At 42.7% G+C, this 72,089-nt stretch overlaps 1 long non-coding RNA gene across 1 annotated transcript; it reads left to right on the forward strand.

Annotated features, from left to right (window-relative positions):
- Window positions 1–2,883: 2,883 nt before the first annotated feature.
- On the forward strand, window positions 2,884–57,607 carry LOC148127450 (uncharacterized). Its single transcript, XR_015742415.1, has 4 exons — window positions 2,884–3,054; window positions 4,243–4,283; window positions 38,714–38,776; window positions 57,237–57,607. It is a non-coding gene; the product is annotated as an uncharacterized LOC148127450 (long non-coding RNA).
- The last annotated feature ends 14,482 nt before the right edge of the window (window positions 57,608–72,089 follow it).

Raw genomic sequence — 72,089 nt, forward strand, 5'->3', positions numbered from 1 at the left:
CAAAACCTCTCCCTTACAAGGTGTCCCAAATTAATTTTCTGGAACTATGGAGAGTAATTGCAGCTGAAGATAGAAATATTATTGCAGGTTAGGCCATGAGCTGCTAACTAAGCTTTTACATCCATACCAAAAAAAAACACACCTCTCTTCAAGAGACACTGATGATATAACCTAGTTGGGTAATGAAACGTCTGCACGAAAACCGCCAAACTCAAGAGACTACCGCTTAACTCGGTTGTTAAGTGAATCTGGCTTCCCCTTCGTTTTGCTAGTTGGAAAGTTCGCAAAAGGGGATTACAGGATTCCGGGACAGTGCAACCGTCGTAAATATGAGTCTGTTGCCAAGCGTTCAAATTTTGATCACGTGACCGGAAGGATGACCAATGTCGTCAGCGTGAAAAATGGTCACAAGTCGCTTTTTTCAATGCCTTTATAACTTTGAATGGTCACTAAACAAATAGGTGGAAGTCGGGGACTACCTGTCGACGGACACTAAACCAAACACGCTTTCATATCAAGACATCATCTTCTTCTTTTAGAGACCCCATAATCCCTTGTGACCGGAGTCTGGGCAACCGAATGGAACTAGCAGGGTGTTTTAACGACCGGATGCCCTTCCTGTCACCAATGTGGAGTTTTGTTCAGCAGATATATTCTCATCGGGCCCAGGGAGAGAAATATCTGTCTCTACCTGGGATCGAACTCACAGCCTCCGGATTGTGAGGTGAGAGCTCAACCTCTAGTTCACCGCACCACTCCACTCTCATGTCAAGACATCCCTACTTTAAATTCAGCCAATCCACCCAAAGATCTGGATAAGTCCAACAACTCTGCTATTATTTAGAAGAGTTTTTCCTCTGGGCCTTCAGCGAGGAGACGCTTTCCATCTTGTTTTTCTTTATATGTTGTAAATTTTGTTTCATTATCCTGAACTGCCCAGAGTCACCAGTCAGCATACAGGTTTAATAAATTATTATAGTGGATCACCGAATGTTTGGATTGGATTTGGCGTTTTTATCCACCTATGGAATTCTTCCCAAGGGCCTGGGAGGGGTTGATGTCGTTGTGTGTCGCAGGATGTGAGTTGTTCTAAGGAAAGCTGCTTTTTGCAAGTGACCGATGGGGATTTTGTCAATGCCAATGGCGTGCAAGTAGCACTCCAGATTATTTGGGAAGTGTTATTGTATTATGCCCTGTTGCGTCATTATTTCAACCCTTAGCTAAACAGAGAAACAGAATGACCGAGGGTGGGCAAAAAACAATGGGACAAAAGTGATTTTTGACTTCCTACTGGCTTCTCCATCGACTTTCCTTCTGGGAATGTGGCAGGAAGCATTGGAAGCTTCCCTCCCTCCTTCTTTTCTTTCCTTCTTTTCTTTCTTCTACTTGTTTTTCTTTTCCCCTTCCTCCTCCCTTCCTTCCTTCCTTCCTTCCTTCCTTCCTTCTTCCTCTCCTCCTTCTTCTTCCTCCTCCTCTCTCTCTCCCTCCCCTCCCTTTTCTTCTCTTCTTTCCTTCCTTCCCCTTCCTCCCTTTCCTCCTTTCCTTCCTTCCTTCTTCTTCCTTCCTTCCCTTCCTTCCTTCCTTCCTTCCTTCCTTCCTCCTTCCTCCTCCTCCTTCTTCCTCCTCCTCCTCTCTCTCCCTCCCTCCCTTTTTCTTCTTTCATTCTTCCCCTCCCTCCCTCTCTCCCTTTTTCCTTCCTTCCTTCCTTCCTTCCTTCCTACCTTCCTTCCTTCCTTCCTCCCTCTACTCCTTCTTCTTCCTCCTCCTCCTCTCTCTCCCTCCCTCCCTTTTTCTTCTTGCATTCTTCCCTCCCTCCCTCCTTCCTTTTTTTCCTTCCTTCTTCCTTCCTTCCTTCCTTCCTTCCTTCCTTCCTTCCTTCCTTCCTTCCTTCCTTCCTCCTTCCTCCTTCCTTCCTTCCTTCCTTCCTCCTCCCCTTCTCCTCCTCTCTCTCCCTCCCTCCCTTTTTCTTATTTCATTCTTCCCCTCCCTCCCCTCCCTCCCTCCCTCCCTTTTTTCCTTCCTTCCTTCCTTCCTTCCTTCCTTCCTTCCTTCCTTCCTTCCTTCCTTCCCTTCCTTTTCCATATTCTACCCTACCCTACCCTATTTCTCCTCCCCTCTCCTCCCTCCCCCTCCATCTGCCCTTCCTTCTCCTGGGAGAGCTGTCAACATCGGGAAGCATTGATGGCTACCGATCAGGGCTCACGTTTTATCTCCATAGAATCTCTGCCAGTTTTTTAATTTGTATAAAGAAGCCAAGATCCGCTTTCATAACCATAAATATGTAAATGCTTAAAAGGCCATTTGGTTGTCTTTGGATTCTTCTTTCATCAGTAAATCATTCATGGTCCTCTAATGTAAGAAACACAGAGATGTTAAGGTAAAAGAAGAGAAGGCTTTCTCTCATTGTTAAAATAAAGTACAGTGATTTGTGTTCCATATCCAAGAATGATGAAGGCTACAGGCATTTCCCCTTGTTAAATATTTACTAAGTGAAGCCTGGTTCGTAGAGTATTGATGGCAGATTCACTATAGACAAGTATAACTTTCAGCCAGGGAGATGGAACTATTTAAAAATAGCCATTACTCTTCTAAAACAGTAGCTGCGTAAAGTTTAGGAGAACTTGATCCATCCATACGGGGTCACCAATTATATTTTATCATCATGTGTTTGGAGAACTGAGACCATGAGATCTGTTTATGATTCAAAAAAGCCTCAAAAATTGAGGATTTATTTATTTACCCAAGATTTATTAATGAAATAAATCTTGGGTAAATACTGTCAGGAGAACAGTGGGGTTCTAATTCAAGCCAAGGGTTGTGAAAGAATAAATCCAGACAGCTGTGAGAAAAAAAGATTTATTGATTTCCCAAAGCAAACTAGCTGCACAGAAAATGGGATACAGACAAGCTGCTTTATAGGGGAGTTTGTCCTTGGTGTGGGTCTTGAGGGGTGTATTCTAGAATGACATTTGAAGAGTGTGATTGTGTGTTGTCTTCAGAAAAGAGGGCTTGATTAAATCAAGTGATGTGGATTGGATCTCTTTGTTTGAACAGGTGAGCTTTATCATTAAGTTTACATTGCGTTAAATGAGTTTTGCATGTTTGCTTGTGTGTGTTTGCAATTTGAAGTGTTTCATTAATTCTTATATTTGCTGTTAAGTTTAAAGGATTTTGGAGGCTGTAAATCAATAACTTTGTGGAAACTTGGGTTAGTTAATGTATAGAATAGAATAGAATAGAATAGAATAGAATAGAATAGAATAGAATAGAAAATATGGAATGGAATGGAATGGAATGGAATAGAATAGAAAAGAATAGAAAAGAAAATATGGAATGGAATGGAATGGAAATAGAATAGAATAGAATAGAATAGAATAGAATAGAATAGAATAGAATAGAATAGAATAGAATAGAATAGAATGGAAGGGTGGGGTGGAGAGGGGAGAAGAAGAGAAGAGAATAACAGTGTTGGAAGGGACCTTGGAGGTCTTTATTTATTTTTTATTTATTTATTTTTGTCAGTTGCTTACAAGATAATAGGTATAAGTAAAAACATAGTTATGAATATATGGATACATATAAGAAAAATAAAAGAGACAGCAGGACAAGGACGGTAGGCAGATTCGTGCGCTTATACGCACCCCCTACAGACCCCTTAGGAAAGGGGTGAGGTCAATAATAGACAATCTAAGGTTAACGTTTTGGGGGTTTGGGGAAGAAACCACAGAGTCGGGTAGAGTATTCCAGACACTGACCACTCTATCGCTGAAGTCGTATTTCCTGCCATCAAGTTTGGTGTGGTTAACCTTGAGTTTGTATCTATTGCTTGCTCCTGTGTGGTTATGGTTGAAGCTGAAGTATTCATTGACAGGTAGGTCATTGCAATGTATGATTTTAGATACCATACTTAGATCGGACTGAAGACGGCGTAATTCAAGGTTTTCTAGATCTAGAATTTCGAGTCTGGTGGCATAAGGTATTCTACAACGAGTAGAGGAGTGGAGAACTCTTCTTGTGAAATATTTCTGGACTTTCTCAATTGTGTTAATATCAGATACATAATGTGGGTTCCAGACCAGGGGTGGGATACGACAGGGTTAACTACTGGTTCAGGATTTATGAGCTTCCCTGCCCTTTTCTGCCCGCTGTGAGCCACGCGCCTGTTAATCGTCATTAGCATGTTGTGTGCCAAGAAGCAGCCTTTGAAACAGCCCTCTTTTCTTGTTTTTTTTTTAACTGCAGCTGTGCCTCGTGAAGTTGAAAAATCAGGAAATAAAGATCAGGTAAGAGCTTGGGTGGGTAGGTGGGAAAAACATCAGCAGACATAGAGCTGGTTCTATGTCTTCTGCTCTTCAGAGCTACCGGTTCTACAGAGGTGGACAGGACCAGTAGAAACCCACCCCTGTTCCAGACTGATGAGCTGTATTCGAGTATGGGTCTAGCAAATGTTTTGTATGCTCTAGTTATTAGTGTAATATTACCAGAGAAAAAGCTATGTAAGATTAGGTTAACAACTCTTAACGCCTTTTTGGCTATGTAGTTACAGTGGGCTCTAGCACTTAGATCATTAGAGATGAGTACTCCAAGGTCCTTTACAGAGCTTGGATCATCAACAAGATCTTGACTATTCAGTCTGTATTTTATTTTCTGATTTTTTTTTTGCCAATATGTAGGACAGAGCATTTATTTGTTGAGATTTGAAGTTGCCATTTGCTTGACCATTCTGATACATAGTCACGATCTTTTTGAAGGGTAGAAGTCTTGTCTGTGGTGTTGAATAGCTTTACATCATCAGCGAAGAGAATGCGGTTGCTCTTGATATGATCACAGAGGTCATTTATGTAGACTATGAAAAGAGTTGGTCCTAGAACACTGCCCTGGGGGCCACCACTGTTGACAGGTACAGAATTTGATAGGACACTCCCAATTTTGACCATTTGTTGTCTGTTTGACAGGAATGCTTCTATTCAGTTATGCAGGTGTCCAGAGATACCGTAAGATTTTAGTTTTAGGAGTAGTTTGTCGTGTACCACTGAATCAAAGGCTTTACAGAAGTTTATGTAGATTGCGTCTGTTCCTTTGCCCTGATCAAGTTGTGTAGTCCATATGTTTTTGCAGTGTAAGAGTTGCAGATTACATGATAGTTTTTTCCTAAAACCAAATTGTTTATTAGAGAGTAGGTTGTTGGTCTCTAAGTGGAGGAGGATGGATTGGTTAATAATTGATTCCATGACTTTACAGGTGACACAGCATAAGGAAAATGGTCTGTAATTTTCAACTAGATTACAGATTACAGATAATTGGAGTTGGAAGGGACCGTGTAAGTCATCTAGTCCAACCCCCCGCTCAAGAGGGAGACCCTACACCATTTCTGACAAATGGCAGCCCAATCTCTTCTTGAAAGTCTCAAGTGATGGCGCTCCCACAACTTCCGAAGGCAAATTCTGTTCCATTGGTTGATTGTTGTCACTGTCACAAAATTTCTCCTTGTTTCCAGGTTAAATCTCTCCTTGTTCAGTTTCCATCCATTATTCCTTGTGTGGCCTTCAGGTTGACCCCCTCTTCCCTGTGGCAGCCCCTCAAATATTGGAAGACCGCTATCATGTTTCCCCTGGTCCTTCTCTTTACTAGACTAGCCAAGACCAGTTCCTGCAACCATTCATTGTATGTTTTAGCCTCCAGTCCCCTAATCATCCTGTTTGCTCTTCTCTGTACTATTTCTAGAATCTCAACATATTTTTTATAATGTGGTGAACAAAACTGGATGCAGTACTCTAGGTGTGGTCTTACTAAGGCTTAATAGAGTGGTATTAGTACCTTGCTTGATCTTGACTGTATCCCTCTGTTAATGTAACTTAGGGTTGCATTAGCTTTTTTGGCTGTCACTGCACACTGTTGGCTCATATTTAGCTGGTTGTCCACCAAGATTCCAAGATCCCTCTCACAGTTATTGCTCCTGAGCCTGGTTTCACCCAGTCTATATGTATATTTTTGGTTTTTCTTGCCAAAGTGTAGGACTTTACTTTTCTCTATATTGAATTTCATTTTATTAGATATGGCCCAGTGTTCTAGTCTGTCAAGATCCATCTGGATCTTGAGCCTATCTTCTTAGGTGTTAGCTATTCCTGCCAGCTTAGTATTATCTGCAAATTTGGTAAGTTCCCCTTCTATTCCCTCATCTAAGTTGTTAATGAAGATATTGAAGAGTACTGGGCCTAAGATGGAACCTTGTGGCACCCCACTGCTTACTTCCCTCCATGTAGACTTAAACCCATTAAGGACTACTCGTTGAGTACAGTTTGCCAGCCAGTTGCGAATCCATCTAGTGGTGGTGCTATCTATTCCACTTTTTTCTAGCTTACTAAGAAGTAGGTTGTGGTCTACTTTATCGAATGCCCCAACTAGGCTGGGGTCTCCATTTTTGAAGTTGGGGATGACCGTGGCTTGTGACCATAGGTTAGGCAAGGAGCTGGTCCTGAAAGATTTTTCAAAGATTATGCTTAGAGGTTCAGCTATGGCAGTGGGTAGCTTTTTTAAGAAGTAGGCACATATTCCATCCGGTCCAATAGATAGAGATGGTTTTAGATTGCGTAGTGCTTTTTCAACATTGTCTTCTATAAAATCAATATGTATTAGATCATTGTAGTTGTCTGTGGTTCGGCTAGGAAATACTGGGCATGATCCATTGCTGTTTACAAATACTGAGCCAAAGAATGTGTTAAAGATGTTGGCTTTAATAGTGTCATCGTTGCAGTCTTTACCATTAGGTCCTTTCAGGGGTGGGATGGACCTTGAGTCTTTTAGTTTGTTGTTTACAAAATTGTAGAAAGCACGGGTGGAATTGGTGCATAGAAGGTTTTCTTCTTGTTTAATGTGATAATTGGTGCATTCAGTTTTTATCTGGTGGCATAAATTTTTGTATTGGCTTTTGAAATTGGCAACGTGACCAGATTTGTTTTTCCGCCAAAGTGATTTCTTTTTCGATTGAAGCTTCCTTATTGTTATGGGTAATTTGTTTTTTTCTGAATTTGAGAGTTCTTAATGGTACATATAGTTTGATGACTCTTTTGACTTCAAGTAAAAATATGTTGTAATGGTCTTCTACAGTATTGCATCCAGTGAATAGAAATTGCCAATCAAGGGATGAGAGATCATTGTTTATAAGATCATAGTTGCCTTTTTTGAAGTTATAATTGGGGATTTCATTATTGTGATGATTTTTGTGTGGACGTATGTTGAGACAAAAGTCTATCATGTTGTGGTCACTGTTGGAAAAGGGTTCTTTAATTTGTATTCTGTAAATTGAATTCAAACTATTGCAGAAGATGAGATCAAGGCAGTTGTTAAGTCTAGTGTTGTTGGTTACTAGTTGTTCCAGTCCCAGATTTGTTACTGCATTGTAGAAGGCTGCATGTGTGGGTTCAGTTGTACATTCGTTTCGGGCCCAGTTAATATGAGGTAAATTGAAGTCACCAAGAAAGATAAAAGCATGTGGGCAGGATGCTGCCAATGTTAGTAGTGTATTTAGCTTGTTTGCATGTTTGATGTCATAATCAGGGGCTCTGTAACATAGTAAGAACCGAAATGTGATATTTAAGGACAGTTCACAGACGATGGTCTCAGGAATAGCAAGCTCCTGGATAACTTGGATGTTTTTTTAAATATAGGGACTTTTTATAGAAGATAGCAACACCACCTCCTCTACGAATTTCACAATCTGATCAGTAAACATGATAGTCTATTACTGTGTTAATGGAGTCAGGGAGAGATGCATTGAGCCATGTTTCACAGACAAATGTAGTGTCGAATTTAGCCATATTTAGTAAGAGGAGAAATTCAGGTATTTTATTTACAAGGCTTCTTGCATTGAGTTGCTTGCATTTAAAGCCAGTTGTGGCTGGAATAGAGGTAGTTAGGGGTGTGCGTGCCTAGTTTTGAGTGACGTTGGATTGGATGGGGTGGGATTGTAAATCAATAACTTTGTGGAAACTTGGGTTAGTTAATGTATAGAATAGAATGGAATGGAATGGAATGGAATGGAATAGAATAGAATAGAATAGAATAGAATAGAATAGAATAGAATAGAATAGAATAGAATAGAAAATATGGAACGGAACAGAACAGAATATGGAATGGAATGGAGGGGTGGGGAGGGGAGGAGAAGAGAATAACAGAGTTGGAAGGGACCTTGAAGGTCTTCTAGTCCAACCCCCTGCTTAGGCAGGAAATCCTACACCCCTTCAGACAAAATGGTTATCCAATCTCTCTTAAAAACTTCCAGTGTTGGAGCATTTACAACTTCTGGAAGCAAGTCGTTCCACTGATTAATTATTCTGACGGTCAGGACATATCTCCTTAGTTCTAGGTTGCTTCTCTCCTTGATTGGTTTTCACCCATTGCTTCTTGTCCTTCCCTCAGATGCTTTGGAGAATAGCTTGACTCCCTCTTCTTTGTGGCAGCCCCTCAAATACTGGAATACTGCTATCATGTCACCATTAGTCACCCCTCTTTTCATTAAACTAGACGTACCCAATTCCAGTAACCGTTCTTTAGATGTTTCCCTATACATTATAAATTCTTCCCACAATACATTATGCAAACATTCGTCAGCTAGTTATTTAGTCTGGCTGTCCCTGGGATAAGAATGCTCCCCTCATATTTACAAAGGGGCTGCTAGTTATTAAAAATGATGGACCACATTTTCCTTGTGAAGAAGGGTCTTTTTAACATGAGCACAATGTCTTTACAGCTTGGGCCGTCAATCATCCTTGTATCACCGACTCCTCCTGGTCTGACTTTTAATTCCAGAGGTGCCATAAAAATCTGGACCCACAATTCTTTCTTTGGAGAATTCAGAATCTTCGAGAGATTCTTTTTTTAAAAAAAAAGTTATCCTTAGAAGATTCTTTGAAGAACCATCTTTCTCATCCAATGTTCCATACTAGGCAACATAGAGACTTCTGTGTTAAATTTAATCCATTGTAATAGCTGATTTCCAGGCTATATATTTATTGAACAATTTAGGGACATAACCCTGTTGTGGATTATCACCAACAGATCAACAGATCGCACACTGATAGAGACCCAGAAACATTCTTTCGTAGCAATTCTAAGCCTGTTATTAATCAACCTCTTTGGGCAAATTCAATTCCTAAAACTGCATTATGAGAAGAAGGAAAGGGGGGGAAAACACTTTTTCTAATACAGAGATGATATATCAAGGTGTGTGCTGAAGGATCCAGAAGCCACTCATAATTATAGAAGGCAGGAGTTGTGTCTAAACCTCTGATTATTCTTAAAACTGTAAAATTGTGATCCACTTCTGATCACCTCTGATCATTTGCTCACAGAACCTTACCCATCAAGCTTCCTGTGTTGTGGTTCGCTGGCAGCCTGTGCAGACAGCAGCAGAATCAGAAAGTGGAAAAGAACTGGAACCAGTCCAGGAGTCTTGAGAGGACTCGGATGAGGGTCCTGCATCTGATGCAGAGATGGGGCCAGGACCATCTGGGAGTTGTATGCTGACTGGCAGCAGCGAGGCAGAGGAATAAAGGGAGCCTGTTCCCAGTGTGCATGTGCGCAGAGCTGCCAGAAGGCAAGAGCAGCTGAGACAAAAGGGGCGACTCAGGAGTAAGGCTTGGAGGTGATTGCCCCTCCCATAAGATATAAAGGAAGTGCAAAGGTAGAGAAACCTTTGCAGGAAGCAAAGTCATTCGCTCCGTTTGGATTAAACTTTGAAACTCTGTGTGGACTTTATACTTCGGTTAGTTTTTTACAATTAATTTGGCACTTTAGTTGTTGGCAGCAATTCAAAGGAGAGAAAGGTGGGTGCTCATCTCGAGGGACTGTTTATGGGCTGGGAATGAAAATAATTCCCAGCGTTGAAATAAAAAGAGAGTTGTTTGGACTAAGCGTGTGCTTAATTACGGTCTCAGGCAGCCTTAGTCAGAACTCCCTGTGGCTATTTGGCATTTTTATTTTACAGGTTGTCCTTGAGTTATGACCAAAACTGAGCCCAGAATTTATGTAGCTAAGTGAAACATTTATTAAGTGAGTTTTGTCCTATTTTATGAATTTTCTTGGTGCAATTGTTTAAAGGGATTGTTACATTGGTTATGTTAGAAACATGATTGTTAAGTGAATCTGGCTTCCCCATTGACTTTGCTTGTCAGAAGGTCCCCAAAGGGGATCACCTGGACACCGCAACCGTCATAAATGTGAGTCAGTGGACAAGCATCTGAATTATGATCATGTGACCATGGGGATGCTGTAACGGTTGTTAAGTGTGAAAAATATAGGCAAATTAATTCCACCCTGAAACTAAATGAGATTTGACCTTTCTTCTTTATGAATAAGGTAAAAGGTAAAGGTTCCCCTCACACATACCTGCTAGTAGTTTCCAGCTCTAGGGGGCGTTGCTCATCTCCATTACAAAGCCAAAGAGCCAGCGCTGTCCAAAGACGTCTCCGTGGTCATGTGGTCGGCATGACTAAATGCTGAAGGCTCACGGAATGCTGTTACCTTCCCACCAAAGGGGTCCCTATTTTCCCACCTGCATTTTTACATGCTTTTGAACTGCTAGGTTGGCAGAAGATGGAACAAGGAACGGGAGCTCACTCCGTCACGCAGCGCTAGGGATTCGAACTGCCGAACCGCCGACCTTTCTGATCGACAAGCTCAGCGACTTAGCCGCTGAGCCACCACGTCCCTGTTCTTTATGAATATGTGACTGCAATAATAATCACTCTCTTACTTCTTCCTTTTACTCCTTCTTCTGTGGGATCGATCTTTTGATCACTGGCCCAGGACCCTTAATTCCCACCTTCTCTTTCATTCCTCTCTTCTGAATGCTTCGATAATTAAACCCTTCCATCCATCCATCCATCCATCCATCCACCCACCTATGCATCCATCCATCTCCCAGCTCGCGCGAGTGAGCCAGGCAAATGGAGCTGGTGGTATTTTCACAGCGATGAGGCGCACACGTTTCCTTGTAGCTTAATGGGGGCCTGTGCAATCCCACGCAGGGAACATAATGCGTCCCCCCCAGCGGAAATTTGCATAAAGGATAAATAAGAGAATCACAATGTGAAGTTTATTCATTTTTAAATCCTGCCGTGTTTGTGATTGAAGGCCCAAGCTCAGATGTTTTCCTGATGTGTACCATTAAGGCTCAGGGCTGTGCCTAATGCCTCTTCTGGTACTCCAAGGGGACATAATGTGGACATTTCCCACACTGGGGTCTCATTTTCAGCATGTACCACTTGACTGGGGAGCGTGTGTGTGTGTGTGTGTGTGTGTGTGTGTGAGAGAGAGAGAGAGAGAGAGAGAGAGAGAGAGAGCTACATCATTTTGCAGCAGGCCCGTTCTCTTTAATTTGCTATAACTGAGCCAGCACATTAAATACAAAACATATTAATGTTTTCAAAACAATAAACCCTGGAGGGTCTTTACCCCTTTTGCATCAAAGGAGGGGTGCATTCCTAGAGGGAAAGTGCAGGCATTTTGCCAGGCCAAGACTAGCATGGAGGAGGCTGGCATGAATGCAGCTGATGGAGGGACGCTTTACCGTTGAACCGACTTAGAGGAGACAGTGAGAACCAAAACAATCTGACCGCCGTACTGAAGATACGGGTTATTACACCGACTTGCATTCGTGGCTGTGATCCTATTGGAGATATTTTAACAGTCCAAAAAGGTATTGTGATGACCCAGGGTGGGATACAAAATAAACAAAGGCACAAAAACAGGTGAAGTCCCTTTAATTCCTTCCACTTGGCTTCAAAGCTCCAAATATCCTTGATTAGAGACAAAAAAAAACTCCCCCACAAACAGTTGCAAAAAGGAGGAAATACCGTTTAAACTAAAAATACCTGTAAATTATAAATAGAAAAAAATAACACAAACCACACTGAAGCAATTAAGGGAACCAGGCAAGATAAGGGCTTGAAGACGTCCACAGATATTGGAATACACACTGGGACAGACACCAAACTCAGCTAAGAACGGACAGACTAGAAATATTTCTACACTTTGTTTCCAGCACTGGCCCATATGCATGTCCGTCCTTTTAACCAGTTCTCAGAACTGCAACCCATGAAGGGGATCAAGACCCTTTCCGCACCCATAGACCACACCATTCACATTTCTCCCTTATCCTCTCCTCCCTGCGTGCCCTAGGATGGAGAAGGGATGGGCCGGGCTCCTCCTCTGACTGCCCAGCTGGCCTCTTCCCTTCCCCAGCTTCCTCCACAACCTCCGGAGCCACATCTCCACTCCCAGTTGGCTGTTCCTCCTCTCCCTCGGAGTCAGTCTCCAAGAGGGGCATGACAGTATTCTGGAGAAAACACCCATGTTGGCAGCTGGATTAGATACTCAGCAGATGCCCACATAGTGTAGAAAATTAGAAAACTCACCATCCACAACTAAGAAAGAAAGAAAGAGAGAGAGAGAGAGAGAGAGAGAGAGAGACAGAGAGAGACAGAGAGAGGGAGGGAGGGAGGGAGGGATAGGCCTACAAAATGTCTGAATGTGTCCATGCAATACGGATGTGAAACTAATGGGATTAAAAACTGGAAATATAATTTACCACAATAGCAAAGCTAAGAATAATGGCTTCTTGTTCTACCTGAACACTACGAACTTTAATCTATCAATCAGAATAGAGCTGGAAGGGACCTTGGAGGTCTTCTAGTCTAACCCATGCTCAAGGAGGAGACCCTATACTATTTCAGACAAATGGCTGTCCAGTCTCTTCTTAAAATCCCTCCAGTGATGAAGCACCCACAACTTCTGAAGGCAACTTCTGTTCCACTGATTAATTGTCCTCCCTGTTAGGCAGTTTAGTTCCAGGTTGCTTCTCTCCTTGTTTAGTTTCCATCCATTGTTTCTTGTCCTGCCCTCTGGTGCTTTGGAAAATAAGTTGACCCTCCTCTTCTTTCTGGCAGCCCCTCAAATACTGGAATATTGCTATGGTGTCACCTCCACTCCTTCTTTTCTTAACAGATAATCAGAGTTGGAAGGGACCTTGTAGGTCATCTAGTCCAACCCCCTCCCTATGCAGGAGACCCTACACCATTTCTGATAGATGGCAGCTCAATCTCTTCTTGAAAGTCTCAAGCGATGGTGCCCCCATAACTTCCGAGGGCAACTTCTGTTCCATTGGTTGATTGTTCTCACTGTCAGATAGTTTCTCCTTATTTCCAGGTTGAATCTCTCCTTCTTCAGTTTCCATCCACTGTTCCTTGTCGGGCTTTCAGATGCTTTAGAAAATAGCTTGACCCCTCCCTCCTCTCTGTGGCAGCCCCTCAAATATTGGAAGACCGCTATCATGTCTCCCCTGGTCCTTCTCTTTACTAGACTAGCCAGGCCCCTGTAAGCCAATTATTTCCAGTGATTCATTAAATTAGTGGTTTAACAGCATCTTACAACCGGGCTGATTCTATGTGTCTCTAAAAAGTAAAGAAGAAGAAGTTTGCAGGCCAACTCCCTTTGGCACCAGCCATAAACCACCTTTGCACCTGCAAATATTTGAAGATGTTTTATCGGAAACTATTTCCAGCGTTTGGAGAGAGGCAGTGACACCTGGTCAGATACCCTGAAGGAAAAGGCCTTCCGGCTTCCTTTCGCCTATTTCCTCCCACTTGTGACTGTATGACTGTATGACTGTAACTTTGTCATTTGTATCCTTATGATTTATACTGACTGTTTCCTAGTATGATTTGATTGCTTATGACTATCACTAAGTGTCGTACCTTATTATTCTTGACTCTTGACAAATGTATCTTTCTTTTATGTGCACTGAGAGCATTTGCACCAAGACAAATTCCTTGTGTGTCTAATCACACTTGGCCAATAAAGAATTCCATTCTATTCTGTTCTGTTCTGTTCCATTCCATTCCATATTTTCTATTCTATTCTATTCTATTCTATTCTATTCTATTCTATTCTATTCTATTCTATTTTCTATTCTATTCTATTCTATTCTATTCTATTCTATTCTATTCTATTCCATTCCATTCCATATTTTCTATTCGATTCTATTCGATTCTATTCTATTCTATTCTATTCTATTCTATTCTATTCTATTCCATTCCATTCCATTCCATTCCATTCCATTTTCTATTCTATTCTATTCTATTCTATTCTATTCTATTCTATTCTATTCTATTCTATTCTATTCTATTCTTTCCGTTTCTCTTGTCCTTAAATATATTCTCATGCTTTCTAAAGGCATAGTCCAGTTCTACACTCGTCCGAAAGAGTAGCGGGGGAGGGGGGTTTATTGGGGGGGAGTTGTCTGTCTTGAGTAGAAACGCTTGCCTGTGTGCACCCGAGTGTGAGTGAGCGTGAGTGTGTGTGTGTGCGTTCTCTCTCTCTCTCTCTCCCCTCCCTCCCTCCCTCTCTCTCTCTCTCCCAGCTTGACTGGCTGGCTGGCGCTGTCATCAGCTGCCGTTTTGGTAAATGGCGAGTTAAACAGATATATCCAAGCGTAAAATCTAAAAAATGTTCCCCGGGGGGACCCGGGGGGCGTTGTTTGAAATCAACTACATATCAATTGAGCGTCGGCGAGCGGATCCGATGATACATTCCGGGCCACAGACGCCTTATAAATTACTTTTCCTCCTCTCTCTCTCTCTCTCTTTTTTTCCTAATTTTCTTTCTCTTTCCTCGACCGCCAAACCTCGCCTCCGCTCCCCAGAGGCCTGCGATGGAGCGCGGCGATGAGGTCGGAGTAATGTTTGCGCAGCTTGAGAGCCAGGAGTACCATTAGTGTGTGGGGCTCCACGGGCCGGGCGGCCAGCGACGCCCCCAGCCCCCAACTCCACCCCAGCCGGCTGCCCATCATCCCCTTCCCCTCTCCGCCTTGCTCTTCTCTCCCCCACCCTCCGTTCTCCCTCCCCTCCCTCTGTAAGTACAAGGTTAGATTAAATTACCGCGGGCTCTATTGTCTGTTTGTAATTCTCCGCGCACGCCGTGCTGCTAATGAACGGGCAATTTAGGCAATTCTGGGCAGCGGCGGCTGCGAGGCGCATCAAGCCACTTAATTACTCCAGGCTTGGCCGCCTTAAGCTTGGAGGGCATCGTCGTCGCTCCGGAGGCTCCCGGGCCGGGCGGTTTGAAACCGATTGAACAGACTAACAGAGTTGGAAGGGACCTGGTAGGTCATCTAGTCCACCACGCCCAAGCAGGAGACCCTACACCATTGCTGACAGATGCCAGTCCAGTCTCTTCTTGAAAGCCTCCAGTGATCCACATCACTGGAGACTTTCAAGAAGAGATGGGACTGCCATTTGTCAGAAATGGTGTAGGGTCTCCTGCTTGGGGTGGGTGGGTGTTGGACTAGATGACCTATGAGGTCCCTTCCAACTCTGATTATCTGTTATCTCTTATCTGATGAAGCTCCCACAGCTTCTGAATTCCATGGAAGGAAGGAAGGAAGGAAGGAAGGAAGGAAGGAATTCTTTATTGGCCAAGTGTGATTAGACACGCAGGGAATTTGTCTTGGTGCAAATGCTCTCAGTGTACATAAAAAGAAAAGATACATTCGTCAAGAGTCAAGAATCGTAAGGTGGAACACTTAATATAGTCATAGGGTACAAATTGGTTGATTGTTCTCACTGTCAGAAAATTTCTCCTTTTACTTCCAGGTTGAATCCCTCCTTGTTCAGTTTCCATCCATTGTTTCTTGTCTGGCCTTCAGGCGTTTTGGAAAAATAGCTTGATCTCCACCCTTTTGGGGGCAGCCCCTCAAATATTGGAAGACTGCTATCATGTCTCCCCTGGTCTTTTCCCTAGACTAGCCAGGCCCAGTTCCTGCAACCATTCATCGTATGTTTTAATCTCCAGTCCCCTAATCATCCTGGTTGCTCTTCTCTGCACTTTTTCTAGAATCTCAATATCATTTTTTCGGAGAATTCTTTTTTAGGAGAAAATACTTCCCTCAACACTGTCCAACTATTTACAAAGTCTGCACTACTATTGCTATTAATCTCCTCATCACTCCTTATCACCCATTCCCACCCACTTGTGACTGTATGACTGTAACTTTGTTGCTCGTATCGTTACGATTTATATTGACTGTTTCCCAGTATGATTTGATTGCTTATTATACCCTATGACTATTATTAAGTGTTGTACCTGATGATTCTTGACTCTTGACGGATGTATCTTTTCTTTTATGTACACTGTGTGTCCAATCGCACTTGGCTAATAAAGAATTCAGTTCTAATTTAGCCTTTCTTGACCACTAGTTCTGTGGTAACGATACCATTTGGAAAGTCCTCACCTTGGTCCTGGGTTCTTGGGCTGCTGCAAACATTTTAGTGTTTCCTACTTTAGGGCTGGCCCAGGATGGAATAGGAATTCTTCATGCACAAAATTTCTTTCTCTCGGCCTAGCAGGAGAAGAAGCCAAAATGCCAATAAGGCAACTCACTTTCCCCCTAGTTGACCAGGGTATCAGACAGAATAGTAGAGGTTCCAATTTCATATAGTTTACGTCATAGATACTGACAGATGCCAGGTATGCACCAAAGAGTAAGTCACCTGGGATTTCTCCTCTTCAGTGAATTTACACTATAGACTGGCCCGCAAATGAGTTGCGCGACGTGTAACATGATCATCCTTTCCTTGAATTAATTTCAAAAGAAACTAATTCTGGTAACCTCTGTAGATGGAGCTAGACAACGGCATCCATGTAATCCTCGAGTTACGACTGTAATTTGGACCAGAATTTCTGTGGCTGAGCAAGGTGGTTGTTAAGTGAGCCTGGCTAGATTTCGCAACCTTTTTTTGCCACCATTCTTAAGTGAATCACTGAAGTGGTTAAGTGAATCATGAAAGGGCTAAATAAATTGAGCTTCCCCCATTGATTTTGCGTGTCAGAAAGGTTGCAGATGATGATCACATCTCAGGGACGTTGTAACGTTGAATAGTTGCTAAATGAATAGTTGGAAGTTGAGGAGTACCTGTATTGAAAACATGAAGGTGAAGCCACCAAAGGAACCTGCAATTACAAAGGACTGGGCATTTGTAGACAAAATGTGGTAAGAAAACATGAAGGTGAAGCCACCAAAGGAACCTGCAATTACAAAGGACTGGGCATTTGTAGACAAAATGTGGTAAGAATAGTATTTTTAGTAATGCAGAATCTCTGACTCGGATTTTCCACTTGGTGATGCTGCCAGATTAAATCTTAGGAAAGAGGGAATTTCTCAAGATTCAACTAAAAGTTGATGGAGATTCTCAGTCATCCAGGTCATGGTTGTCCCAAAGGTGCTTTTTTCAGGAGGCAGCTGGACTTTCTGGTTTCTTTTCTTTTGAAGATGTTTCGCTTCTCATCCAAGAAGCTTCTTCGGCTTCTGGATGGTGGATGGTCCGTTCCCCATCCTTCCATTCCCCACCATCCAGTCAGAGCTGAAGAAGCTTCTTGGATGAGAAGTGAAACATCTTCAAAAGAAAAAACAAGAAAGTCCAGTTGCCTCTTGAAAAAGCACCTTTGGGGCAACCATTTTTATTTTATTTATTTATTTGTCCATAGCTCACAAGATAATAAAACGTAAGTATAAATGCAGGAAATGGGTACAAATAATTGGGGACAATGGGACAGGGATGGCGCGCACGATTGCGTGTTTATGCACGCCCTTTATGCCTGACTTGGATGACTGAGAATCTCCACAGACTTTGAGCTACTTGGGATGGACACCCTTTGAATGGTGTGGGAGGAGGAATGGTTTTCCAGCAGAGGTGCTATTCAGCAGGTTCTGACCAGTTCTGGAGAACCGGTAGCGGAAATTTTGAGTAGTTTGGAGAACCGGCAAATACTACGTCTGACTGGAGATTTTGAAGTATCCTTCCCCTGCCTTGCCCACCAAGCCACGCCCACAGAACCGGTAGTTAAAAAATTTGAATCCCACCACTGATTTCCAGAGGAAAAACTGCAGACTGCAGGAACCAGGAACACCGCTCAGGTGACCCTGAGGACACAGATAAACCTCCAAGTGGCCTCAACGACTCTCTAAAATATATGCAAATGCCCAGCTTTCTGCAAGGAATATTCATCCTTCCATTTTCCACCATCCAGTCAGAGCTGAAGAAGCATCTTGGATGAGAAGCAAAACATCATCCAAGAAAAATAAGAAAGTCCAGTTGCCTCCTGAAAAAAGCACTTTGGGACCACCATTATCCGGATGACTGAGAATCCAGCTGCCTCCTGATTAAGATTCAACTGTAGATTCAATTTAAAATATTTGTTCAGCTCAAATAAAATATGTTGAATTGATTGATTTGTCAAATGAAAGTGATATGATTTTCAGCAGTATTTTTTCAACTCAAATAAAATATGTTGAATGGATTGATTTGACAAATGAAAGTGATATGATTTTCAGCAGTATTTTTTCAACCTTGGCACCTTGAAGAAGTGTGGGCTTTAATTCCCAGAATTCCCCAGCCGGCAGTGCAGGCTGGGGAATTTGGGGAGTTGAAGACTGCACCTCTTCAAGTTGTTGAGAGACACTGTTTTAGAGAATTGATTCAATAAAAAAATATTGTGCGCATCAATAAAGGCCCATTGAATCCCTGGAACTAGTTTTGAAGACACCCAGTCGATGTGTTGTCATGGAGGCTTCCCCTAAAGTTTGTTAAATGTAATACGGTGTTAAGGATTCTTAAGAGAAGAGAAGAGAAGAGAAAAGAGAAGAGAAAAGAGAAGAGAAGAGAAGAGAAGAGAAGAGAAGAGAAGAGAAGAGAAGAGAATTCTTTATTGGCCAAGTGTGATTGGAATGTCTTGGTGCAAATACTCTCAGTGTACATAAAAGAAAAGATACATTCATCGAGAGTTAAGAATCATCAGGTACTTTAATGACAGTCATAGCAATAAGAAATCAAATCATACTAGGAAACAGTCAATATAAATTGTAAAGATACAAGCGACAACATTACAACCATACAGTCACAAGTGGGAGGGGATGGGTGATGAGGAGTGATGAGAAGATTAATAGTAATAGTAATGCAGACTTTGTAAATAGCTGGACAGTGTTGAGGGAATTATTTGTTTAGCAGAGTGATGGCATGTCTAGTTGTTGTGGTGTGTAGTGCTCTATAGCCTCGTTTTGAGGGTAGGAGTTGAAACAGTTTATGTCCGGGATATGAGGGGGTCTGTAAATATTTTTACAGCCCTCTTTTTGACTCATGCAGAATACAGATCCTTGATTGAAGCCAGGTTGGTAGTAATTGTTTTTTCTGCAGTCCTAATTATCCTCTGAAGTCTGTGTCTGTCCTGTTGGGTTGCAGAACCAAACCAGACAGTTACTGAGGTGCAGATGATAGACTGAGTAATTCCTCCGTAGAACTGGATCAGCTCCTTGGGCAGTTTGAGCTTCCTGAGTTGGCGCAGACATTCTTTGTTGTGCTTTTTTGATGACATTTTTGTTAGGTGTCCATTTTAGATCTTGTGATATGATAGAACCTAGATATTTTGAAGGTCTCTACTGTTGATACTGTCGATACTTAAGTTACAGTAACACCTCAATTTAAGCCATTCAGAGGCTGGAGATGTCCATTGAATCCAAATGTCTGTTAAATGTGAAATGATTTGTGTCATCTACTTTATCTGTGTGATGAGGTTCTTGATTTTTCACAAAATTCAAAAGTTATCCTGCTGATGGATCAACAGAGTTCCTTTGCTTTTTATTTCCAAGTCTTCTTTTTTTAGTTGTGTGTCTTCATCATTTCTGGCTTCACTCTCTATTTCCTCCAATCTCACTCACCAGAGACATGAATGAATGTAACCAACTATGGAAATAAATTACCTGTCAATTCCTTGATAGTCCAGGCATTTTTACTTCACGGGGCAGAAGAGTAGAGTGAACCAACATAGAACCTGAATTGATTTATATTGCTTTTTTAAAAAATTTTTTGCTGACTGCCCAAAGTTGCATTAGTGAGGTCAGTGGCATATCAATCCATATAAATAGATAGATAGATAGATAGATAGATAGATAGATAGATAGATAGATAGATAGATAGATAGATAACTTCTCCTTTGATCCTCTGCAGGTTCATTTCTACTCATTTTTACCTCAAGAACTAGCAATCATCCAAACTATAGGCCTACTACGTGATACAGGTAGTCCTCGACTTACGACCACAATTGAGCCCAAAATGTCTGCTTTTAAGTGAGACCTTTTAAGTTCAGTGAGTTTTGCCTCATTTTACGACCTTTCTTGCCACCATTGTTAAGCGAATCGCTACGGTTGGTGTTAGCAAACCGATTGTTAAGTGAACCTGCCTTCCCCATTGACTTGGCTTGTCAGAAGGTTGCAAAAGGGGATCATGTGACTTTGGGACATAGCAACAGTTATAAATATGAACCGGTTGCCAAGAGTCTGAATTTTGATCACGTGATCATGGGGAATCCTGCAAAGGTCATAACTGTGAAAAACGGTCATAATTCACATTTTCAGTGCTGTTGTAACTTTGCTATGGTATACTAAACAAACTGTTGGAAGTCGAGGTCTATCTGTCCTGTTATACAGTATAAATTGAGCCTGTTTAATATGTTTACAGATACATGTTCATTCAGTAACCAAGAAAAATATATTATGGGGACCTTGTTTCTATATTATTCAAGGCATCCACTACTAGAGGAGTCCAAAAAAGTCAAAATGAGTGCTGCAAATGGACAGAATAATAGAATAACAGAGTTGGAAGGGATCTTGGAGGTCTTCTAGTCCAACCCCTGCTCAGGCAGGAAACTTTATGCTATTTCAGACAAATAGTTGAAAATCTCTTCCTAAAAACGTCCAGTGTGAGAGCATTCACAATTTCTGAAGGAAAGGCGTTCCACTGATTAATTGGTCTGTCAGGAAATTTCCCCTTAGTTCTAGATTGTTCTCTCCTTAATTAGTTTCCATCCAGTGCTTCTGGTATTGATTTGAAGAGTCTTTCTCTTTCTTTCTTTCTTTCTTTCTTTCTTTCTTTCTTTCTTTCTTTCTTTCTTTCTTTCTTTCTTTCTTTCTTTCTTTCTTTCTTTCTTTCTCTTCTTCCTTCCTTACCTACCTACCTCTTTCTTTCTTTCTTCTTTCTTTCTTTCTTTCTTTCTTTCTTTCTTTCTTTCTTTTTCTTTTTGTAGGCTGCTTTACCAAGTCCTTTACCACCTCTACCAAATGATTCTGGGTTGTTTACAAAACCATAAATTAAAGAATGAAACAATTGCAGGTTTAAAACATTAAAAGATCAGGCATCAAGACTTACAACCCTAACATTAATATTAAAACTGATAAAAGAACCAAGAGGTAAATGAGGTAGAGGTGAGATTTATAAGCATCACTTGTCCCACAACAAGTAAAAATAGCGGGGGCAGGCCATGTCTGATACAAATAACCAGGAGCATCTGTTGAGTACAAACCTTAGAAAAGTTTATTATTGCTACCCTAATACAGGAATCTAGTCAACCAAGAGTCAAAGCTTAATTGGTGCTAGTTAAGGGTCAATAGAATTCATGGGGATGGAGGGGTGGACTGGACTTAGGTCTTTTCTGGCAATGCAATGACTCCCAACTGATGATACATTTAACCCCTCCTTCCAGCTCAGCTTTTTCTTCTTTTACAGACCCACATAGTGGTGGCTGCCATGTTGATATTTCTGGAGAGATTCTACCGTTTGATCTAATTGATCTAACCATGATCTGTGCTTCAAATCTGACCTCCTTACGTAGCTCTTCAATCAGAGGTGGTATTCAGCAGGTTCTGACCAGTTCTGGAGAACTGGTAACAGACATTTTGAGTAGTTCGGAGATCCAGCAAATCCCACCTCTGACTGGCCCCGCCCCCATCTCTTCTCCGCCTCCCGAGTCCCAGCTGATCGGCTGGGTCTTCTTTTGTTGCCCTGCACAGGAGAAGGGAGCTGGAAAGCAGGTTAGTGGGGTGGGGAGGGAATGGGGATTTTGCAGTATCCTTCCCCTGCCATGCCCACCAAGCCACACCCACAGAACCGGTAGTAAAAAAAAACTTGAATTCCACCATTGCTTTCAATGTTTTGTTCCTGACTCCTGGGCCATAAAATAAAATTTTTTAAAAAACAACAACATCCTACAACGCCACCTTTCACTACAGGTTTAGTGGCAAAATTATTCCAACTAAGTCTGATTGAAGGTCAGACATAAACACCGGTCCTTTGAAGATCTGGGACCGCCAAAGGTTATGACTCTAAACAAAGTCCACTTTGTGCCCCCCAGAAAACCCAGTTTATTTATGGAAATGAATGTTATTCAATTCCCGTTTATCTCTCTTCTTCTCTCTCAGCCATCTAATGAAAGTGAAGCAGACAAGAGTCTCCGCTCAGGAAAAAAAAAAAGTGAATCTTTAGCCCTTTCAGATCTGCGTCTCTGATGCTTTGTTATAATCCTTCATTGGAACTGACACTTTGATAGCGGCAGTTTTTCTAGGAAGTGACCTTCAGTGCTGTCCATTGATTCCCAGTGGCTATCAACCACTCGCAATTGGACTGACAGGCAGGGGTGAAAGGTCAGTCCTTAAATAAGGCTCCTGGATTACTAAAACACCCGAAGTTCAGATGAAAATGGAAATCTTGCCACCTCATTTTATGTGACAGGTTACCACTAATGATACTTTGGGAGTTGGGGACGATGCTCTCTCTTTAACCCACATGCACATTTTGATCCTGCTTACAACTCTGATGAAAGGTTTCTTGGCTGGTTCTCACTAGGTTTGGCAGGACAGGATTGGGGGGGCGGGGGGGGAAAAGAAAAATCCTTGAAGCTTTTGGAAATAATCCTTGTCCCTTAAAAAATCTGCTGATCTTTGAGAGTGTTTTTAGTAGGAGGAGAATTTTGAGCCCTTAGTATATTTGAATAATGGCACCGGCAATTTTTTTTCATAGGTGTCTCACATGGGATACAATAAAACTATAAAGAGCTTCAGAATAAATAATTGCAGTATTAATCCTTCCCTTCCCTTCTTCATCCATTTACGCCCTTCCCTTTGTCACCCATTTATTCTGTTCCCTTCCCTTCTTCACTCATTTATTCCTTTCCCTTCCTTCATCAGCGATTTATCCCCTTCCCTTCTTCACCCATTTATCTCCTTCCTTTCCATTCTTCACCCATTTATTCTGTTCCCTTCCATTCACTTCCCTTCTTCACCCATTTATCCCCTTTCCTTCCCTTCTTCACTCATTTATCTCTTTCCTTTCCTTTCTTCACCCATTTATTCTCTTCCTTTCCATTCCCTTCTTCACCCATTTATCTCTTTCCTTTCTTTTCTTCACCGATTTATTCTGTTCCCTTCCATTCCCTTCCTTTCTTCACCCATTTATTCCCTTCCCTTCTTCATCCATTTACCCCCTTCCCTTTTCTTCTTCACCTATTTATTCCTTTCCTTTCCTTTCCTTCCCTTCCTTCCCTTCCCTTCTTTCCCTTCCCTTCCCTTCCCTTCTTCACCCATGTATCCTTTCCCTTTCCTGTCCCTGGGACACTGCAATCATTATATACACATACCAGTTACCACTGAACCACTGAATTTTAATCAAGTAGCCATGGAGATAATGTGACAATCGTAAGTGCAAGGACTGGTTGTTTTTTTTAATGCTATTGTAACTTCAAACAGTCACTAAATGAACAGGTGTTAGTTGAAGGCTACCTGTATCCAACCCCACAGAAACAGGTGGCGCCTAAAGGAATGAATGCCACAACAGGGCAACTACCTTTTAATTCAATTGCAATTGACACGGTATGAACTAGATTCTGATATGGAAAGGTATGAACTACAGCACTTGCCTAGTGTTTTCTGGCATACACTCTTTCAATGAGAAGAAAATCCACTTATATTTAATGCCATGAATTCTGTACCCTGCCCTAATAAAACTGACACCACTGTTCAAGAGTGCTATAGTGTGCTTTTAATTCCCCCCAAACAAAAATACTTCAGAAGATTGTCGACAACCGTTCTGCTTGATATACGTTGGATGGTCTGAATTTGTAGCTCTAATTTCTTTGCAACGGTGCCTGTGAGTCTCGTTACAGTTAAACCTGTGTCAGCATTATCATTACAAACTGAGCTTTGATTTATCACTCTGGCCATACAAATCTGCTCCTGGCTGAAACTTGGCAGGAGGTCTTAGAGTCAGAGAAAACTGTTTCCTTCCTTCCTTATTATTTTGTTGTCATTCCTTGAAGATACTTGTCTGAAAGAGGTTTTGCTCCATCAGCACGGAATGTCAGAGTTTTCGTCCCCTACCTAGATATTGAGCTGTCAAGAATGGGAGGGCAAGAACGGAGGAGGCAAAGGTATTTCCAAAGGGCTATTGTAGAGGTGGAGAAGATGTAGAACACAGAACAGGCTATCAAATGTACTGCACAGGTACAGTATAGGCGGTACCTGGCTCAACAGTGGTGACTGGGAGAGGGATCTTGGAGTCCTAGTGGACAATCATTTAAATATGAGCCAGCCATGTGCTGCAGTTGCAAAAAAAAAGCCAACACAATTCTAAGCTGCATAAACAGAAGGATAGAATCAAGATCACAGGAAGTGTTAATACTACTTTATAATGCCTCGGTAAGGCCACACTTGGAATACTGCATCCAGTTTTGGTTGCCATGGTGTAAAACAGATGTTCAGACTCTAGGAAGAGTGCAGAGAAGAGCAACCAAGATGATTGGGGGACTGGAGGCTAAAATATATGAAGAACGGTTGCAGGAATTGGGTATGTCTAGTCTAGTGAATAGAAGGACTAGAGGAGACATAATAGCAGTGTTCCAGTATCTCAGGGGCTGCTACAAAGAAGAGGGAGTCAAGCTATTCTCCAAAGCACCTGAAGGCAGGACAAGAAGTAATGGATGGAAACGAATCAAAGAGAGAAGCAACCTAGAATAAGGAGAAATTTCCTGACAGTTAGAACAATTAATCAGTGGAACAACTTGCCCCCAGAAGTTGTGAATGCTGGAAGTTTGGTTTTGATATCCATTTGTCTGAAATGGTGTAGGGTTTCCTGCCTAGACAGGGGGTTGGACTAGAAGACCTCCAAGGTCCCTTCCAATTCCTATCCTATCCTATCCTATCCTATCCTATCCTATCCTATCCTATCCTACCATATAAAGGATGAGATAGGGCATCAGCCTTAAATACTTTGTGCTGAGATAATAAAGATGACTGTTTCAGGGATCTGTTCGTGGCCTTACATAGTCCTGGCTCTAAAAAAATGCCTTCTCTAAAAAGTTGGACCAACAGTTGGGAGTGACTATGTATGTATGTGTATGTGAGTCAGAGAAGGAGAAGGAGGAGGAGAGGAGAGAAGGATGAAAGGAGGGGAAGAGGGGAAAAGGAAAAGAAGGATGACAGAAGAAGGATTAAAGGAGAAAGAAGGAGAGGAGGTGGAGGAGAATGATGAAAGGAGAAGATGGAAAAGGATGACAGAAGAAGGAGAAGGATGAGAGGAGATAGAAGAGGAAGGGGAGGAAGAGGGGAAGAAGAAGAAGGATGAAAGGAGAAAAGGGTGACAGAAGGAGGAGGAGAAGGAGAATGGGAAGGATGAGAGGAGGAAGGAGGAGGAGGAGGAGGGAGGTGAAGAAGAAGGATGAAAAGAGAACATGGAAAAGGATGACAGAAGAAGGAGGGAGGAGGAGGAGGAGGAGGAGGAGGAGGAGGAGGAGGAGGAGGAAGAAGGAAGAAGAAGAAGAAGAAGAAGAAGAAGAAGAAGAAGAAGAAGAAGAAGAAGAAGAAGAAGAAGAAGAAGAAGAAGAAGAAGAAGAAGAAGAAGAAGAAGAAGAAGAAGAAGAAGAAGAAGAAGAAACAACTTATATTATATAGCAAAAAAAGGAGGGGTATCCAATGACATGCAAGAAAACAAGTGGAACTGAAGTGGGTCCCAAAGGTAATTTGCAAATCTGCTGAAATCCCGAACAAGCTTTGATTTAACCGAAGCTTGAAATAGCTTTTATTTACTGTCTATTGTGGAATAAATGACATCTCATAAACAGGTTTTATCCATTACCCCAGGATGGAGTTCACTGTGTTAGGGACATTTTTATCCTTTTGATACAAAACAAGATATGCTATTGTGTGTTATTACAAATAGAAAAATCAATGCCGAGGCACACACCTCTGAAATTTCATTGTTGACAATCCTTATTTCAAAAAAGGAAGAGAGAAACAAGCAATTTGCTAATAAATAAAAGGTTCCCCCCCACACCACCAACATTTTTCTGAAGGGATTTACAAAGCAACAAAGAACAATAAGCAACCATTTTAAAGAGGGATGAATTAAGTAAATTCCACCTAGAATCCTGGCCACAAAGTTGCATGCATTTCAGCCTGCTGTTTTGAATTCCCACTAGCCAGGGAAATAAGGGGTCGAAATTAACTTGTGCAGCTTTCTAGGGGTAAAAATTGTGACTGAGGTTGTGCGCTAATATCCATAAAGGACATTGTCCTTCACGCCCAAGCAATCAGTAGCAGAACTGTGCAATGCTTCAGTGAGAAAGTGTGCCTTAGGTGTGTGAGAAGCATGCACGTCGTTGCACCTGTCTAGAATTCCTTAAGCCAGGTGTGTCTTTTTCCAAGATTGGGCTAAGGCTGGGGAGGCAGCCAATGTACTTAATTCATGGCCCCAATCCCAAGATTCAGTTGCTTCAAAATGTGGTGTAGCTACCAAAGATGTATCTCCGAGCATCTTTCTGCATACAGATTTGAAGCACTGCAGAGTCCTAATAAGTTGCAAAGCAGGTTTAGTCTAGTCTTCAATTTGGAAGCCGTTCTCCTGTCTAAATATCAGCAGAAAGAGACTGACAGAGTTGGAAGGAATCCTGAAGGTCTTCTAGTCCAACCCTGTTGGAAGAAATATCCTTCTGGGTTCAATTCCAAGTGGGAAAAAAGACACTGGAAACATGGAGGCTGTTTGGAAAGATGGTTTAATGGTGGACAGGATTACATGCCTTGGAGCTCCAAAGTGAAAAGAACGATCACGTGCTTCAAGATGAAGGAAAAGAAGGAAGGGCTGAGATGCTGAGTGCGCCTGGGTGTTATAACCTCTGTTGGGATTTGAATTGGAGCTTGCGTTCTGATTGGTTGTCAGGCTCCCATGGGGCCACGCAGGGGCAACTCGGTAGGCTGTCCTGAGTCCCAGGCTTGGTTGAGCCTTTGCTGGATGATGATGTAGTGAAAGAGCTTTGGGCAATTCCTATAGCTCTACCTGGAGATCTTTGTTATGTAAAATAGGCTGGCCTAGGCCAGAGTAATGGCCCATTAGCAAAGGGGGGGAGCTGAGTTTCTGCTTCTGAGGTGAGTTTCTGCTTCTTTCTACTCTTTTTAGGGGAAATATTCTGCTTTTTAAACATTTCCTAGGATATTTCATTTTTCTAGGAGAGCGGTGGACGCTAACTTCCTACTACCCCTTCCTCAAGCAGGAGACCTGATATCATGTCAGACACATGGTTTTCCAATCTATTAAAAACTTCCAGTGTTGGAGCATTCACAACTTCTGGAGGCAAGTTGTTCCACTGATTAATTGTCCTCACTGTCAGGAAATCTCTCCTTAGTTCTAGGTTGCTTCTCTCCTTGATGGGTTTCCATCCATTGCTTCTTGTCCTGATCTCGGGTGCTTTGGAGAATAGCTTGACTCCCCTCTTCTTTGTGGCAGTCCCTTAGATATTGCATCAATGTTGAAATTGCTACCAGCGCTCAGTACAAAATTTACTATTAAATGTGTAGATATGCATTCTTGCTTGGATGTGACCACTCTCTGTGTGTGTGTCTCTGTGTGTGTCTGTGTCTGTGTGTTAGGAGAGAAGGGACTTAAACTAGAGATGCTGAATTTCACAGTCATGTTTTGGTACAGAGAGTCCTCAACTTATGACAAAATTGAGGCCAGAATTTCTTTTGCTAAGCGAGACATTTCTTAAATGAGTTTTGCCCCATTTTACGATTTTTCTAGCCCCAGTTGTTAAACGAACCACTGCAGCTGTTAAGTTAGTAACACAATTGTTAAATGAATCTGGCTGTCCCATTAACTTTGCTTGTCAAAAGGTCATAAAAGAGGATTACATTGTTGTGGTTCGCTGGCAGACGGCAGCAGAATCGGACAGTGGGGAAGAACGGAGACCAGTCCAGGAGTCTGGGGAAGACTCAGATGAGGGTTCTGCATCCGATACAGAGATGGGGCCAGGATCACCTGGGAGTGGGGTCCTGACACCAGAGCCTCTATAATCTGGCAGCAGTGAGGCAGAGGAACAAGGGGAGCCTGTTCCAAGTGCACATGTGCGCAGAGCTGCCAGAAGGCAAGAGCAGCTAAGACAAAAGGGGCAACTTGAGAGTAAGGTTTGGAGGTGATTGCCCCTCCCATAAGATATAAAGGAAATGCAAAGGTAGAGAAACCTTTGCAGGAAGCAAAGTCGTTTGCTCTGTTTGGATTAAACCTTGAAGCGCTGTGTGGACTTTGTACTTTGTTTGGCTTTTTGCAGTTAATTTGGCACTTTAGTTGTTGGCAGCAATTCAAAGGAGATAAAGGTGGGTGCTTATCTCAAGAGACTGGGACTCATTACGGGCTGGGAATGAACATAATTCCCAGCGCTGAAATAAAACAAGTGTTGTTTGGACTAGGCATGGGCTTAATTATGGTCTCAGGAAGCCTTGGTCATAACACACATGACCCTGGGACCCTGCAACCATCAGAAATATAAGTCAGTTGTCAAGAGTCTGAATTTTGATGACGTGACCATGGGGATGCAGCAACGGTGTAAGTGTGGAAAACAGTCATAAGTGACTTTTTTCAGTGCTGTTGTAACTTTGAAGAGTCACTAAATGAACTATTGTAAGTCGAAGACTATCTGTATTGACAGTAGAAAGAGCATTTCTCACTGGATGCCCTCCAGATATGATAGCATGAAAACACACAGCTTTTGCCCAGAATTGGAAAAGTGACAGCATTCCCTCCAATATTATGATAATAAAAATGGTTTTGGAGTGTGCAGAAATGGATAGGCTTTCAATGGAAATGAAGGAGAGAGAAGAGACAGAGTACTACGAAATTTGGAATTTATGGTACAATTGGCTGCAAGGTAGACTAGAGAGATGAAATGAAAGGTTATGGTATGATTTAATAATTTGGTATGAATAGGCATAACCAGAGGTGGTATTCAGCAGGTTCTGACCCGTTCTGGAGAGCCGAAAACAGAAATTTTGAGTAGTTCAGAGAACTGGCAAAGCCCACCTCTGACTGGGTCTTGTTTTGTTGTCCTGCACAGGAGAACAGAGCTGGAAAGCAGGTTAGTGGGCTGGGGAGGGAATGTGGATTTTACAGTATACTCCCCTCCCACCTCACCAAGCCATGTCCACCAAGCCACATCACACCCACCAAGCCACACCCACGCCCACACACCCACCAAGCCACGTCACGCCATGCCCACAGAACCGGTAGTAAATTTTTTTGAATCTGATCATTGGGCATAACTATGTATACTTATGTATAAATATGTAAATAACTATGTAAATATATGAAAATATGACATAAATCAAATGTAAAATAATTGTAATAATATTTAGTAATATTCTATATACTTAAGAATATGTCAAAGTGAGTGAACACTATTACGAATATGTTGCAATGAATGGAAATAGGTTTTTAATTGGTTTTTAATTGTAGAATTTGTTTAATAAAGTTTTAAAAAGATTTTTTTTATAAAAACACCCAGAATTTCTAACCAGCAATGTCTGGGCAGTTTTTGACTACTCCAAAAATAAGCCCTACTTAAGACCCCGCCCACTCCAGGGTGCACAGGGTGGAGTGAGGTGCATGGGTAAAAATTAAGCTCGGATGGGGTGGGTGGAGCGGCCCTACTTACCTGGCCTCGCACACCCCAATACCTGACTCCCCTTGCCAGGCCCACTTCTTCTGCAGGTGTTTGCCGCTGCTCGCACATGTCACCCTTGATGTCAGATATGGCTCCATTCAAAATCCAAGAAAGAAAGCCTTAGACTTTTCTTTATATTTAATTTGGATGTCTTTAGTATTTGTACTTTTTATTGTTTTTAAAATGTCCTTAGTATTTTTAAGTGTAATGTATTTTCTGAATTGTAAGCCGCCCAGACTCGTAGATTGAGATGGATGGCTACAGAAATTGACTGACTGACTAACTGATTAACTAACTAACTAAATATTATTCCAGTTTTCTGTTCAAGACAGAAATTGACTGACTGACTGACTGACTAAATATTGTTCCAGTTTTCTGTTCAAGACAGAAATTGACTGACTGATTGACTAACTAAATATTATTCCAGTTTTCTGTTCAAGACAGAAATTGACTGACTGACTGACTGACTAAATATTGTTCCAGTTTTCTGTTCAAGACAGAAATTGACTGACTGACTGACTAACTAACTAACTAAATATTGTTCCAGTTTTCTGTTCAAGACAGAATTTGACTGACTAACTGACTGACTGACTAGCTAGCTAGCTAAATATTGCTCCAGTTTTCTGTTTCAAGACAGATTTATTTTATCTCACTCTCCTGGCTATCTGTACATAAGCGGTTTGTGGCAAAGGGAAAAAAAAAGTTTAAATAGGATTCCAATATTATACAAAAATGGATAAAGCAAGCAGACAGGGGGAGAAAGAGAAAGAGATGTGGGTGGGGGAGAAGTGGAAATAAGCGTTTTCCAGTCTGAATCAGAAACTTGCTGAGAGGAAACCCACTCTCAGCAGTTTTAAGCGGCGAGTTTTCTATTTCCATGTAAAACTATCTGTCGAAAGGTCAAGCAACATTTACAATAAGGAAAGTTTTATAGTCTCGTCTGCACACCAGCACTTGCTTGGGAAGAGGTGGAGAGGGGAGGGAGATTCAATTTACTTTTCAGCTGAAATGCTCAGATTCCCATTTAAAAATCTAAGACCCTTGATTATTTATCGATGCCTTTCTGTTCTTCTTTGCCAGAGCCTTTACTTGGCTGCTGTGTGGCCTAAAGGATTTTTTGAATTAAGTTCTCTTGAAGTTGCTTCCCCCTGGGAGGGGGATAGTTGGCAGGGCTGCATCCAGCCAAATTTCTCCTTTTCAAATGGTTCCAGGGTTTATTTTTACATCCATATCTATATTTATACTAATCTTTATCTAACATCTATGTCTATCTGAGATAACGTTGAGCAAGAGCAGCCAGCAAACTATTGATTTGGCATCTTTCCTTTCCATTCTATCCCTTTCCTTCCCCTTTTTATTTCCCTTTCCTTTCCTTCTTTCCTTTCCTTTCCTCTTCTTTTATCTTCCTTCCCTTCCCTTCCCTTCTTTATCTTCCTTTCCTTTCCTTTTTCCTTTCCTTTCCTTTCCTTTCCTTTCCTCTCCTCTTTCTTTCCTTTCCTCCTTTTATCTTCCTTCCCTTCCCTTCCCTTCCCCTTCTTTTATCTTCCTTTCCTTTCCTTTCCTTTCCTTTCCTTTCCTTTCCTCTCCTCTCCTCTCCTCTCCTTCCTCTCCTCTTTCTTTCCTTTCCTCCTTTTATCTTCCTTCCCTTCCCTTCCCCTTCTTTTATCTTCCTTTCCTTTCCCTTTTTCCTTTCCTTTCCTTTCCTTCCTCTCCTCTCCTCTCTTTCCTCTCCTCTTTCTTTCCTTTCCTCCTTTTATCTTCCTTCCTTCCTTCCCTTCCCTTCCCTTCCTTCTCCTTCTTTTATCTTCCTTTCCTTTCCCTTTTCCTTTCCTTTCCTTTCCTTTCCTTTCCTTTCCTTTCCTCTCCTCTCCTCTCCTCTCCTTTCCTCTCTCTTTCTTTCCTTTCCTCCTTTTATCTTCCTTCCCTTCCTTCCCTTCCCCTCCCTTCTTTTATCTTCCTTTCCTTTCCTTTTCCTTTCCTTCTCCCTCTCCTCTCCTCTCCTCTCCTCTCCTCTCCTCTCCTCTCCTTCCTCTCCTCTTTCTTTCCTTTCCTCCTTTTATCTTCCTTCCCTTCCCTTCCCCTTCTTTTATCTTCCTTTCCTTTCCTTTCCTTTCCTTTCCTTTCCTTTCCTTTCCTTTCCTTTCCTTTCCTTTCCTTTCCTTTCCTTTCCTTTCCTTTCCTCTCCTCTCTTCTCCTCTCCTCTCTTCTCTCCTCTCCTTTCCTCTCCTCTTTCTTTCCTTTCCTCCTTTTATCTTCCTTCCCTTCCCCCCCCTTTATCTTTCTTCCTTCCCCCTTCTTTTATCGTCCTTCCCTTCCCCCTTCTTTTATTTTCCTTTCCCTTTTTTCTTTCCTCTTCCTTTCCTTTCCCTTTTTATTTCCTCCCCCTTTCCTTCTTTCCTTACCTTTCTTTACCTGGAACAAATCTGAAAACACCTGATCCACACCCTTGTTGTAAAACATTTAATATTTTATTACAAGTTCTTGTTAGAAGGTTTTTACTGTACTATTCTGCCTCTTTCAAATGTACAGTAAGTTTCTTGTTCATTGGTCCTGTTTGGGGATTTGTTTGGAAAAAAATGAAAATGGGAACTCTTTAGAAATGACACCAAAGGGAGAAAAATTACAGGTAGTCCTCCACTTACAACCACAATTGAGCCTCAAATTTATATTGCTAAGCAAGAAACGTTTTAAGGGAGCTTTGCCCCATTTTATGACTTTTCTTGCCACAGTTGTTAAGTGAATCACTCCAGTTGATTAACATGTTTGTTAAATGAGTCTGGTTTCCCCATTGACTTTGCTTGTCAGAAGGTTCCAAACTTGCTTTTTTCAAGAGGCAACTGGAATTCCTGGTTTTTCTTTGAAGACGTTTTGCTTCTCATCCCAGAAGCTTCTTCAGCTCTGACTGGATGATGGGGAATGGGAATTCTTCAATCAGAACTGAAGAAGCTCCTTGGATGAGAAGCGACATGTCTCCAAAGAGAAACCAGAAAGTCTGTGACCTGGATGACGGAGAATCTCCACAGACATTGTCAGAAAGTTACCAAAGGGGATTGATCACATGACCTTGAGGCCCTGCAACCATCATAAATGTGAGTCAGTGGTCAAACCTCCAAATCAGTGGTGGGATTCAAAATTTTTTTACTACCGGTTCTGTGGGTGTGGCTTGGTAGGCGTGGCTTGGTGGGCATGGCAGGGGAAGGTTACTGCAAAATCTCCATGCCCTCCCCACCTCACTAACCTGCTTTCCAGCTCCATTCTCCTGTGCAGGGCAACCAAAGGAGAGCCAGCCAATCAGCTGGGACTCAGGAGGCGGAGAATAGATGCGGGCGGGGCCAGTCAGAGGTGGGATTTTCCAGTTCTCTGAACTACTCAAAATTTCCGCTACCGGTTCTCCAAAACTGGTCAGAACCTGCTGAGTACTACCTCTGATGCCATCCCAAAAGATCCTCTTCCTTCTGTTGGAAGGAATGTCCATTTGGGTTGAGTTCCAAGTGCGGAGAAAGACACTGGAAAGATGGAGGCTGGTTGGAAAGATGGTTTAATGATGAACTACATGGGTTTGAGGTCCTGGGAAGCTGAACAGATGGAGTGGAGAGGGAGGGTTCTTTATACCATCTCCTGGGCCTTGCCCTAGAGCACGGGTGTCAAACTCAAGGCCCGTGGGCCGGATGTGGCCCACGAGGTACTTAGACCTGACCCATCTGGAAATGGCAAAGGACTGGCTTGCGGTGCCTCTCCTAGCATAAACGGGGCACTGGGGCACGGGCAGAACCCCTGTATCCCGTTTTCCCCATTTTGGATGGCCTCCTGCATCCCCTTGTCATCCAAAATGGGAGCCCCGTGGCTCCTCGTGCCCTGTTTTGGCTGACAAGCCGCTGCAGGAGGTGTCTATCCCATCCGCTGTCCATTTCATCTCTGCCCACCCGGCTGGCCCACGGAGGACAACAACAATGGTGATACGGCCCTCCAAGAAATCCAGCTTGACACCCCTGCCCTAGAGCTTCCTGTTCCTGTGCAAGAAATGTATTCTATTGGTTATAGTCACACTGCCATAGGGCCATGCGGGGGTCACCCTTTATCTGAGCCAAGTTTGGTTGAAGTGTGCTGGATGATGCAATGTTTTTAGGAGATTGTGCAATGCAGTGAGCTCTGCTGCTAGATAATCCTATTATGTCCTGGATAGTCATGTTTTAATCCCATCACGCTGGAGCTGAGGGTCTTTTGTCTTGTAGATAGGCTGGCCCAGTCCTTCTTAATGGGCACCCAATGTCTGCTGGATATGCTGAGTTTCTGTCTCCCTTAAGATTTCCATTTCTCTTTCAGGGGGAATATAATAAATATTTCTCAGATATTTCATCCTTCTAGGAGGGGTGACTTCCCATCCTTCAGCAAATAGGGATGTTAATCAGGATGTGAATTAATGTAGTGACCTGGATCTTGACATACTTTCATTTGGCTTCTACTTAACCAGCATGGGAGGAAGGCCCAGAAGAACTCTTAAGAGAAGAGTGACTACATTTAGAAAAAGAGAAAAAAAACCCACCCACCCATTAAACAGAGTGCATCCCAGGCCTGCCAAATTGTACAAAGTGATGTCACGAACGGTACATTACTATATCAGAATCCCTCCCTCTTTCTCTCTCTCCCTCCCTCTCTCTCTCTCTCTCTCTCTCTCACACACACACACACACACACACAAACTGCCTTGTTTTTCCAACCGTTCTTCTGCGGAGGTTTTCCATCTTAAGTAACCAATAAAATATTTAATGGCAGTAAGATAGATCTTTGCCTCAGAGGTCTACATTTATAGTTCAGGCAGGCAAAACCTCAAAATGCCATTCAGTATCCCGATATAGTAGCAAATTGCTGATAATTATGATAGGGCACGCCGAAAGAGAGAGCTGGTATTATATTGGCAGCTCATACTGGAAGGATGCCCCAACCTGGTGCACTGTGGGAGCACTGGGATTATAAGTAGCAGTGACTGGGATTTCTGTACTGGTACAGGTAGTCCTCAAATTACAGCTATTCATTTACTGACTGTTCAGAGTTATAACGGCATGGAAAAAAGTGATTTATGACCATTTTTCACTTGACCGTTGCAGCATTCCCATGGTCACATGATCAAAATTCAGAAGCTTGGCAACTGGCATGTACTTAATGGTGGTTGCAGTGTCCTGGGGTCACTTGATCCTCTTTTACAACCCGCCGACAAGCAAAGTCAATGTGGAAAGCCAGACCCACTTAACAACTGTGTTACTAACTTAACAACTGCAGGGATTCACTTTGTAACTGTGGCCAGAAAGGTTGTAAAATGGAGCAAAACTCACTTAACAGGTGTCTCACTTAACAATATAAATTTTAGGCTCGGTTGTGGTCATAAGTCAAGGACTATCTATAGTCCTCCATTTCTAACTACAATTGAGAACCAGAATTTCTGTTGTTAAGCAAGGCAGTTGTTAAATAAATTGTGCCTGATTTTACAACTGTTTTGTTAAATGAATTCTGCATTCATTAAGTGAATTCTATATTCATTAAATGAATTCTGCGTTCATTAAGTGAATTCTGCATTCATTAAGTGAATTCTACATTCATTAAGTGAGTTCTGCGTTCATTAAGTGAATTCTGCGTTCATTAAGTGAATTCTGCGTTCATTAAGTGAATTCTGCGTTCATTAAGTGAATTCTGCATTCACTAAAAGAATCTGTCTTCCTCCATTGACTTTGCTTGTTGGAAGTCATCTGGGAAGGTAGCAAAAGGTGATCCCATGACCCTAGGATCTCCCAGATGACAGGTGATCCCATGACCCTAGGATGCATCCCGGTTGCCAAGCCCCTAAATTTTGATCAGGTGACCATGGGGATGCTGCAACGGTTAGAAGTGTGAGGACCAGTCATAAGTCACTTTTTCCAGCTGTTGTAACTTGGAACAGTCGCTAAACAAATTGTTGTACGTCAAAGACTACCTGTAACACCAATTAACATGAAGGCACCTAGTTGAAGGAAGGTGACCTGGATCACGACTGAGAACCCAGCAAGATTGCTTTCTGTTTTGCTCTCTAACCATGTATTTATTTCTTGGGGACAAACAGAGCAGTCACTGAGGTGGAGGCTATAATTGCAAATTGCCCTGGGGATCCCCCTTTGTTAAGCATCAAACCAATCTACACCAGAAATTCTCAACCTTGGCAACTTTAAGATGTGTGGACTTCAACTCCCAGAACTCCCCAGTAAGCATTCTGGAGCATTTTGGGTGGGGAATTCTGGGAGTTGAAGTCCACACATCTTAAAAGTTCTCAAGATTGAGAAACACCGCCACACCTGTCAGACCTCTCCCAGCTTGAACCTCTAAGTAACTACAATCCTTAACTCCATTTCGTTGAGAAAGGTATTGTCTCCTAGAAGTCAAGTGGATTACAATAATAGGGCAAAGCCAGAACTGAAATTTCGCATGCCAAATTCCGCAAGTGCAACTTTCTCCTGTTACTTCCTGTCAGAAATGGTGTAGGGTCTGCTACTTGGGCAGGGGATTGGATTAGATGGCCTATAAGGTCACTTCCAAATCTGATTATCTGTTATCTTACCTATTGCTGGTCCACCTATCGTCCAATCATATTTGAAGAAGGTATTTTTGAAACGGTTAATGCAGTGGCATTCCATTCCCAGCAGAGGCGGGTATTCAGCAGGTTCTGACCAGTTCTGGAGAACCGGTAATGGAAATTTTGAGTAGTTCGGAGAACCAGCCAATACCACCTCTGACTGGCCCCACCCCCATCTACTCTCTGCCTCCCATCGAGTCCCAGCTGACTGGCTGGGTCTCCTTTGGTTGCCCGGCACAGGAGAATGGAGCTGGAAAGCAGGTTAGTGGGGTGAGGTGGGAATGGGGATTTTACAGTATCCTTCCCCTGCCACGCCCACCAAGCCATGCCCACAGAACCAGTAGTAATGTTTTTAAAACTCCCACCACTGATTCCCAGATGTCATGACCTTGAAGTCATGTCACAGGAAATAACAGTGAACAGTGTAGTTTCCCCCCCCCCCTTCCATCCAGCTCCCTTCCCCAGAGTTCATGGCAGATGCGGCAGCTCCGACATCTACACCGTCCAACCGTGAGCATTCAAGATTCCATGAAGGCAGGAGATAATGACCGAGCAATGCAATGGAGATGGGCCCGAAGTCCTTGGTGATATTTGTGGCCAGAAAAAAACTGTTTCTCTGAATTTCTCAAGACATTCTCAGGACGTTCTCCAGTGATTTTCCTCAGAATCTCCTTCCACAGTGACAGGAGCCTCACTGTAAGGGGAAATAATCCATGACATGATTTCCTTCTGATGGTTTGGGTGGGATGTAATGGATTGTCCTTGCCTTCTTCATAGGATTATTCCTTCTCTTCCTTCTAGTTTCAAACGGAGGCTGCATATCTACAATACCAGGGTATCTCCCATTCCAGTACATGGGACATAGAATCATAGAGCTGGAAGGGACTTCAGGGATCTTCTAGTCCAATTCCCTGCTCAAGGAAGGAGATCTCATACCATCTGGGTCAAATGGTTGTCCAATCTATTTTTGAAAATCTCCAGTGACAGAGCGCCTGCAAGATAGCAATAGCACTTAAGACTTATACACTGCTTTACAGTGTTTTGCAGCCCTCTCTAAGCAGTGCACAGAGTCAGCCTATTTTCCCCAACAATCTGGGTCTTCATTTTACCCACCTCGGAAGGACGGAAAGCTGAGTCGAAGCCTGGTGTGATTTGAACTGCCAAATTGCAAGCAGTCGGCAGTCAGCAGAAGTAGCCTGCAGTACTGCACTTTAACCACTGTGCCGCTGTGGCTCAATATATTCCATTGATCAATTGTTCTTGGTGTCAGGAAATTTATCCTAACTTCTAGGCAGGATCTCTCTTCAACAAGCTTCGACCCATTAATTTTTTCAGAGAATAAATCAGAGAGGGAAAAAGGGAATAGGGAAGGGAAGGAGAAAGAGGAAAGAGAAGAGGAAGGGGAAGAGAAGGAGGAAAGGAGGGGAGAGGAAGAGGAAGGAGAAAAAAGGAAGGGGAAAGGGAAGGAACATTGTAGGCCAATGTTTCTCAATCACGATCACTTGAAGATGCCTGGACTTCAACTCCCAGAATTCCTCAGCCAGTTGAACTGGCTGAGGAATTCTGGGAGTTGAAGGCCACACGTCTTAAAATTGACAAAATGGAGAAATACTATTGAATACTATAGCACCGTGGTCATTTGCAAATGGATTCTGGCAAATGCCTACTGTGTAGTGGTGGGATTCAAAAAATTTTATTATTGGTTTTGTGGGTGTGGCTTGGTGGGTGTGGCTTGGTGGGCGTGGCAGGGGAAGGATATTGCAAACTCCCCATTCCCTCCCCACTCAATTAAGCTCCGTTCCAGTTCCGTTCTCCTGTGCAGGGCAACTAAAGAAGACCCAGCCGATCAGCAGGGACTTGGGAGGAAGAGAAGAGATGGGGGCCAGGCCAGTCAAAGGTGGTATTTACCAGTTCTCCAAACTACTCAAAATTTCTGCTACTGTTTCTCCAGAACTGGTCAGAAACTGCTGAATACCACCTCTGCTACTGTCCCAGTTGTTACTACTGGATTGTTCCTACTTTCTGGTTACTCAGGTTAGAATGTGGGTTATATGGAGACTCCCTGACCCAGGCCTGGATTCAGGGGGTCAGCTTTTATCCCTCACCAGCGAGAACTATCTGAATTCAATGTTTTGTCAGAATACAGTGCCCATAAAAGGGGACCGACGAACTTAAGGTGTTGTTGTTCATGAAACAAGGCCTCCAAAACTTATGAAATATATTAAGCCTCAATTTATTTATATCTCAACGCAGGAAACTCAGACGAGAAATCTGCCGGTATGCCCAAACGCGGCGCTTGGGGAAAGGAGCTGTGTGGTAAATGTATTTCTTTTTTCTTTTCTTTTTTTAAAGTTATAATCGTATTAGAAGGGGCTCTCTGCATTATTTACAAGCCTAAGGCTTAAATGCTCACAGAGCCAAACGATTTGTCCGGGGTTAAAAGTAGTAGAGATTTCACCCATCTCGATCAAAATCTCTAAGCAATGGCCTTTTCCTAGCACCGTAATTACTGACATTGATTATGTTCTGTCACTGCAGCTCCTCTGGTTGGTCTCTGTTTAATATTTAAGGTACATAAAGAGATGCATCTCGGAATATTCAAGAGGTTAAGAGATATTTCGGAAAGAGACAGAGAGAGAGAGAGAGAAGGGAGGGAGGGAGAGAGAGAAACCAAGAAGAACAAGCAAACTGTTCCTAATGAGGTGGAAATACAGACCAGGCTATTGATATTTCACGAAACTACTGTGTTTGGGATAGATGTTGTCTGATAGATATTTAAAAGGTGGTAAATTGCCTTTTAATATACACAGCCTTTTGTCTTTAGCACTGTGGTATTTTTGCCCCCGTTTTGTGCTTGTAATCCTAACAATAAATATTCGGTCAATGCTCGCACGGATGATGTTACCTAGTTTGGATCGTGAAACGTCTGCAAGAAAACAACCAAGCTCAGAGAGCACCAAGGACCCCACAGTTCCACCCCGAGCTAAAAATATTCTCCTTTGTGGGTATGGGTAGTTTTGCATTTTGCGCAGGATTTCATTTTTTTTCCCCTTCAAAGCAAAGTTTGAGGGTAGCTAAACAAACGTGAACTATCGTAAAGACAATAGCAACAGGAGCTGTCACTCAAATGAGAGGCAGTTTGCGAATTACTATTTTCAGGATGAGAATAGTCCCCGAGTAGGGTTGCTTGGAAAAATATCCACAGGGGTGTCAAACGCATGGGGTGCTTAGATCTGCCCCATGGGCCCAGCCTGGAAATAGCAAAGGACTATCCCGTGGTGCCTCTGCGAGTGAAAACTGGGTATGGGGGGTCTTGGGCCACACCACCCCCGGCAGCACCCAACACCCTGTTTTGGCTGGTACAGTGCTGCAGGAGGCCGTCGAGGCTGAAAATGGGATGCAGGAGGGGCACCTGCAGGCCCCCCGTACCCCATTTTGGCCAGCAGGGTGCTGCAAGAGGCATTCATCCCACCTGCCATTCATCCCATTCCTCGCCTCCCCACCAGCCCACGGAGGACAACCACAATGCTGATCCTGCCCTCCAAGAAATCCAATTTGACACCCCTGGATCAGGGGTGGGATTCTACCGGTTCAGACCGGTTCTATAGAACCGGTTGTTATGGTTCTGTGAAGTTAGGGAGAACTGGCAAATCGGGCCTCTGGCTGGGCCGGCTCCTCCCTGCCCAGTAAGTCCTTATCACACATGTGCAAGATTATGTGCATGCTTGACATTGCTGACTGCATTCTTCCTGGCCCAGTCACTCCTTAAAGTATTCCCCCCGCCCTGCTCCCGATGAGCAGCTGTTCCTATGATAAGCTGTGTCGGGATTCCCCTTGCTTACTTCTTTGCCCAGGAGGCTTCCCTCAGGCCCAGGAACGCAAAAAATGGAGGGGGTGCCCCCGTGTCCCCTCAATTTTTTTCCTCCCTGGGCCCCAGGGAAGCTTTCTAGGAACAAAAATACTCCCCCCGGAGGCTTCCCTGAGGCCCAGAAGGCCCAAAAATTGGGGCGGGAGGTTGCTGCAAAAAAAAAATGAAGAAGAAGAAGCCATGCCCGCCCGGTCACATGACTACACCCACCTAGGCACGCCCAACTAGCCATGCCCACAGAACCAGTTGTTACAAAATTGGAATCCCACCCCTGCCCTGGATATCCGCAAGAAGGGCTCAGGAGTACCAGAAGCCACACCCATGGGATCAGAGGACACTCCCCCCCATTTTTTTTAAAAAAAATACACTGCATGTGCAACTGTAATGGTGATGCAGAAGACCATTGTTATTCCAAGGAGTTTAGTGGCCTATTTTGAGTTCTTCATCTTAACAAAAATCTAGACGTTTTAGGGTTCATTCTGAGCTGTCCTACTTTTTCTTCACTCTTGTTTGCTGGACAAAGGAGGAGATGGAGTAGAATCTTTCCATGGCTTCAAATCCTTTCCCACTGTGAATATCTCAGAGTTTCGATTCCCATCCTGGAGGCATGTGCCCAGGCCAGATCTTGAAGTCTCCTGACTCCAGCAGGGCCATGAACTCATGATACCAAGCTTTGATAAACACTTGTAGGGTTTTTGTTATTTGTAGGGAGCTTCTGTACAGAACCGAGCCCTGGGTACTGGGGAAATTGGTCACTCTTGGGGTATCTCTGCTGCTGTCGTTATTCACAAGCTCTTGGCATCTCATAAGAGTTTTGGATATCACCTTGGTAGGTAGGTATGCTTTTTAGCTAATAATAAAGCTTAAAGTGGGATGTGGCGGCTCAGTGGCTAAAACACTGAGCTTGTTGATCAGAATGGTTGGCAGTTCGGTGGTTCGAATCCCTAGCGCTGCGTAATGGAGTGAGCTCCTGCTACTTGTCCCAGCTTCTGCCAACCCAACAGTTCGAAAGCGTGTAAAAATGCAAGTAGAAAAACAGGGACCATCTTTGACGGGAAGGTAACAGCGTTCTGTGCACCTTTGGCCTTTAGTCATGCCGGCCACATGACCATGGAGACGTCTTCGGACAGCGCTGGCTCTTCGGCTTTGTAACGGAGATGAGCACCGCCCCCTAGAGCCAGAAACGACTAACACGTATGTGTGAGGAGAACCTTAAAGCTTAAAATCCCTTTATTTGCTTCCATCCTTCCGAAGTGGGTAAAATGAGGAGCCAGATTGTTGGAGGCAATAGGCTGACTCTGTAAACTGTTTAGAGAGGGCTGTAAAAGCACTGTGAAGCGGTATATAAGTGCTATTGCTATTTTGTTAATTATAATGGTCGCACATAATTCTGAGGTTCATAAAAACACACAGGTGACTGTTTCTAAACATATGACATATTCTAAAAACTATAGAAAATAAGGAGAAAAACCTCTTCTTACCAATAAATTACATTGCACAGAACTGAAATGCAAAGCAGTTTCATTAAAATGATATGGGAAGGCCCAAAATCTGGACAAAATCTTCAAACCTCACTTGGGGGAGGGAAAAACCCTCCATTAAAACAGACAGGTGCATTCCCAACACTTGTGAATAGAATATTTCTGGAGGAGGATGCTCAATATTTTACAGATAGAAATATAGTAATAAAGTAGCAAGTTTTAACGAGCTCACTTGTCCACAGAGACAAGTGTATCTTATGGAAGAAGGGGAACTTTGGACAACAGCTATTCAACATATTTTCCAGGAAATGGAGTTGTATCTCATCTAATCGGCAGTGTCTTTCCTTCAGCTAAAAAGGAAACTCATCTCATGTCAGAAATGCAGGAACTAAAAAGGGGAAAATATTAATTTAAAGTTTAAAAGATGAAAAACTTTAATAAAAACATGAGTCAAAAAGAGGGCTGTGAAAATATTTACAGACCCCTCAAATCCTGGACATAAACTGTTTCAACTCCTTCCCTCAAAACGATGCTATAGAGCACTGCACACCAGAACAACTAGACACAAGAACAGTTTTTTCCCAAACGCCATCACTCTGCTAAACAAATAATTCCCTCAACACTGTCCAACTATTTACAAAGTCTGCACTGCTATTACTATTAATCTTCTCATCACTCCTTATCACCCATCCCTTCCCACTTGTGACTGTAGGACTGTAACTTTGTCGCTTGCATTCTTACGATCTATATTGACTGTTTCCTAGTATGATTTGATTGTTTATTATACCCTATGACTATTATTAAGTGTTGTACCTGATTATTCTTGACTCTTGACGAATGTATCTTTTCTTTTATGTGCACTGAGAGCATTTGCATTAAGACAAATTCCTTGTGTGTCCAATCACACTTGGCCAATAAAAGAATTCTATTCTAATTCTATTCTAACATAGATTTATAAGTTCTGAGGGGATGCTATGGCTCAACAGTTAAAGACACTGAGCTTGTCAGCTGGAAAGAACTGAGGGTGAGCTCCCATTACTCGTCTCAGCTCCTGCCCACCTAGCAGTTTGAAAGCACGCAAAGCTCGATGGGAAGGTAACAGCATTCCATGCATCTCTGATGTATAGCCATGCTGGCCATGTGACCATGGAAATGTCTTCAGACAATGCCGGCTCCCTTGGCTAGGAAACAGAGATGAGCAGCGCCCCCTAGAGTCAGACACGAAGGGACAGGGGAAACCTTTATAATTCTAGCCAAAAACTGGGCCACGTTGATGGCGGGAATATTTTCAAGCAGGAAGCCATTCTGTGTTCAGGTCAGTCCTGGACAGGGCTGGGCTGCTACCGGTTCTCCCTGGTTCAGGTGAACTGGTAGCTAAATTTATCGTTTTTAATGACCGGTTCGGCGAACTGGCAAATCCCACCCCTGGCTGGCCCCACCCAACCTGCCCCTCCCCTTCCAGGAGTCTCCATGCAGCCTGTTTTGGATGCCAGGTAAGTACAGGGCCCACGTGATGGCTTGGGGAGAGCGAAAAACGGGCCTCCCAGAGGCTACGGAAAGCCAGAAACTGGCCCATTTCCAGCCTCCAGAGGGCCTCCGGAGCCAGGGTAGGCCATGGCTCCCGGAGGCTCAAGGAAAGCTTCCAGAACCTAGGGATGGTGAAAAACCAGCCTCCCAGAAGTTCGAGAAGGCTGGAAACAGGCCTGTTTCTGGCCTCCAAAGGACTTCCAGAGCCTGAGGAAGCTGTTTTCACCCTTCTAGAGACTCGAGGAAAGCCTCCGGAGCCCAGGGAGGGCGAAAACTCCCCCCCTCCCCACTGTGGTGCAGGAGGCTGACGAGACCACGCCCACCATGGCCACGTCCACCCAGCAACTGGGCAGAGAACTGGTTGCTAAAAATGTTTGAAGCCCATCCCTGGTCCCAGAGGGCACTGTAAAAGATGGATAGTTGTTTGAATATAGTGCTACATTTGCAGTAAATATCCTTGTCCTTGGGGAGGATCCCCCGTGTTAACATGTCTTTAGTTCTAGCCAAACCTGTGCACAGTCTATTCAAACATCTCCAAACCCTCCAATTATGAAAGTGTTCAAAATTTATTTATTTAATTGATTAATTTAGGTCATGTTTATGTAGTGTATATTGGAGGTGGTGACCCTTTGAGAGCTGTAGGCAACGGAAATTTCATTTTAATTTATGCTGATTAGTGTACATTCCAAAGTGACAATAAAGTTATTCTAAGTCTTAAGTTGAACTTTCTACCTTTTTAGTTGTTCTTAGAAGAGCCGTTGTGGCACAGTGGTTAGAACGCGGTACTGCAGGCTACTTCTGCTGACTACCGTCTGCAAGCAGTTTGGCAGTTCAAATCTCATCGGCTCGAGGTTCACTCAGCCTTCCATCCTTCCGAGGTCGGTAAAATGAGGAGCCAGATTGTTTTGGGGCCAATAGGCTGTAATCTCTGTAAACTGCTTAGAGAGTTGGTCAAGGCTAGTAAAGCACTGTGACGTGGTATATAAGTCTAAACAGTATTGCTATTTTTGTGGTATAGTAACAATCTCCTTGGAAGGAAATAAAAAGACCAAATTTCCTCTCCAGCAATCAACACCGAGATTAAGTAGAGATTAACATTAAGATTAATGCCAAGCTAACCATTAAGGAGTAAACAACAGCCCAATCAAGAAACCACCAAGTTTATTCTCACCAACTCTGACAAGACAAGTCACTAGCATATAAAAAGAAGCCGCATTCCCTTCTAGCACTGTTGATGTTACTTAATTGGGTAATGAAATGTCTGCAAGAAAAAAACCAAGGTCAGAAAGCACCAAGGACCCCATAGTTCAACCCTCAGCTGCAAATATTCTCAACTATAGGTATATGTCCCTTATCTCTGGGTCATTCAAATCCCTTTACACAGTGGCAGGTAAGGCAGTGCTCCAGAGGGTTAACGTCATTGCCCAGAGGATCATGGGTTGCCCTCTCCCCTCTTTGGAAGAGCTTTATAGCTCCCGCTGCCTTAAGAAAGTTCAAAACACTCTCAAAGATCCATCTCATCCTGGGCACCCTTTTTTTGAACTGTTACCATCTGGCAGACGGTACAGGATAATAAAAACAAGGACAAACAGGCTGAAAAACAGCTTCTATCCCAGGGAAGTATACTACTGTATAGTGCTATATTAATGCAATATCAGGGGTTTTCAATTCAACTGTATAGAATGTAAAGGATGTGTGTTTTATTTTATGTATAATGTATACTGAAGATTGCATTTAATTTCGTTGTATGAGATTCAATGACAATAAAGTAAACTAACTTTAATAAGAAATTGCTGACAAATGGGAATTGACCATTTCAATTGATCAGTGAGATCTTCTCACCTAGGGTGGAATAACAAGGAAACCATCCCAATTTCAGGGAGGTTTTCAAAAATCAACCCATTGCGACCACCATTAATATTTCCAGGGGATCAAGCCGCATTTTCTCTTCAACCAAAGGTTGAGAAACCATTCCTAATCATCTCTATCTTTGTCTCGGACTCTTAACTGTCCAGGAACAGCGCGGAAAGATAACGGCGGAGTTTAACAGAAATTCAACTTTCCTATTGCCGTTTTGTTGCTGAGTCCTTAAAAAAGAACGGGAAGAAAAATCCAGGAAGAAAAGGTTGCATCTACCAGACCCCAGAAAGCAAATACTAATTCAGGAGTCTACTCTCTCTGTCAAACATTTAGTGTATCAGGGGTTGATTGTTCCCAAGTAGAAAGGGGTTGGCTATATCTAGCAGGCCTTTTGTCATGTTAACTGCTACCGATCAATGAATTGAGGTCAAGACTTCTGATGTAGGTGGAAGCTTAGAGGGAAAAAAGTCTCAAAGATTCATTTTTCCTCGTCTGGTAACACTCCGGTCACTTATTTTTTTTCTCAGTTAGCCTCTGCTGTTCTAAAGTGGATATTGATCAGTGCTTTAATGCAAAGCTGTCAAATTAATTTTGCAGAGTTGGGATATGACTGGTCGAAAATGGCTTCTCCATCTGTTCTCGACTACAAACCTATGAATTTTAATCATGACCAGAATGGGCTGTTGGCTTTTTTTGTTCGAAACTTGAATAGGAAAGGTTTAAACTGTAAATGCCACGAAATGGTGCTGTTTTGTTCTTTTCAGAGGCTCATATGGCTGAGGTCAAAGAAATTATTATGTCGGCACATTCTTGTCAGATGCTTGGTATCTTGGCGGACGTGTTTCTCATTCTTTCTTCCTCCCTTCATTCATTTTTCTGACGTTCCTTCATTCTGGCTTGTGTTTCTTGAGGTGATTTTGTCGCCTCGCAGTAAAGACAAGTGGTTAAACATTTGCAGGCCAATCAGAGAATAGCAATCTTCGTATTAGAATTCATGTTTAATTTTCCTTGTCTGCCTTTCCTAGTTCTTCCTGGACTACCTTATTACAAGGAAGTTTATCAGTCTATAATTTAGGGAAACGGCTACAAATGGACATGAACGTACTAGAAGGACAAATGAAGGGACAGAACTTCTATTTTTAATTACTTTTTAACGAATCAATTGCCTATCAATCTTATGAAGGGAGATATCATTGGATAAATTCAGGCATGTCACTGTTTCTTGCTGTTCTGTGACCAGTTCTGAGTATTTTAAGAAGGATACAGAGAAAGGAAAGGATGTTCAGAATAAGACGACGAGAATTAGGGCTCACGAATGAAGGCAAATATTGTATCCCAGATAATTTTGCCAATTTGGGTCAGCCAGTTCCAGAGGTTTAGTCTTCTGAGTTTTGGACTCATCAGTGGTGGGATTCAAATTTTTTTACTACTGGTTCTGTGAGCGTGGCTTGGAGAGCATGTGTGTCGCTTGGTGGGCATGGCGTGGCTTGATGGGTGTGGCTTGGTGACTATGGCAGGGGAAGGATACTGTAAAATCCCCATTCCCTCCCCACTCCTAGGGGAAGATTACTGCAAATCTCCATTCCCTCCCCACCCCACTAACCTGCTTTCCAGCTCCGTTCTCCTGTGCAGGGCAACAAAAGGAGACCCAGCCAATCAGCTGGGACTTGGGAGGCAGAGAATAGATGGGGGCGGGGCCAGACAGAGGTGGTATTTGTCGGTTCTCCGGACTACTCAAAATGTCCCCTACCAGTTCTCTAGAATATTCTGTATTAAGTTCAATTGGGTTTAAAAGTTTTACATTAGAGGAGGCTGTGTACAAAATTAGATGCATTAATGAAAACTGTGTGGGAAGCGATCTTCATTATGAAAAGTGTCAAACCAGAGTGAAGATGTTCCGTTTTTTTCCCCATCACCTGCATACCTGCATACTAGCACTAGAACAAATTTAGATGCATGTTGATAATACTTTTAAAATAACTGAAGAAGATTGAATGGATGAAGTGCCCTCTCACCCATGCCCTTTTCCAACAAATCAAACACAATCCAAAGTGAACAGAAACCTTTTAATGCTTCTGCAAAATAATTAGCTGTGATAAGCGCAAGCTTTGCCAAACTATGCAAGACTGCCAAAAGATAAAAGACAAGAAATAATTAGCAATACAAGAATCTTCAAATACAAACTCAGGATACTAGAATGTCCACGAGGCTGGAGTTTCAAAACATCTTTGCTTCCTGCAAAGAATGTTCGCTTCACAGCTGGCTTTTATCTTTTTGAAAGAGGGGCCATTACCTTGCAGCCTTACTCCTGAGTCACCTGAGATGTTACAGCTGCTCTTTCCTACAAGCAACCCTGTGCTCATGCGCACTTGGCACAGGCTCCTCGGGAACCTCCTCGTCACTGCTGCCAGCCCCCACAATCTCTGAAGGCAGCACTCCACTCCCTAATGGTCCTGAGCCCTCATCTGAGTCCTCACTCTCCTCAGCTGTCCACACCTGCTGCCTGCTAACCACAACATCTACTCGCATTTACATGTTTTCGAGCTGCTAGGTGGGCTGGAGCTGAGAGAAGGAATGGGAACTCACCCTGTCATATGTTATTTGAGTCTCAAACTGCCAACCTTTTGGTTGACATGCTTAGCTATGTGGGCAATTGCTGACAATATTTATGCCTTTTTAAGATGTATTAAGATCAATTGGGTTTAAAAGTTCTACATTAGAGGAGGCTGTGTACAAAATTAGATGCATTAATGAAAACTATGTGGAAAGAGATCTGCATTATGAAAAGTGTCAAACCAGAGTGAAGGTGTTCTATATTTTCCCCATCACCTGCATACATTCATACTAGCATTAGAACAAATTTAGATACACGTTGATTATAGTTTTCAAATAACTGAAGAAGATTGAATGGATGATGTGCTCTCTGAGGTTGGTTTGTTTTCTTGCAGATGTTTCATTACCCAAATAAATAACACCATTATTGCTAGAAAGGAGCGGGGTTGTGGAAAGGAGGAGGAGGAGGACTGTGGGGTCCTTAGTGTTCCCTGAGGTTGGTTGTTTTCTTGCAGACATCTCATTGCCAAAGTAGGCAACACCATCAGTGCTAGTAGGGAGTGGGGTTTGCCCTCATTTTATATTCTCGTAGCTTGCCCTGATTGGATGAACTTTTGTACTAGAGCAGAAAGCTGATATAGAGCCAGAAGCTGGAAACTAGAGAACTGCAGGACTCAGCCAAGATCAAGGGAAACTTCAGAAGCATAAGAAATTGTTGACACTGGAAAACATATTCTGAGAGATGAACTTTTCTTTCTTGCAAATATTCAAACAGACTTTGGCAGGGCAACTTATGGAGATATTACAGCTGCCTTGCATTGTAGATCCTTCACTGAGCACAGAGTGAAACCCCATCACTTTCAAGACTCTTTATCATTATTTGACTATTTGATGCAAGAGTACACAACCATCTCTGCTACAAAGTGTTGCATTGTGGTGAAGTGAAGCAGTATAAAAATGGTTCTTGGGTAATCTTTCATGCCTCATTCACATGTGGGTCCCAGTTGGGGAACAGCCCCCCTGGGGAGATCAGGCGAGCTCCTTCTTCACTGCTCTTTTAAAAACTTTGCGAGGCCAAGAGAACTTTCCTCGGATATGATGTCATCATCTTTAGCTGCTATTTCTCCCTATTTTAATTTAATTTTTATTTTACACTTTGCTAGTGTTGCACTGGCGTTTTTATCTTTGTGTCCATAAGTCTTGAAGCTGCCACGTTTGAAGACGCCTGCACTAGAGGGAATCAGTGGTGGGATGAGACCGGTTTGCACTGGTTCTAGCAAACCAGTAGTTTGGGTGAGCACTTGGCCCCGCCCCAACCACCCCTGCCCTTTCCTGTCCTATATTTCCCTGTTTTTTAGCTCGGCTGATTTACGCAGCAGCGCCAATTGCTGCGCCTCAGCTGTTTTACTCACCATCGCTGACATAGAAGGTAATTTTTGAAGCTTAAAATGGGCGCATTTTGAATGCTGCATGCACACGCAAAGCACACGTAAAGCAGGCGCACAAAGCATGCGTTCACAACCAGTTGTTAAGTCAGTTGCAGCCCACCACTGGAGAGAACCTGGAAAAAATGCAAGATTATATGAAAGGAAAAGAGACCGATTAATACAGAACGGAGCAAATTAATCTGACCTTGGAAGAATTCAAGGATTTTGGGGAACAACTGAAATCTTACACAGCTGTCAGGAACCATATCAGATTGTCTGGAAGGTCATGGCCAACCAGGCAAGTCGACACCTTCATAGCAGAATATTCAAAACTTTCCTTGGCCACAGTTGAACTCAGAGATTGTGTCAATAGTGAAACATTGGCAGGTACATGTGTCTTGTTTTAACTTGTCCATTAGAGTAAGGAGGTGTAAGGTGTTGATTACAAATGGGTTAGCTGAAGAAACGAAACTTCTATAGTTCCACCGAAGCTTGTGAGAGTCCGGAAACTTTTCAAGGATATATTAACAAGTGCAAAGAAGGCAGATGGTTTCCATAACAAAGAGAACTTGTTTACATGGTCTATTTATTTATTTATTTATTTGATTTGTCAATCACTTACAAGATAATAGGTATAAGTATAAACATGAGTAAGAATACAGCAAATAGGTACGAATAAATGGGGACAATATAGGGCAGGGACGATAGGCACGGTTGTGCACTTATGCACGCCTCTTAGAGACCTGTTAGGAATAGGGTGAGGTCAATAGTAGATAGTTTGAGGTTAAAGGAGTAGGGGTTAGAGGATGGAACAGCAGAGTTAGGTAGTGCATTCCAGGCATTGACCACTCTGTTGCTGAAGTCGTACTTTCTGCAATCAAGTTTGGAGCGGTTTACATTGCGTTTGTATCTGTCGCATGCTCTTGTATTGTTGCAGTTGAAGCTGAAGTAGCCATTGACTGGTAGGACGTTGTAGCAGATAATTTTGTGGAAGCTCTGGCTGGGAAAATCATTGTTTAATACTGTGAACCGAGAATTTCATAGTTAGTTTTACCTTGCCATTACCATGGAACATATTCAATAAACAGTAAGATTTTCAGAAATGAAATAATCCCGGCCTTTTATTTGGACACTCAAGCTGGATGTTGACAGATAGTTGATGGCATGCATATATCTTGATTGCCAGACAATACATACCAAATTTCAACTTTATGGCTTTTCATAGCCAGCTATCAACTTCGTGGGCTATGAATAGACGCTTGGTTGATCTCAAACTGTGGGCTATTGATCTAGAGTTGCAAGCAGACTTTCCAGAAACCCCCTACACACGAACCCTTGCTCATCTTCTCCAACCAGTTGGATATTTAAGCCACATAACAATCCCCAAATTCATAAGGGCCTTATATTTAGCCAGGATTCAATGCCTTCTCAACAATGTTACTGAAGGTAGATACCCAAAAACAGAACAAAACTATAAAAAAAAACCCCAACCCTTCAAATAGTCCATGCTATGGAGGAATAATTACTACAGTTACAGTCTTAACCAATAAAACTCGCCATTCTCATTCAGCACTCAGAAACAAAATTCATCCAAGTAAGAATTTATTAAAGAAGTCACACTGGCACATCTGGGAAAACCTAAATCTGAGAGTTCTGGGTTTTCCTTCCCAAAAGAAATTCAGAGATCTATCCCCTGCACCCACCAGTCCATCACATGGTCCAATCCAATCATTGTCCCAGTTGGAGACATCCCTCCAGTCATTCCCCTCCAGGTGCAGGCCAACATGTCCTTGACTCTCTGAGAAAGAATGTTGTTGAGTCTAATCTTCTGCCTCTCTCTATGAAATCCCCCCTCCCAAATTCCCAGGCACTAAATTTGCCAGCCTCGAAGCTTCTAAGTAAAATATGGCTTCCAAAGCTGACACAAGGTTATTTTGTATTGTGAATGCAGCTTCTTGGTCTTCAGCTAACCCATTTAAGCAGGTTGTCAGAATCTGAGAGACTTGGATCCAAAGCATTCTGAGAGCATTACAGGGGGAAAGGTTGGCTTACCAATTGTGATGTACAAAAGTCACACAATTCTGGATGACATCCATTTTTCTCCGAACGCTGGATTTGATTTCTATCAGACTAGTATGAAATGGCATTGGACGATCATTATCCAACCTAGTTTTCAGCGTCAATTGTATGGTAAATGTCATATTTGTGATGATAGATGAATCTGACACGTGTTTAGCTGGTGGGTGGAGACAAGGAAAGGACAAGGGACTTTCTGAGTTACCACCACTGGGTCTCTTAAATCAATCCAGGCAGAAAAAAAAAGAAGAAAAAAAAGGAGGAGAACTGGAGATGGGAAGGAAGAACAAAGCGAGACCATAAAAAAAAATCAATAAATGTTCCCTATAAAATAAATTGAGATTTGTGAAACTTACTTCCTGCGGATGTCAGAGGTGCAAATGCAGGGAATTCATTTAAAGCCAAATTGAAAACTTATCTCAGCTACTCTCTTGTGGTCCATCTCTTCTGCTGTTTACTCGGAAGGGCCTGTTGAGGAGCTGACAGCACAGCTGGACAGTAGTGAGGAGGTTGGGGAGGAACCTGGACCAGTCTTGGAGGCTGAGGAGGGTTCGGACGAGGGCTCAGCATCAGAGGCATGGATGGGGCCAGGGCAGGCTGGCAGTCATCAGCTGTCTTCAGACTCAGACAGCAGTGAAACAGGGGTGTTTCTGGAACTGCCTGCGCAGGGCTACCAGAAGACAAGAACAATTGAGGAAGCAGGGTTGACTCAGGAGTAAGGCCACAGCTCGGAGATGATTGGCTCCTCCCATAGGACATAAAAGAGCAGTGAACGGGATGTGAGTTTTTGCAGGAAGCAATTAGTTCGATTGGTCGATTCAAGCTCTGAAAAGTTCTGTTTGACTCTGTGTCAAGTTTGGCCTTGCCCTGCGTCTGGCAATTACTTCTCTGGCCGCATTCCAAGTACGAAAAGGTGGGTGTTTATAAACATTTCCCTGAAAGACTGTTTGTGAAGCCTTGCAGGCTGTGAATGAATGTAATTCACAGCTGTGGAAATGAAAGAGGTTTTGCCACCACTAAGATTGTATTTTATACTTTCTAAGGAAGCCTAGATCAGAACAGGACCTCACTGCTGATTATCTCAAAGATGCTCTTTTCAAGAGGCAACTGGACTTTCTTGTTTTTTTTTTTCTTTTGGAGACATTTTGCTTCTCATCCAAGAAGCTTCTTCAACTCTGACAGGATAGTGGGGAATGGAAGGATTGATATTCCTTGCAATCATCTGGTAATCTGCATTCTTTTAGAGCAGAGGTGCCAAACCTGATTTCATTGAGGTCCTCATCAGGGTTATGTTTGACCTCAGGTGGGGCTGAGCGTGTGGCTGAGGTGGGGTGGCCAGGATGGGCATGACCAGCTCAACATCCTGCAGCCCCCTGCCACCAAAAATGGAGCCCGGGAAGGGAGCTCTGTTTTTGCTGGCAGAGGCACTGTGGGCCGGCCCTTCACTGTTTCAGGGCGGCCACGTGGGCCAGATCTGAGCAACCTGCAGGCCAGATTCGGCCCAGGGGCCTTGAGTTTGACACCTGTGTTTTAGAGGGTCATTGAAGCACTTGGAGGTTTATCTGTGTCCTCAGAGTCACCTAAGTAATACACCCGGTTCCTGTTGTCTGCAATATTTTCCCTGGAAATCCATTCCTCCCCTCACACCATTCCAAGGGTTTCCATCCCGAATTGTATAGCTAAAAGTCTGTAGAGATTCTCAGTCATTCCAGTCTCAAAGGACAAAGTTCAGGAAAGTTCAGTTGCCTCCTGAAAAAGCACCTTTGGGACAGCCATGACGGAGGATCTCTACCGACTTACTTCTGATTCTTTCTGGAAAATCATATGGATTTTAGAACAGTATGCTTTAGTTTAGTTTAGTTTAGTTTAGTTTAGTTTAGTTTAGTTTAGTTTAGTTTAGTTTAGTTTAGTTTAGTTTAGTTTAGTTTAGTTTAGTTTAGTTTAGTTTAGTGTCATTGCACCTCATACAATGAAATCAAACACCATCTTCAGTGCACATCATGACCATAACCATGAAAATAAACACAAACACACATCCTTCACCCTCCATACATTGATCCGAAAACCCGCAACACTGCACCAACACTGCACTATACAGTAGAATTCAAAAGAGCTACTGCCCTGGGATAGAAGCGGTTTTTTTCAGCATATTTGTCCTTGTTTTTTATTTTTATTTTAGCAAGGGTAGCTTACAAAAAATGGTCAGCTGGAACAATAATTGCATGCATGTCCTGGATTGACTGGAAGTAGCATTACTGCCAAATTCTGAGTGCACTCCAGAATCACTCCATGTGCAACACTGTGATTTGAACACTCTGCAGTGTTCAATTTAGTATCCTCAAACCTTTGATTGATCTTACTTGGGTCCCTTTAGAAAAGAAGAACCAGACTACCGGCTGTGCTTTGCTTGAACAAGTCTTGCTTAGCATTTGATGTGATCCAATCACAACTAGTCATAGGATGTCTACGTGATCTTAATTGTCCAGTTAGTCTCTTTTCAGGGCAAAGCGCTCCTGGTCCAGGGAATCTAGTTCTTTTATTAAATCAATAATCAATTCCTTTTCATTTCATCCTTCCTTTGATACCAATTTGCTGATCCTTGGGTCCTACCATCCATTTTGTCTCAGGTCTTATCCCACATTTCTGTCAGGTTGCTTATTATTCAGCAACAAAGATGATTAGGGGACCGAGGCTAAAACGTATAAAGAACAGTTGCTGGAATTGGGTATGTCTAGCTCAATGAAAAGAAGGACTAGGGGGGTGACATGATAGCAGAGTTCTGATATCTCAGGGGTTGCCACAAAGGGGTCAAGCTATTCTCCAAAGCACCAGAAGGCAGGACAGGAAGCAATGGGTGGAAACTAATCAAGGAGAGAAGCAAGTTAGAACTAAGGAGAAATTTCCTGACAGAACAATTAATCAATAGAATGACTTGCCTCCAGAAGCTGTGAATTCTGCAACTCTGGAAGTTTTGAAGACGAGATTGGACAACCATTTGTCTGAAATGGTATAGGTTTCCTGACTGAATGGTGGGTTGGACTAGAAGACCTCCAAGGTCCCTTCCAACTATTCTATTCTATTCTATTCTATTCTATTCTATTCTATTCTATTCTATTCTATTCTATTCTATTCTATTCTACTTCCATTCCATTCCATTCCATTCCATATTTTCTATTCTGTTCTGTTCTGTTCTTATTTAGAATATGATGAGAACATGACAGAAGAGACAGTGAATTTTACTGGTGTCTTAGGCATGAAAGCCAGCTGGGTGATTTTGAACAATCATCAGAGGACAGTGAGTTCTAATCCTGCTTTAGGCATGAAAGCTGGCTGGATAACTTTGGACCAATCACCAAGAGACTGTGAGTTCTAATTCCATTTTAGGCATGAAAACCAACTGGGTGACTTTGGGCCAACCACCAGGAGACTGTGACTTCTAGTGCTGCCTTAGGCCCAAAGCCAGCTCACTCTCTCTCTCAACTCTTGAAAGAAGAAGACAAAGATCTTGTTATGAAAGCTGAAGGGTCTTGTCCAGGCAGTCACTAGGAATGGACATTGACATGAAAGTGCACACTGCCAAATCCATAAGGATCTCTTGGTTATGTTGGGGTGAACACTAAAGGTCTACAAATAGATAAATAAAAATTAGGTCTCACCTCTATGAATGGTCTGTATCTTCTTCAATCTCGGCATCAGCCTTGGAGGACATATTTTACTCAGAAGCTCCGAGGCTGCCCCAATTAGTGCCTGGAAATTTGGGAGGGGGGATTTCATAAAGAGAGGCAGAAGATTAGACTCAACAACATTCTTTCTCAGAGAGTCAAGGACATGTTGGCCTGCACCTGGAGGGGAATGACTGGAGGGATGTTTCCAATTGGGATGATGATTGGATTAGACCACGTGATGGACTGGTGGGTGCAGGGGATGGATCTTTGAACTTCTGTTGGGAAGAGAAAACCTGGAACTATCAGATTTGTGTTTTCCCAGATTTGCCAATATGATTTCTTTAATAGATTCTTACTTGGATGAACTTTGTTCCTGAGTGCTGAATTGATATGGGGAGTTTCGTTGGAACGTTGACACTCAGCTCCTGTACTACTCCAGTCCCCAACATTTTTGGCACCAGAGACCCGGTTTCCTGAAAGACAATTTTTCCATGGACCAGGGGTGGAAGGAGAGGAGGAGTGTGGAACCTGGTTCCCCAGCATGCACAGTTTACAGTAGGGTTCACGGTGACAATCTGAGGTGGAGCTGAGGCAGTGATGCTAACACTGGGGGAGCAACTGCTATTACAGATGGAGTTTCCCTCACTTGCCCACCGCTCACCTCCAGCACTGCAGCCGGACTATGTTGGGGGATGTTAGGGACACTCCTTACTCTACCAGAGGCCTGGGACTTTGAAGGTTCTGCGCAGGATCTTAAGCTGTTTCTAACACCGCACTTTTCTGGACAGAGAGCTCTGATCTTGATCCTGAGAGTTATTGAAGTCCCTTTCTTAAGAGTCACTGCCTGAGTGGATTTACCATCACTGGGACCTCTTTGATCTTGACTTTCTACATCCCCTCTAGTTCCCTTTCCTCTCTCTCTCTCTTTCTTTCTTTCTCTCTCTGTCTCTCTTTGTCTCTGTCTCTGTCTTTCTCTCTGTCTCTCCGTCTCTCTCTCTCTCTCTCTGTCTCTACCAGTCTCTGTTTCTGTCTCTCTGTCTCTGTCTCTCTCTCTTGTCTTTTTCTCTGTCTCTCTTTCTCTCTGTCTGTCTGTCTGTCTGTCTGTCTCTGTCTCTGTCTCTCTCAGAAACACAATATACTCGTGGGACCATGGAGGACAAGCACAGACTTAGAGAGCCAAAACAGGCAAATAAATCAGCTGTCGGTGTTCCTGTTCTGGGAAGGTTAACTTTGGCTTTCTCCGCTCTGCCCCTTCCGTAGCGGAAAGTAGATTCTGCGTATGACCTCCTCAGATTGAATGTTCACTTTAGCCTAGATTTGCTGAGCTATTTGTTAATGCTTGCATACCGAGGCGGTTCTCTCCAGGGTTTTATAGAAAAACCTCATTTCAATGTAAAATTCACAGCATCAGATTGAAATTTATTTTGAGAAGAGTTAGCATTCCTGATTTTCAGGCCCTCACAATCACATCTATGTCAGATGGTAATTACATGGTTTTTGTGCATTGGTAGGCCTGAGAAAGTGGGGAAAATGGAAGATAATGTGGTTCCATTGAACAAGCGAAAGTTCTTTTGTGGTTTTTTTTCGCCCAGAGAGATTTTTAGCAGTAGCAGGAAAGAGGCTACATCACTATTCATCTATTACTACAGACAAAATCATTTTTTTAAAGACTCCTGTTCTTAGACAAAAATGTCCATTCTCTCTGTGATTCTTCAGTAAAAAATTTTTATAAAAGGATATCATGATGCCAAACCATGGATACTTTAAGCTTCGTCAAGTGAAATTTATTAAAATATGATGATCATAAACATAGGACAAGCAATTTTGGCTAAAATCAGGAGAGAAAAAAAAATACTTATAACATGCTATACTTATACTAACCTTATTTACCTATTACAATAATTATCAGCATTCAACAAGGCCAGAGGCTATGTATTTAATGTTGATTTTATATTTCTTATATCCACTTTTTTTCTCTTCTTTTGGGGAAGGGTTTGTTTGTAATTCTTGTTTCGTTGTTTTTTAAAATGTATTTTATCTTCAGGAAAAAATAAAAATTGCAATCTCTATTCTCTCTCTCTCTTTCTCTCTCTCTCTCTCTCTCTCTAACTTCCTCCCTCCCTTATCCATCCATCCATCCATCCATCCATCCATCCATCCATCCATCCATCTATCTAGCTATCTAGCTATCATCTATTTATATCCAGTACATATTTTCACCCAAGGAGTTCAGGATATCTATGTGTTTGGTTCTCCATTCTGCCCTCACACCAGTGTAGATGTATGATCTCATTGTGTCTTGTCTTGTCTTGCCTTCAGGTACTTTGGAGAATAAATTGATGCCCTCTTCCCTGTGGAAGCCCTTCAAGTATTGGAAGATGCTATCATGGCTTTCCTAACCCTTCCTTCCTTCTTTCCCCTTTGTCCTCTGCTCTCCTCTGCTCCCTTCCCCTCATATCTCTCACCTCCTTCCCTCCCTCCTTCCTTCTTTCCCCTTTGCCCTTCCTCTCCTCTCCTCTGCTCCCCTCCCCTCTCCTCTCTCTCCTCCTTTCCTCCTTCCTTCCCTCCCTCCCTCCCTTCCTCTCAACAGAAATATATATGACCACCTGAAATATCTTCCAGCAATTGTACTTCAAATAACTGGTTTCAGTTTACAGTTTTAGCTGAGTAATAAAATACGATTAACAATTATTCCTTCTGTACTGTATTTAAGAGTTATTCCCTCCCTCTTCTGTCACATTATATGTTATCACTTTATTGCAACTTGTGGAAAGAGCCTTGGGCCACTTTGCAAACACAGTAGGAGGACCTTAATTCCTTTTGAGGATTCTCAATTGTACACCTTAGTTCAAAGGTTCCTGGTGCATGCACTACAGCCATGCGTCATCAGACATTAAACTTCAAAGCTTAATCCTGCTTCATTACATGCTTAGCAATTAACTTTTCTACATATTTTCAATATTAAAATTTAAATCTCCCCAAATGCCCTTTTCAATTTTATATTTTGGGGTTTTTTGTTTCTGTTTTGTTTTAAATCTTAATCATCCTAGAAGCGTGAATGACTTGATAGGACAAAATGAAACTCACCTTCTTCTGAGAATATTTTTCCCGTGTATTTACCTCATGAATATTTCTCTCCATCAGGTGCAAGTCATTTACATTTACCGAGAGCTTCTCCTGACCTTGAATTCTGTATTTTTCACATTTCTGTGAAACTACCTGAGGTGCACCTATAGACAAGAAGGTGCAGTGGCTTGCTGAATGCATGGTGAAATGCAAGGCTGGGCTTCAAAAATTTCACCAATCGGTTCTCTGCCCAGTTGCTGGGTGGGCGTGGCCATGGTGGGCGTGGCCTAGTCAGCCTCCTGTACCACTGGGGGGGGGGGGCATTGTTTTCATCTTCCCCAGACTCTGGAGGCTTTCCTTGAGCCTCTGGGAGGGCGAAATCAGCCTCTCCTGGGCTTCGGAGGTTCTCCAGAAACCAGAAACAGGTCCACTTCCGGCCTTCTGGAGCCTCCGGGACAGAGATGGTATTCAGCAGGTTCTGACCAGTTCTGGAGAACCGGTAGCGGAAATTTTGAGTAGTTTGGAGAACCGGCTAATCCCACCTCTGACTGGAGATTTTACAGTATCCCTTCTCCTGCCATGCCCACCCAAGCCACGTCCACAGAACCGGCAAAAAAATAAAATTGAAGGCCACCACTGCTCCGGGAGAGCCGTTTTTCGCCCTCCATGAGCCTCCACGCGGGCCCTGCACTTACGTCACATCCAAAATGGGCTGTGTGGAGACTCCTGGGAGGGGTGGGGTGGGTGGGACAGGGCAGGGCCAACCAGGGGTGGGATTTGGTACTTCACTGAACTGGCCTGTGATGACCCGGAGCGTATCAAAAATATAACAAAAACCGAAATGTAAATAAAGGCCCTTTAACGCCTTCAACTCGGCTTCACTGTTTAATTGTTCACAGTTGAAGATTAAACTATTTTCAAAATAACATTCCAAACAAAAGAAATACAGTTCTAATTCAAAGAGCAGATAACGAAGCAAAACCCCAAAAACAAACTGCACCGAAGGAAGTTCCACGACAGACCTGGATAAATAATTACAAACTTCAGGACGATAACCAGGTACAGTCCGTTGGAAGAATGCCAACCAAGGTAAACCTCATCCAGGAATAAAACACTAACTTGTCTCCAGTGTTTGTTAGCACGCAGGTCCAAACTCTTGTGCAGATCTCACACCTGCAACCCACGAGGAGGATCATGGCCCTCTCCTCCCAAGTAGACCGTGTTTTTCCCTGATTCTCTCCCCACTGCGTGCCCTAGGATGAAGAGGGGATGGGCCTGGGTCCTCCTCTGACTGTTCAGCTGGTCTCTGCCCTTCCCCAGCCTCCTCCACCACCTCTGGAGCCACACTCCCTGTTGGCTGTTCCTCCTCTCCCTCGGAGTCAGTCTCCACCAGGGGCATGACACGGCCATAACATTAGCTAGGGGTTCTCCCGTAGCAGCCCATCCTTGGTGAGATGGTTCAGAGACCTGTCAAGAGTGGTCTTGGGTCCAGCTTTACAGAAAATCTTATTCAAAAGCATTCTCCATTTGAAGTGATATCTGATTCAAGTCAATTTTAAAAAGACAAACACCCTTTGTGCAATTTAATATTATACAGGTAGTCCTTGACCTGCAACAGTTCATTTAGCAACCCTTCAAAGTTACAAGGGCACTGAAAAAAAGCAAACTTATGGTCATTCTGTACACATAACAACTATTGCAGCATCCTCATGGTCACACAATCAAAATTGAGACGCTTGGCTCATGTTTATGGCGGTTGCAGTGATCCCTTTTTGAGACCTTCTGACAAGCAAAATCCATGGGGAAGCCAGATTTACTTGACAGCTGCGTTACTAACTCAACAACTGCAGTGATTCATTTAACAACGGGGGCAAGAAAGGTCATAAAATGGGGCAAAACTCACTTAACGACTGTTGGTTAGCAACGGAAATTTGGGGGCTCATTTCTGGTCGTAAGCTGAGGACTACCTGTATTATCTGAAATTAGGAAAGGAAATTTCAAATCTGTTTAATATCACTTCTGAGAAAATATCATTCATGGTCTATCTTGACAAAGAAAGCTAATATCAATCTCCATTCAGATTTTGTTAGGAAATTGTGATGCTCAGAACTGGACAAGGCACACGAACGACTACTATGAGAGGGATACAAAATATCTTTAAAACGACAATAGGAAATGCTTCACATTTTTGTGCTTATAAGTATTCAAAGTGATCACCATCAAATACTAACATTTCAGTAGTTCATTCTTGTAGAGTAGAAAATTGGCTCTTGATCCATAACATTGGGATTTTCCCTGTCTTCTACTCAGAGGGGCGTGGAATGGCCTGGTATGTGTCCATCAAGACTTTCTAAAAGTGGCCATTCAGAAAAAGAAATAACAGAGTTGGTAGGGACCTTGGAGGTCTTCTAGTCCACCCCCTGCACAAGCGGGAGACCCTATATAGCATTTCAGACAACTTGACTGTCCAGTCTCTTCTTAAAAGCCTCCAGTGATGGAGCACCCACAACTTCTAGTGGCTGATTAATTGTTCAGGAAATTTCTCCTTATTCTAGGTTGCTTCTCTCCTTGACTAGTTTCCACCCATTGCTTCTTGTCCTGCCCTCAGATACTTTGCAGAATAGCTTGACTCCCTCTTCTTTGGGGCAGCCCCTGAGATATCAGAAGACTGCTATCATGTCTCCCCTAGTCCTTCTTTTCATCAGACTAGACATACCCAATTCCAGCAACCGTTCTTTATATGTATATATAAAGACTTAGTAAGACGACACCTGGAATAGTGAATCCAGTTTTGGTTACCACGTTACAAAAAAAGACGTATAGACTTTGGAAGAAGTGCAAAGAAGAGCAACTAAGATGATTAAAGGCCTGCAGACAAAAACAGACGAAGAACCGTTGCAGGATTTGGGTTTGGCTAGTCTAGAGAAAAGAAGGACTAGGGGGGACATGATAGCAGTAATTCAATATTTGAGGGGCTGTCACAGTGAAGAGGGAGTCAGCCTATTCTCCAAAGCACCAGAAGGCAGGACAAGAAAGAATGGATGGAAATTAATCAAGGAGAGAAGCAACGTAGAACTAAACACAAACTTCCTAACAGGGAGGACAATTAACCAGTGGAACAGCTCGCCTTCAGAAGTTGTAGGGGCTTCATCAGTGGAGGTTTTTAAAAAGAGACTTGTCAGTCACTTGTCCGAAATAGTATAGAAGACCTCCATGGTCCCTTCCAGCTTTATTCAACGCCCCCTAGTCATTCTTGTTGCTCTTCTCTGCACTCGATGTAAAGTCTCAACATCTTTTTTATAGTGCGGCGACTAAAGCTGGATACATTCCAAGTCTGGTTTTACCAAGGCCTGATAAAGTGGTCCTAACACTTCACGTGATCTTAATTTCTGTCCCTCTACTAATGCAGCCTGGGACTGCATTGGCCTTTTTTGTGGCCGCTGCAACAACACAAATATCTCCATTACAAGCTTGCACCTCGGCGTCGGATGCAAGTGGGTCTGCCACGCATTTCTTCCTCGTATCTCTTTTAGCCTGTTCCCTTTTGCAGAATCCCAGGAGAGGAAAACTGACGCCCCTTCCGTTTTGTCAAACCCCTGGCCAACAGCATTACATTGATATTGAAATGACCGCAATAATTTCCAAACTTGTTTTTACACCTATAAATGTACACCCGCACATTGCACGCAAATGGATGTCCTCTCTTACCCTTTCGGTAATGCATTGCTTCTTTTTGGTGGGGAGGGGGAGATATTTTCATCGATGGTGGGTTTGGGTTTTTTTTTTTTTGAGGGGCAATGCTTATAAGAAACCGGAGGTGGGGGGGGGCGTTTCTCCCCTTGGTTGTTTTCCTCTTTTTGCAAGAAAAGATAAGCATTTTCTTTTTTTCCCCTTTGCTGCAAAGAAACTCAGACATCTCAAATAATATATGTAGCTTTGGGGTGGTTTCTGACAGTGCAATATTGTGTATAATAACAATTACCAATGACCTCTATTAGGTTGTCCAGTCACATTAAAACCAGCACATTTGGTATCTGCCATAGTCAATTTGCCTCAAGAGAGGTTTTATTCGGGGCGATATGATAGAGCTGTAAAGCAATCTTTTTTCATTTAAATAGTTTAATTGAGGAATGCTATCCGATGTCTCAAAATTTAATGTATACAACAATTTGTTCCTCCTCCTTGTCTCTCTCTTGCTCTCTCTCTCTCTCTTTTTCAGAAATGAGTTGGAAGGAAATGACATCTGATTCTTATAGTAAGAAAGCAATTACATTTCGGCGTCTGCTTTGCCCATCTGCATGTTTTTAAACATAAAAAGAAAATTCTTAATATGTAATTGTCAGGTAATAAAAAGAAGGAAATATTTTACTTTGCATTTATGAAGTAATTTTTCAAAAGCATCGAGGGAATTGCATGTTAATGTTCCAACGTTTATTACCATTTTCCTAATGCTGCAAGTTCAGATGTGTGGGAAAAGGGTGGAGAGAGAGCGAGAGAGAATAGAAAGCTGGCATCTAAGTGTGATAAGGCACTGTAAAGTAATTAGGGACAGGGAAAATTATAGAGAGAGGAATTGGTGAACCTAAGCTCCAAGGGGTGATTCAAACACGGCTAACATCAAGGGGGAAAACTTTTGGCTAGATGCAAGAAGCTGCAATAGAATATTATTAGAAGTATTATTAACATTGAGGTCATTTTGGTCTTGCAAAATGGAGGTTTGATCTTGACAGAAAACCTTGCTGAGTGGTTGAATTTCTTTGATTTTTGTCTCTTCTTTGAAGAGGTGGTAAAATTCTCACAGGGAAGCAACTGGAAAGCCTCACTTATAAGGCCCATCTTCTCCTCCTCCTTTGTGTTTTTCTTCTTCTATTCCTTTTTTTTCTTCCTCTTCTCATTCTCCTTTCCTGCTCCTTCTTGTGTTCTTCCTGGCTGTTCTCCTCCTCTCCTCTCCCCTCTCTTCCTTCTTTCCCTTCTGCTCTTTGTTCCATCCTTCTCCGTCTCCTCCTCCTTCTCCCACTCCTCTCCTTCCACCCTTCTCTTTCTCTTTCCTCTTCCTTCTCTCATTCCTTTCCCCCTCCTCCTCCTTTCCCTTCCACTCTTCCTTCCATCTTTATCCCTTTCCTTCTCTCTCTCCTATGTTCTCCTCTCCGCTGTTCTTCTCTCCCTCCCTCCTATCTTTCTCTTTCTCTTTCCCCTTCCTTTCATCTTTCTGTTCCTTTTCTCCTCCTCCTCCTCCTCCTCCTCCTCCATAATTGCCTTCTTAAAATACACTTTGGTCCTCCATTCTGACGTGCAACAGTTGAATACCTACGGCTCTGCCTCCGGCCCTTGAAGAATTGTGTTTTCTGCTCAGTCTGGGAAGCACCAGATTGCAGAAAACAGATCTCTTAACAACTATCCCAGCACAGAGGTTGTAGGCACGGCTTGCATGGATTTTCTGGAGGGAGGCTGAAGCCCCACGCAGTTCCTAAATATCTGGCCAATTTTCAATTGCGACTTCAAAGTACCCCCTTCTCCTGATTCTCCATTAGCCGGAGAAATACTGACTTTTCAAAATCCGATGCCTGTCATCTGAAGGATCATATTGCTCTTCAAATTACAGACCTACTTAGATGAACAAAATGGATTATGCATTCATTCAAGAGGCCTCATCTGTGAAGGGAAAGGGTTTTTTTTTTAAACACACACATACACACACACAAAATTGAAAACGGAATAGCCTTTTTTCCCTATTTTTTTTTTTTTACTCTTTTCTTTTTAACTCCCAGGCCAGTTTTTAATCAAATTGTATCCAGCAGTATTTCTAGGTCCTATTTAAAGCTCACATAATAGCAGAATAGCTTCCTTCAGACTCTATATCCACTTTGTATTGCCTAACAAAGGAGGAAGGCAAAACCTCAAAGAAACTCTCGCAGATGCAATCTGCACAGCTGGGAGATACACACACACAGACACACACACACAAAACACACACACACACACACACACACACACACCAATGAATGACCGACATAAATGTTTTTGCCTTCTATTTCTGGTATAGTTAAGATCATCATCATCATCGATTGACAAAGTTTTGGAACACAATACCCCGGATATCACGATTGTAGAGAAGAAAAAAGTGTTGATCGTCGACATTGCCATACCCGGTGACAGCAGAATCGACAAGAAACAACTTGAAAAAATCACCAGATATCAGGACTTGAGAATCGAACTGCAGAGACTCTGCCATAAACCAGTACAGGTGGTTCCAGTGGTACTTGGCACACTGGGTGCTGTGCTAAAAAGACCTAGGCAAGCACTTAAAAACAATTGGCGCTGACAAGATCACCCTTGGTCAGCTGCAGAAGGCCACCTTACTGGATCTGCTCGCATAATCCGCCAATACATCACGCAGTCCTAAACGCTTGGGAAGTGTTCGACTAGTGATTTGTGATATGAAGCCCAGCACAGTTATCTCGTTTGCTGTGTATACTGTTGTTTTTTGTGTCTATTATTATTATTATTATTATTATTATTATTATTACTACTACTACTACTACTACTACTACTACTACTACTACTACTACTACTATTATCTTCAGAATTCAGGCAGGCAGGCACCTGCCACATAATACCCCAGACTTAACAGTTGACGATAAGAAAGACCAAAAAGTCTGGATACTAGATGTGGCAGTGCCTGGAGACAGCAGAATAGAAGAGAAAGAATTGGAGAAGATAACAAAATACGAAGACCTACAAATAGAAATAGAACGGCTATGGCAAAGGCAAGCAAGGGTAGTACCAATGGTAATAGGAATAGGCGCCTTGGGTGCAGTCCCAAAATAACTAGAGCACCACTTGAACACCATAGGCATTGACAAAGTTGCCATCAGTCAATTGCAGAGGGCAGTTTTACTTGAAACAGCTTCCATCCTGCACCGATATCTGTAATACCATCAAACATCCAGATCTGCCTATCCCAGGTCCTTGGTAAGGACTCGATAGGTAGACAAAAATGCCAAACCCAATTTGAACATCTGGCTGACTGTGTGAATAATAACAATAATAATAATAATAATAATAATAATAATAATAATAATAATAATAATAATAATAATAATAATGTGATTGTGGAAAAGAAAAAATTGTGGATTGTTGACATTGCCATACCTGATGTTAGCATGACAAACAACTTGAAAAAGTCACCAGATATCAGGACTTGAGAATCGAACTGCAGAGACTCTGCCATAAACCAGTGCAGGTGGTTCCAGTGGTACTTGGCACACTGGGTGCTGTGCCTAAAGACCTAGGCAAGCACTTAAAAACAATTGGTGCCGACAAGATCACCATTGGTCAGCTGCACTTTACTGAGATCTGCTCACATAATCCGCCGATACATCACGCAGTCCAACATTTGGGAAGTGTTGGACTAATGATTTGTGATACGAAACCCAATATGGTTATCTCATCTGCTGTGTATATTATTATTTTTGTGTAGTATAATAATAAAGATAATGATAATAACAACAATAATAATAACAATAATAACAATAAGTTCCCAAACTGACTAGGTTGAGCTTTTATGTATTTGCTTGGGCCTTGCTAGCAATTTACAACATTAAGTAATTGTCGTAGCACTGGCTGGGAGACTTTTAAAAAAAATCTGAAGTGCGAGAGACAAAAGGTAGGTCCTGAAATCCAATTGTGATCGGCTAGCTGACAGATGGGACCCCTATTTTTAATGCCATCCAATCTATTCATGGTGGAGGGCTTGGAGTACCAGGAAGCTCCTAGTCCTTATGGTCTCAGCTGCAGAGAAGACAACCACGAACGGAAGGAAGGAAGGAAGCCCTGAAGAGGTCTACTCAGCTGAGAAAAGCAACTGGTTAAGCCGGGGCTCTGTGATTTTGCCTTCTTAATGAGATCAGAAAGAGTAAGAGAGGAACCCAAATAGGAGAGAATTTTTCAGGTGGTCCATTGTGTCTCATTGGATGTCACTTTTTGTTATTAACAGAATAATAAGAGTTGGAAGGGACCTTGGGAGGTCTTCTAGTCCAATTCCCTGGTTCAAGCAGGAAACCCTATACCAGGGGTTGGCAACCTGCAGCTCTGGAGCTTCATGTGGCTCTTTTAACCCTCTGATGCAGCTCCCTGTCACCACCACAATTTTGAGAGGAGCTTCAGGTTTTGGTAGGTGGTGGTGTGAAGCACAGCATTCCAGGAAGAGACTTTATGTCAAGGCGGGGGGGAGGGATGTTTTCTGGTCAGCTCCACAATTGATAGGGCTTTCGGTTAGTGTGATGACCCAGGGTGGGATACAAAACAAACACAGTCACAGAAAACAGGTGAAGCCTCTTTTATCCCTTCACTTTGCTTCCAAGCTCCAAATATCCTTGACGCAAGACAAAAAACTCCCACACAAACACTTACAAGAAGAAGGAAAAAACACAACACAAAGCAGGCAAGATAAGGGCTGGAGGACATCCACAGATAACACACACTGGGAAGGACTCCAAACTCAGAGAGGAACAATAAGCTAGAGGTATTTCCACGCTTTGTTTCCAGCACTCTCCTGTAGGCAAGTTTGTTCTCTTATTCAGTTGTCACAGCTGCAGCCCATGAAGAGGATCAAGGCCCTCTCCTCCCCAGTAGACAATGTCTCTCCCTGATCCTCTCCCCACTGCATGCCCTAGGATGGAGAGGGGATGGGCCTGGGTCCTCCTCTGACTGCCCAGCTGGGCTCTGCCCTTCCCCAGCCTCCTCCACAATCTCCGCAGCCACACTTCCACTCCCTGTCGACTGTTCCTCCTCTCCCTCAGAGTCAGTCTCCACCAGGGGCATGACAGTTAGGACAGGTAGAGGAAAAAGGATGCCACACTAGGAGGAGACTCTATGGTGGGGGAACTGGACTTCCAGTTGAACTGAACAGTGGGCTTCCGGTTAGGACCTTTGTGGCTCTTTGAGTGTTTAAGGTTGCAGACCACCTATATCATTTCAGAAAAATGGTTGTCCAATCTCTTCTTAAGTGATGGAGCACCCAGAACTTCTGAAAGCAAGTTGTTCCACTGATTAATCGTGCTCTGGCTGTCAGGAAATTTATCCTTAGTTCTAGTTGGATCTCTCCTTGATTCATTTCCATCCATTGCTTCTTGTCCTGTCGTCAGGCCTTTTGGAGAACATCTCTTCCATAAAACCTTAGTAACACCACACCAGCAATACTGCATCCAGTTTTGGGTCACCGCATTACAAAAAGGATGTTGAGACTTTGGAAAAAGTGCAGCGAAGAGCAAGTAAGATACGGGATGTATTACTTGGAGCCTTGATATTAAGATGATTAAGGGCCTGGAGACTAAAACATCTGGAGAACGGTTGCAGGAATTGGGCATGGCTAGTCTAAAGAAAAGGAGGACTGGGGGGGACATGATAGCAGTCTTTGAGTATTTGAGGGGGTCAGCTTATTCTCCAAAGCACCAGAAGGCAAGACAAGAAACCATGGATGGAAACTAATCAAGGAAAGAATTAAGGAGAAACTTCCTAACCTGGAATTAAGGAGAAACTTCCTAACAGTGAGGACAATTGACTAATGGGAAAGCTTGCCTCCAGAACTTGTGGCTGCTCCATCACTGGAGGCTTTTAAGAAAAGATAGGACAACCATTTGTTTGAAATGGTACAAGGTCTCCTGCTTAAGCAGGGGGGTTGGACTAGAAGACCTCCAAGGTCCCTTTCAGCTCTATTCTATTCTTCTCTATTCCTAATTCATATTCTATTCTATTCTGTTCTGTTCCTAATTCGTATTCTGTTCTGTTCATTATTCTGTTCTGTTCCTAATTCATATTCTATTTATATTCTGTTCTGTTCTATTCTATTTTATTCTGTTCTGTTCCCAGTTCATATTCTATTCTATTCTATTCTATTCTATTCTATTCTATTCTATTCTATTCTATTCCATTCCATATTGCAGGTATCTAACATAGCATAATTCACAAAGTTGAAGAAACGGAGAATGCCGCAGAACGACGTAAGAAGAGACTAACGCTCAGGTGGGGAAATTAGTATTTTCAAGGGGTCCAAAACAGAGGGACATCTTCTCTAAGCTCCTTCCTTCCGGAGTGATGGGCTGACCTTGATTCAGCACTCAAGACATTGGATGAGTCAGCAGAATTAGCTTCCATAATATCACAGATATGCACCACCCTGACGGGACTCCTGCTTGTTGCTTGGTCGTAGATATTAATGAAGCAATTAATAGAGCCTCAGAGTGATTTCCATTGCCAACTGCTACATCCAGCTGAGCCATTTTATTACAGCAGTGCCAAACCACCCTCGAAGGCCCCGTTCGCTCTCGCCTCCACTGTTTCATTGGAAGGGTCACTGGCTTCACAAGTGCTCCTGTGCTCCAGGTCGGAATGAGGCTGCAATTAGAATTGTCACCCAAATCAGAACAAGACAACATCTAGCAGCAGACTTAACCGAGTAACAGATGACAGTATGATTCGGTGGGCAAGGAATTTTGGATCTAACATGATGCTTGAACAATGGGAATGAGAGTTGAATATTCACATTAAATTATAATCTAAAATAAAAATTTATGTAAGTTTAGTTTGGTTTGCTTTATTGTCATTGCAGTCCATACAATGAAATTAAATGCCATCTTCAGTGTTGATTATAACTATAAAAATAAAACACAAACACACATCCTCCACATTCTATACAATTGAATTAAAAACCCAATGATATTGCATTAGTTGCACTATAGAGTAGAATTCAATAGAGTTACTGCCCTGGGATAGAAGGCTATTTTTCAGCCTATTTGTCCTTGTTTTTATTATTCTGTACCATCTGCCAGATGGTAACAGTTCAAAAAAAAAAGGGTACCCAGGATGAGATGGATCTTTGAGAATGTTTTGAACTTCCTTAAGGCAGTGGGAGCTATAAAGCTCTTCCAAAGAGGGGAGAGGGCAACCCATGATCCTCTGGGCAATGACGTTAACCCTCTGGAGCGCTTTCCTATCTGCCCCTGTGCAATTGGCAAACCATACAGAGGTGCAGTGAGTTAAGATACTCTCTATGGTGCAGCGGTAGAAGGTCACCAGCAATTTTTCATTCAATTGTTGCTTCCTGAAAAGTCTCAGGTAGTATGAGGTAGTATACTACACAGGTAGTGTCTCTGCTGGGCCCTTTTGATCAAGATGATGCATCATTAGTATTTCACCATCAGATAAGTTATCTAAGATGTATAAAGGCATGCCAAATGAATGTTGGAAATGTAAAAGTAAAGAAGAGACTTTTTACCGTCTATGGTGGACATGAGATAAAGCAAAAAATTAAAAATAAATTGGGGGGGTATGATTCACATGTTAATAAGAAAATTTTGAACACGGAAATAAAAATGAAATCAGATCTTTTCCTTTTGGGCCTAATGGAAAAAGAACTGGAGAAAAAAATTGGAACTTTGCTACTATATATGTTGAACGCAGCAAGACTATTGTACGCGCAGAAATGGAAGGACACTTCGATTCCTACCACGGACAAATGGTTGCAGAAGCCGTTATGAGGCCTATTCTTCTACTGATTAGTTAAAATCCAGTTGCATTCCATGGTCTAGAAAAAGAAAATATATTGGTGTAGAAAGTTACTACCCACCCCTCTCTTCTAAGAATGAAATATTTTGAGAAATATTAAAAGGCAGACTAAAACATTTTCCCTAGAAGAGACATAGAAACTCAGAGCGCCAGCTCCCTGTCCTCCAAAAGATACTAAGCTGAGGCTAGCCTTTAGAAATACAGATTTGGTAATCCGTTAGTCCAGAGATGGTATTCAGCAGGTTCTGACCAGTTCTGGAGAACCAGTAGCGGAAATTTTGAGTAGTTGGGAGAACCTGCAAATAGTACTAGTGACTGGAGATTTTAAAATTTATAGGATCCTTCCCCTGCCACGCCCACCAAGGCACACCCACAGAACCGGCAGTAAAAAAATTTGAATCCCACCACTGCATTACTCCCCGCAGCAAGGTCTGAACAAAGGTAGGGTTAGCCCTCAGCCACAATAGGAATTGCCCAACAAACCCCTTCATTGCATCAGCCAAACTTCAACCAAACCTGGGAACTCAGTCAACCTGCAGAGCCAGCTATGACCCCTACATAACTCCTACACCAGCCAATAGAATACATGTTCTTTTACAGGAACAGGAAGCTCAAGGGCAAAGCCCAAGAGAAGGTATAAATACCTGCCACTCTCAACTCCATGTGGTCAGCTGCCCAGGACCTCAAACCCATGTGGTTCTGCTTCATCGTTAAACCATCTTTCCAATCAGCCTTCATGTTTCCAGAGTCTTTCTCCTGGCTTGGAACTGAACCAGATGGATATTTCTCCCAACATAGGGGACAGAGGATGGTTTTGTCTGAATACATCCCTCAGAAATTGGGTTACAAGCAGTGGTGCTATTCTACCGGTTTGGCCCGGTTCTAGCGTACCGGTAGCGCCGAAAATCATCAGAGACAGAAACGGTTCTCTCTGAGGAGCTGCTGTAGCTGCTGTTGGGCCCACCCACCCACTCAGGCTCCCATACTTTATTCCCTGCTTTTGAAGCGCAGCTGCTTTGCGCGGCACAGCCGATTGCCGCGCGTCAGCTGCTGAAGCTACGGGGAGAGTGCAGGAGTGCAGGAGGTGAATTGGAAAGCCTCTGGGTGTGCACAAAGTGTGTGTCAGAAAAGAACAAAGTCCATCTTCCAAGACAAATTGGCAAAGTCCATGTTAATTCTGGATCTGACACAACCCGGAATTACCCCACAATATTAGAAGTTAGAAACAACCCCCCAAAAGTCACATTCTCCAATAGAAGTAATTCAATGTTGCTTGATGTTTTAAATCTCCACCTCAAGGGGCCTGAGCATGGTCAGCTCGGGTTCCCACGGGAAGAAGAATCACGTAGCCTAAAAAACTCTCCACTCCTCCCCACTTTGGAATGTGGCAAGCCCAAAACCTTTCCCCCCATGACTGTCACAAAGAAAGCAAGAAAAAGAATATATACTAAGCCTAACTAAAATGGCTACACTTATGTCAATTTCGGGCTTGACAGGATGCATTTGGCACAAGCGCGTGTAAAGTATGTGCATATGTGCAAAGCGCACCCACCAAGTCAGTGGTAAACTATTTTAAAACCCACCACTGGTTACAAAACAGGATAATGCTGCTGTACAATACAGTTGTGATAGCAAGGAGAGTTAGGTGATGCTTCATATTTTTCTGTGCTTTCCTGTTTAAAATGGCTCCTCGTTTGCACTATCATCACCAAATAAGGGCGTAGCTTACTGAAAAGTAAGCTGTAACTTCAAATGGTCATTAAATGAATGGTTGTAAGTCAAGGATTATCTGTACCTGTTTTTCACACAAGTCAAGAGGTAATCAAGAAGTATATAATGAATCTGATTTGACTGATTTCTTCTTTTTTTTCTCCAAATGAGCTCCTAGGCGATGAAAAACAAAGATCCATGTACTTGGCATCTGTTGTTTATGTTGATTTAATTGTTTAATTTTAACACATTTACCCAATTAAGAAAAATCCTGATGAAATGATGTCTTCAGTGTCATATTTCCTTTTTATTCTTCTCTCCAGCTTCCCTTTTCGGGTGCCTTTTTCTATTATGCATCAAACTCCACTTCTGCAAGGACTTCGCATTTTGTTCTTCATTCTCAGAGAAGACAAATGGCCCTTTCGGAGACTTTTAAAAAAAAATTGAAAAGTGCAGTCCTTGAGTGAAAAAAGAACATTTTTTGGTAAAAAAAAAAAAAAAGAGAGAGAGAGAGAGAGAGAGAGAATATAAACTTTGTCCAAAAAGAAATTATTGCCAACCATGGTGAGGACATGATGTTCTGCACACTGAACATTGAAAGTAACTCAGAGTTTTATAAGAAATCTTCAGTCAGAACTGAAGAAGCTTCTTGGATGAGAAATGAAGCATCTTCAAAGAAAAAAAAAAGACAGTCCGGTTGCATCCTGTAAAAATCACCATTGGGACCAGCGGTGGGATTCAAATTTTTACTACCTGTTCTGTGGACGTGGCTTGGTGGGCATGACTTGGTGGGCATGGCAGGAGAAGGATACAGTAAAACCTCCATTACCT

Source organism: Pseudonaja textilis, chromosome 2, assembly GCF_049901715.1.
Source record: "Pseudonaja textilis isolate UNSWEBS1 chromosome 2, rPseTex1.2, whole genome shotgun sequence".
NCBI lineage: Eukaryota > Metazoa > Chordata > Lepidosauria > Squamata > Elapidae > Pseudonaja > Pseudonaja textilis.